This window comes from Teleopsis dalmanni, chromosome 1 (genome assembly GCF_002237135.1).
Source record: "Teleopsis dalmanni isolate 2A chromosome 1, ASM223713v2, whole genome shotgun sequence".
NCBI classification, from domain to species: Eukaryota; Metazoa; Arthropoda; class Insecta; order Diptera; family Diopsidae; genus Teleopsis; species Teleopsis dalmanni.
In genome coordinates, this window is record NC_051846.1 from 195960230 (window position 1) to 196020373 (window position 60144).

At 27.4% G+C, this 60144-nt stretch overlaps 2 protein-coding genes across 2 annotated transcripts; one reads left to right on the forward strand and one right to left on the reverse strand.

The window, feature by feature from the left end:
* Positions 1 to 28146: 28146 nt before the first annotated feature.
* Positions 28147 to 37852, forward strand: LOC119671089. The gene is made up of 5 exons (XM_038081598.1): positions 28147 to 28802; positions 28984 to 29277; positions 32302 to 32430; positions 32509 to 32814; positions 32878 to 37852. The coding sequence occupies exons 1-5, from the start codon at positions 28212 to 28214 to the stop codon at positions 37309 to 37311; spliced, it is 5754 nt and encodes a 1917-aa protein (XP_037937526.1). The 5' UTR covers positions 28147 to 28211; the 3' UTR covers positions 37312 to 37852.
* Positions 37853 to 39503: 1651 nt separating this feature from the next.
* LOC119671091 (peptide transporter family 1) lies at positions 39504 to 54662 on the reverse strand. Its single transcript, XM_038081599.1, has 6 exons — positions 53896 to 54662; positions 41945 to 42023; positions 41639 to 41867; positions 40232 to 41552; positions 39933 to 40169; positions 39504 to 39873 (listed from the first exon to the last, which is right to left on the reverse strand). Exons 1-6 carry the CDS (start codon positions 53929 to 53931, stop codon positions 39664 to 39666), a joined length of 2112 nt encoding a protein of 703 aa, XP_037937527.1. The 5' UTR covers positions 53932 to 54662; the 3' UTR covers positions 39504 to 39663.
* Between the last annotated feature and the right edge of the window lie 5482 nt (positions 54663 to 60144).

The following is a 60144-nucleotide window of genomic DNA, read 5'->3' on the forward strand; positions in this document are numbered from 1 at the left end:
ATGTGGTATAATTATTTTAATACAAAATTAAATCTTCGAAGTTAATAAAACGGTTAACTTATGTAAAAATGAACACTGTATGAGTATAAAATACAAGAGTTAACGCATAAGTCGGTTCTGGATTCCTTTAATAAGAGCATTAGATTTTTATAAGTTTGTTAAAAATAATTATTTTTTAATTTTGATTTTCAAGGGACCAGGTTTTGGTTAAAATTAGCGGTAGTTTCGTGAATATTGTTTTTAATAATTATAATTCTCATGTATATGAATTTAAAATTGCCATAAAATGATACAAATATTCCATTAAAGGTTAATTTAATTTTAATAGAAGTTTTTCTAATGGCAGAGGTTCAAAAATGATTGGCAATTTTCCTAATACAGTTCTTAGATATTATTTGATTATTATAAGATATGAAATACAGACTAGTTTATTGATATAGACTTATATGTCGTACGACTTATGATCCAAAGCGCTAAATAAAGTATAGTTGTTCACATGCATTTCAGATGATCTATGCATGATTCAAATATAGTAGTGGACTACTATATTCAATATAGTTGGACAAAGTAGGAGTGATCGACTGTTCTATCATAGTCAGTTGTTGTAGTTGTTACGTTTACAGTTTTTTATTTTTATATTAAATGTAACATTTTATATAAAATTAATTTAACGTTTTTCACAAGTTTTAAGTGAAAAATTTAATTTATACATTAAATTCAATAGTTTGTAATAAAATATTTGTAGTGAAAAATGAATGTGATATTTTGGAGCAAAATATTTTCATTTATTTATTTATATTATAGTATTATATTTACTTCAGCATTTTCATTCTGAAATAAATATAATTTATAATTGCTTATGAAATTTTAAAATATGTATATTAATATATGTATATATTATCATTCATATAGAAACAATCTTCCTAGTAATTCATATTTATGCCATCGTTAGACTATTATACTTAACTCGAATGCACATCATTATTTAATTAAAACTGTGATATGCTAAAGAGTTTCGATATAAATAAATTAAGTATTATATCTATATATTTTATAACTAAATGTTATTTTTCACATTTGCATAAAAACTCTGGGACTTAATTATTCTTAAAGTAAATTTCAACTATTTAATAATATCTCACTGATGCTATATGAAAATTAGTTAAAAATAGTTATTTTAATAATCAGTTAGATGTTGCTTCCTTCATATATATATAAATTTAAGTACAGCATAATAAGTAGAATATAATTCATAGCTATATGACATTATGCTAATATGTAGCGTGCCATTTCTGTCGTGAATGTCTGTCACTTTGTTGATATACTTCTATCAGTGCATGCATAATAGATTACTACAAATTTGTACAGTCTTATTGTTTTACCATTGGCAATCGGCAATCTACTACAATCACTTGTCTGTCCGTTTTTATGCTAACAATTTTTGACTTAAGTCATTTAGTTTTTTGTTTTGTTTATTTATAGTATTTTTTTCACTATTTAAAAAAGTTGTAATCATGCAATCAAGTCTGTGCAAACAATTAACAACACAAAAAATTAACCAGCAAATGCAGTTTGTTATTTACTTTTTGATAGGAGCATAAAGATAAAGTATTTGATTTATTTTTTGGAGTATCTATTGTTGAAGGTGCACCCTTTTATTATTCAAAACATAAGTGAAAAAATTCAAAAAAAAAAACCATTAACCAAAGTATATTATAGTGCATTTAAGATATTAAGACAACTTTGTTTAATTTTGAATTTTGATATAGAAATAAATTAATTAAACAAAAAAATAAATGCAGCTTAAATTGACTAATTTAGAAATGAACTGGCTTTAAATATTTGACTAATTTAATTGAAAATAAGTTTATGCCAAACATTACCTATTTATTTGATTTAATTTTTCTATTTTAAGTATTAACCTGATTTTCCAAAACAAGTTAGTTCTCTTAAATAAATTGTATCTACGTAGCATGCAATTCACGTAATATAGTTCGACCATAATTTTGGACAGATCTATGCCATAGGAACACCGTGTAATAAATGTTTTTCTTCGATTGTATCTTTAGTTTTGTATGTTTTTTATTTTATTTATACTTATGTAGGTTTTAGATACAAAAAAAACCTCGAAATATTTGTACTTCAATTCATTGCTCCGAAAAAAACGTTGTATCTTTTCATGTTACACTTGCGCACGTGTGCTGCATACAAGTTACGCAATTAAATGTCTAAAAAATCAACTTGTTTAGGTTTAGTTTTTATTGTTTCTTAACACTTTTTCTTATTTGCTTTTATATAGTTTTAAATAATCAACAAAAAAAAAATTAGACTCAAGAACATCAGCCCAAATAGCATCGTTAAAAGATTTGTATCTCAGCAGCGACCAAACGAAAGAAAGTGAAAAACTGTAATCTCAGCTTTTGATCTCAACATAATCTTTGAACTGTAGTTTAGCTTCAAAAAAAAAAAAAAATTCCGTAGAACAAATGTAAAATGTTCTCAGAACTATAATCATTAAATAATGAATTTATATAACGTTTTTTGTTTTACACTCAGGTACATTCTTAGTTTTCGTAAAAGCCAAATACGATGGATTGGATTGGAATAATGCCATCATCACTTCGATAAAAATTTCGCAAAAACTGTACTATCAATATATCAGTGCGACTTTGAGATTTTTTTAAAAAAATTTTTTTTAAAAATAAATAAATAAATGCAATAAATTTTATTTAATTTTTTTACGAAAACAAACCTCAAGATATAAAATAATTGCTTACTGAAGGAAAAGGCTGTTATAGATGCTAATTAAATTTTTGAGAAATTATTATAAACGCATAATTAACTCAATTTTCTTAATGAAAACAGTAGCTTTTTACAAATTTAATATTTAAAATAATAACAAATAATTACAGCTTTAATAAATGAATGAGAGATTAAGAGTTTAGACATTAACCAGCAGGTTCCACCTATAAGAAGTTGAGGAGTTTAAACACCACATGAGTAGCAAATTTCTTATGTTATTGCAGTTATTCATCCTGCTGTTTTAACTATAATTAAGATTAAAGAATTAATTATGTATCTATAATTATGCTTGAAAAGCATACCAAATTTTAATGAAGCAAACATTATATAAAAACAATTTATTAATGAACTTCGTTTACGATAGTATACCGCATAAAAGTAAGTATCTGGATGTGATGCACCCTGAACTGTAATATATCTTCAAGTTTTCGTGCTATTACAGCCTCTTGTACTTAAGTATTAAGTATTTAAATTGGTTGATAATAAAATTGATCAAAGTTAGTATATTTTAGATAATATATTAAACTGTTTACCTTGCTTCAAGTCACCGGACAACTACCTATAATAAATATTATGTTGAAATAACGACCATTCATAAAGTGGTTAGGATAGCAATGTCCATATTTCAATTATTAGTCAAGCAGCCAAAAAAAAACTAACAAGTGTAAACGTATGTTATTGTATTATTACACATTAGCATCTGAATAAGCAAACTGAAACATATAACAATTCATTTAATTAGGAAACCCTGTCATAAGTTATAAGATAAGACATTATGGAACCATACGTTATCTATCAACATATGTCACAAGTTTTGTTTATGTGCAATTGTATCTAAGAAAATTACTTGCGTTGAACTTATTGAATAGTTACCGTAGAAAACCAGAAAATGAAAGAGTAGCATATTCAAGTCAGAAGGACTTAAAAGACTGAACTCTCTCGGAAATATAATGATGGACTGTTTGTATTTATATATATATTATATATATAAAATATTATATATATATATAAATACAAACAGTCCTTCATTATATTTCCGAGGGAGTTCAGTCTTTTAAGTCCTTCTAACTTGAATATGCTACTCTTTCATTATTGTGTATATCCAATATTAATACATCATGATTCCGGGCTTATAACAAGGGGGCTGAGTTCTCTCCGAGATAATTTAAAGAACTATATTCACTCATAGGAATTTTTATTATTAATATATAATGATTGTTTATTAAGATGCAATTATTGCTTAAGTTGACGGAATAATTTAAATTTCTGGTTACAGGCTTCATGAAAGATATAAACGTTATGTATAGGTACGTCAAATATAAAATCGTGCTGCTGATAATATATATGGGTATTCATTATTAATGTATAATGACTATCTAATAAGACATAATTTTTTTTTAATTGTTGAAGTGGTTTAAATTTCCAGCTACGGGTCTTGTGGCAGAACTAGTTTCTTAAGGAATCGTATAGCCAATATAGCAGAATTTTTGCTATTATTTCTGATCACTTGTATAAATGAGAAAATAGTTAGGTTCAAAAACTTATAGTAAATAACACCATATGACAAATGATATACTTCTACCTATATCAAGCTAAATTTCTGTAATTCTAGTAAATTTTTTCAACTTTTTTTGTGTATATAAGTGGTTCAAGCACTGTGATATATTATAAAATAGGTCATTATACTTAAATCATTCAGAAATCATTGACATCCGGAGATGGTCTAAAAGTGGAAGGATTGTAGATCCATTTTATTGCCTTATGATACTTATAAGATGTCTCCTTCTGGTAATTTAGGTATTTCTATTAGAAGAAATTGTATGTGATTTGTTTACATCCCTGTTTTAAGAACTAACCGCATCATATTAACAAATAATTTTCATTAACGATTATGTGAGCCTTCCGACAGCATTTCTAATTGTTCTTTGGTGTCCTCAAAAAGTTCTTTTCTAACATTGTAGATCTGTCTAACAAAAAAGTAATGCAATATATTTTTTATCTTAATACAAATATATATAGACATACTTTTATTATAATTATGTATATTAATAATCAAATATTTGAAATTCCATGGCATGAAATTGTCTATAAATTATGCTAAAATTGTGTACATAAAAAACATTAATAATCCATATTAACCATAAAAAAAGTATTATGTCTTACATATCAGTTCCATGAAATTTTACTCATAAAAGCCACTTTAACATCTTTTAAGGTTTAACATCTTTGATGTAAAGCATTGAATTAAAAATTCAGTGACTCACACTTATGTATACCATGTAAAAGATTAAAGAAATTCAAACTTAATATTACACAAAACAAAAAAAAAAAATAAATAAACGAAAATATAACATAAAATATCGAAATCATGTAAACAGCATCCATTCGAACCAGATTTTGAGTCACGCTCGAAGCATAGCACCAAAAACCGTCAGGAACCTTTAGATTTCATTTGTCATTTGAGCATTCAGTTAAGATGAAATTTTTTTTTTTAATTTCAAAAACAACAAAAAATCAAATAAATAAGAAAAAATAAGACAAAATAAAATAAAAGGAAAATTTTAAAAAATAATAATAGTAACAGAAAAAAAACCATAAAAAAAAAATCAATTTAAAATGCGTTAGAGAAGTGCTTGACCTTTGTGGCTTGCGTTAGGGTTAAGTTGACTTCACCTGAATATTGGTAATTTCAAACCTCAACTCCACATAGATAGATAGCTTTTCTTTTTGTATTTTTGATTTTTTATTGTTAAGTGGAAACATATTTTCTTCATAATAAATTCAATAAAGTGACGCATTTGGCATAATAAAATAGTAGTAACGCTTTAAGTATAGTTAACGCATGGTTTAAACGTGGCTTTAATCAATTATTCATCATTGCGAGCAGAAGCTCCGGTTAAGGCTGATTGCTTACAATTCGAACTTCAACTGAAACGATTGAGTATTGCTACAAGAAATTCGTGGTATTTTACGTTAACGCTTTTAAGCCAATTTTACGCATGATTCATTCAATTGGCTACTTAGGAGGCTAAGATTTACTACTGACCGAAGCACAGAAAGTTGAATGAAATTTTCATTCATTGCCAAAACGTGTATTTAAAGGATATTGCCTTAGTCTTAAGAGTTTCATCGTTTGTTGCTAAGTGGTTGCTGTTGTGTATACAGTGCCTCTGGCATTGAAGTTATATTTTAATAGGCCTACATTTTAACCAAGTTAATTTAAATTTTCCCATCATTTAGCAATTTGCTTACGGCTGTGAGTAAGAATTTGGCATTTCCGTTTTTGAGGCTAAAGGTTGTTGTCTATTAAATTTCTAATCATTTGTACTTAGACGGAAACGAGAATAAGAGAATTTAGAATAGAATATTATTTATTACCTCTACTTAATTAGGAAATACTTAATTTTTTGTAATATATAAAAATTTGATTACTTCATTATAGTATCCTTAACATCATTAACTCAAGCGGGATGTTACTAAAAATAGTTAAAAACAAATTAATGTTTTTGCTTGTAGTGTTTTGTAAATTCTTTTATTTATTCGTAAAAATCAACTGTATATGCTATAATATTTTTAGAAATAAAGCATAAACCACTGCTAAATAAGTGAAATTTACTATAATAAATTGTTGTTTTCTTGAATTTAAACTATGCACTATCTCTTCTTTTTTAAATCCTAAATTTAAACTATCATTTACTAATATTTAGAAAGCTAGTAGCGTGATTATAGCATCCCTAACATGACTTAGTTATAAAACATTGAAATTGTTTTAATTTAACTAGCAAAATCTATCATATTCCCACAAAATTCTCAAATGACATTAATTGGTTAATACAGTTTTATATTAGTTACTAAAAAATAATTTATTAATTACTTAAATAATAATTAATTAATTACTTAGATAATAATTAATTAATTACTTAAATAATAATAAATAATTACTTAAATAACAATTAATTAATTACTTAAATACTTAAATAATTACTTAATTTTAAAAGAATTGAAATTAATAAATAATATAAAAACTATTAATGGTAATACTTAAAACGACTTTTTAATTTTTTAATCCTCATTTTAATTAAATATAATTTTTGCAATATTAGCTTAACTTTTTCATTATAGTTTTAATATCATAAAAGTTCAATAAAAATCTTTTAATAATTTGTTATTAATAATTAACAATATTGGTCTGAGACACAATAAATATGTTGTTGTCAATTTAGATTTTAAATAAAATTTTATAATTTTTTGCAAGTACTTTACGATGTTCTTTGCATCAGTAATAAATAATAAATAGTTAACATTAATTTATTTAAATACTTTCATATACAATAGCTTATTTAAACCTTCTAAAAATTTTTTCTTAATAAAATCTAATATTTAAAATCTTGAATATTAAGATCACTAAAAATAATCCTCTTCAGTTTATAGAAATTGTAAAATCTTTACTACTCACTACTTGTCCTTCTAACTACTTATATATTTCTAATATTATTTCTAATCCAATCATTAATCCAATCAATATAGTACACTCAACTCAACAATTATTCAAGTGTAAATTAATCTCTAATTAATCTCTTGTGTACAAAAAAAACTGACTTTAATGTCACTGCCTTAATAATTAAAGTTTAAATTATAACATGACTTCAGCCTTACAAATTTACATATAAAAAATGGTTTTTATTAAGTTTTATTTACTTAAAAACTGGTTCCAAATCTTACTCTGAGTTTGTCACAATTTGTACAGTTCTTGAGATTTGTGATTTGTGATTTGAGTGTGCCGAACCGACATAAATCGTAACTGACAGTTGAACAGATATTCAAATATCTGTTCAACACAGAGCTACAGATACGTGTCAAATTGCAACCCAAGATTTGGATAAACAGTTCAACGCAAAGGGAGGGTTTAAAGAATTGAAGATTAAAACAAAAATTAAGATTACATATAAGATGAAACCAAAAAAAAAAAGACAATAGAACGGCAGAAAGTATTAAGACACAACTAACAATAGTGACAACCAAGCTGAGCAAAGAGAGCTATGAGGGTGAATAGTTAACGACTATATACGAGTAGTTACTAGAAAGGCAGGAGCGCATAGTAATTTATTTAGAGTTTTAAACTCTTTAAAAAAATAAAAAGAAATTAATATTAATAAAAATTATTATTTTATATTAGTGGTAATAGTTTTAACAGTAGCACTATAAATGCGGTTCAGACTTTCAAAATCATATCTAAAAATATTTATGGAGAAAGAAGGTTTGGACATCTTTGGGCAGATTGAAAAATGTTATTAGTATTCATTGTGCAACGGAAATTAAGAGTAGTTGGTTCTATACTTTGTTATAGTAGAAATTAATAAATTATGAATCTTATGATAATCGTATCTAAAAATAGTTATGTATAGCAAACAGTGAAAGTTCAAAAAGTAACTTCCAAATTGATGAAGAAGGTTTGGACATTATTGGACAGATCGAAAAATATTATAAGCAATTAAATTGCAACGGAAATTCAGAGTAGTTGGTTTTATATTTTATTATATTAGAAACTTAATTATGAATATTATGATAATTATATCTAAAAGTAGTTATATATAGCAAAGACTGTCAGTCCAACAATTCAACTTCCAAATGGAGGAAGAAGGTTTGGACATCTTTGGACAGATCGGAAAATATTATTAGCAATTAAATTGCAACGGAAACTAAGATTAGTTGGTTCTATATTTTGTTTTATTAGAAATTAATAAATTATGAATATTATGATAATCATATCCTAAATGGAGGAAAAAGGTTTGGAAGTTTTTGTATAGATAGGAAAATGTTATTAGCCATTAAAATGCAAGGAATATTTAGAATATTTCGTTCTATTTTTTATTATAGTAAAATCTTATAAATTATATATGTTATATCATGATTTCGCGAAAAACAATAATTATTTCTGACTGTAGTTATTTAAATTTTTCTAAAATAGAGCTATTGGTTTTGAAAATGCTTATTGCAGACCTCTATAAATTTGCTTTCTTCCCATTTTAAAAGCTGTTGGCTTAACATCTCTTAAGCCCACATAATATCTTAATGAAAAAATTATGTTTTTTTTAATGTGTTTTATATACATATAAATTCCATTATAGTCAATAAATATTTTAATAAATTTAAATAATCAAAATTATCTATAACAAATAGCTTCATCATGCATTTTACTTTTCTAGCGAAACAAACCTAATGTATTTTATTACTTAAAGCCGCTCCTGGCTATATCAATTCCTTTACTTCGTACAGGCCATATTCGAATGTATTTCGACTGCGCAAAGAAAAACTAAAAATCATGACGCAAGCATTTCCTTAAGCCACAGGGTGCTTTAAAATTTTGCTTTGTTTGCACAAATGAAAATGGTTTCTTCTTATACTCGCTTTTGTTTCCATACTCAATTTACTCACAACGACAAGAAGTACAATAAGAACACAATAAACTACCTGAGTTACTTTCTGCATGTGTGTTTTTATTTTTTTGTTTGTGTTTGTATTTGTATTTTTGTTTGTTTTTTCTGTTTTTAACGTTTATGCTTATAACACCGACGCTGCCAGCACGTTTTGTGCTCGTATGCATAATAACGTCGACGTACCGTGTATAGTGCGCATATTACACCGCATAACGAATGTTGCTGTTGGCTCAGGTGAGCATACAAGTTGGCTTTATACTTGTTCCTTTGCTTAGCTGTTCGTGTTTTTCGTTTTTCGTTTTTAGTTATTGTCGGTGCCAGTTGTTAGTAACTGTGTGTGTTGGTTGTTGGTGTGTTGGTGTGTATTAGTAATTTTTACTGTTGGCTCAGTCAAAAGCGGTTGTTGTACGTTTGATAACTTGTTTTGCTTACCGTGTACTTTGTTACTGAGTTTATTCTTGTTTTTGTTGATTTTCTCGTATTTCCCTCGCTTTGCATAAAACAAGTTTCAGTTTGAAGTTGTTTTTACGGGTGTATGGACGTGTTCTCTTAACGCGAAAAATAACGTGACATTTAGTTTCTGTCTTTGCTTTTTTGCATTTATCGTTGCAAACGAAGAAGAAGAAAAAAGATTTTTTATTAGAAAATAAATGGCGCGTTTTTTTTTTCTTGAAATAAAATTGTAAATTCTGCAAAATTACATTAACATTTGAAATGAAATGAATTTATTTATGAAATATTATACACAAATTCTAATTTATAAATAAAGTACATGAAGTGTTGAAATTTTGTGCTAAGTGTGTAATTAAAATTTATTTAAAAAATAACATGAGCTGCTCATCTCAAGTGGGATTATAATTTTGGATTAACTATTGGCACCTTGAATTAGAGTATCAGAATTACTTAAACAACAAGAAAAATAAAATAAAATAAATTTAAATAAATTGTAAGTTGATTTCAATGACATATATGTATATCTATTTATAAAGTGTTGATTTTGTTGTTCACTTAAATTTTAAAAAAAGATTAAAAGTAATTAATGACAATAAGAAACTTAATAGATGATATGGAGAGGTCAACTGTAGGTTATATATATATATATTTTTTTTTTGTTTTTATTAATATTATTTGAAAATAAATGTTACTGCTAGCTAATATTACTAGCTAAAATATTTAGATATATGTTATATATATATATACAATATTTAGATTTTTTCATAACTTTATTCATTTATTTTTTCACAATTTCTAGTTTATAGGAGATAATTTTTATCTCCTATATATAAACAGAGAATACAATAAAATTTTTCTAAAGTAAAACTTTTAATACGAATTCGGAAAGCTAAGTTATTAGAGACTATAAATATATGCTTAATAGAACTGCAGTTAAATAGCATGAGCTTGTGAGGGAGGTCATTTTCGGACATTATGTAGAAAGTCAATATTTTATTTTGTATTGGATATAGTTAGTGTAGATAGATCTAATTTGTACGTTATTAGACACTCCAAATATATGCTTAATAGAACTGCAGTTAAATATATTACATCTTAACCCTTTATCTACTATTATTTACTTCTTAGTGATGAGTCTCACAAGCATGAACTTGTGAGAGGGAGGTAATTTTTGGGCATTATTTAGAAATTCAATATTTAACTGTGTATTGGAGATAATTAGTGGAGATATAACTGATTTGTTTTGTTAATATTTAATATTGAAAATAAATATAAAATTTAGATAAAACATCCCATATCTTTGAATATCAGTTTATTTTCGTATTTTTTACTGACGTTTTTCTTATTTCGTAGTATTGTTTTTCTTATTTGCAATTACTGATTTTCTTTTTTCTAATGTACTTTTCTTATTCAATATGTTAATTTCATATTTTCTTCATATCTTTCTAATAAATGATGCTATTAGCTGGCGTATGAGCTTAGTTTTCGTTTAGATCATATATTTATAAGTTCAATTGCGTATTAACTGTTTGTAAGAATGAAGTGATTGGTTTGATAATTGAATCAATAATGAGGGCAATACAGATGCAGTTCGATATTTTTAATGCATGACTTAATTGGGTTAATAAATAGTTGTAATAGAAATGTACTACCTTTAGTTGTTCCGATTGGGTCAATATATACTTTTTACTTTAAATTTCAATTTACTATAAGCTTTGGAAAGAATCATAATAAAACATATGGTTTGAACTTAAACTGATTTATTTTCTCAATTGTTGCTGATTGTGAAAGTTTAGTTAACTTAGAAAATATTTTTTTTAATGATTGTATCATCGTCTACTTGAGCGGCAGATTTTATCGCTACTGATAAAAACTACTGATTGTTGTTTTAATTTAATTTTTATAAGGGTCCAATGAGAGACATATCACAGACTGACCCACTAGTAATACTTTTTGATTATATCATTATTAACAATTCCAATAACATTAATTTAGAATATAGGAACGCAGCCACGATTATGTATCTTATAAATATGACTGATATGTAAAGAAGTTTATTTTTTATTTAACCAAATGTGGGTCATAGTTTCAAATCCAGGAATATGACTAGGTTTAGCAATGGTTTAACTTGGGAGATTTTTTTATAGAAATGGTACAATAGGTTCAAAGTGTACAATTATTTTCTTATTAAAATTATATTTATATTAAAATGAGCGTATTAATATTTATATAATATATTACTACTAATTTTATGAATATTCGGTGTGTTATGTCACTATGATTTTCATATATATTGGATGACTAACAAATAATTTATAATCAATAAGATTTTATAAAATAGTCAGATTGGTTTTTTTTTTGTAATTATTAGTCTAAACACATACGCTCATGTGGTGTTTATAATAAGTATGTTTACTATAAATGATATGTATGTATATTATATATATACAAGTATATATATATATAATTTCAAAGTAAGCATAATTTTAAATTTAATTACTTTTTCTTCGAATATATAAGATTATATCAATTTTACAACTTAATGTATTTCCCAGTTCGATTGTCCGAGAAGGGGAATATTAATATTAGAATTAAGAAACAGTATAAAGTAAAATGAAATGAATTAATAAGATTTAATTTACGTTGAAGTATTAACTTTTTTCTAAAAATATTATATACTGAGCTGTTATACATTTTTCATCCACTGAAAAATAATTAAATCATAAACCGTGAACTTTAGGTGTAAACAGTTGGGTAACGTTAAGAACTAAATAGCATAGGAAAATTTGTTGGAAGAGTTAAACCAATTAACCATGTGAGTTATCATCAAAATGAGTTCTTCATTTTTAAATCAGAACCGTGACCTTTCTGAATTAGCAATGGTAATGTTAATATTTTCATATATAGAAATTAGTAACACACTAACTAAAATTAAAAAATCGTTAACTGTGTTTTTCATTCAAATTTAAATTTTATATTTTTAATGATAAATAAAACCTATTTCGATTATACTTTGCCTGGCGTTTTTAACTAAATAAAAAGCTGTTTTGAATAGTAAGAAATAAATAGAAAAATTAAAATAAAATTTAATTTAAACTTTTATTTGTTGAAAAAAAACCCAAATTTTCAATAACTCATATCAATTTATAATAGTCGTTAACATAAAAGACTATGAATTAACCATGAATTTTATAAAATAGCTTCAGGCAATACGAATTTCAAGCACCGGTAATAAAAATTGACTGAGTAAATCGAAACCGTTGAGATTTTCTTTTAGAAAAAACTTCAACAATTGCTCGAAAGCTGTTGATATTGACATTTGTTCAAGTTAAAAAAAATTTTAATTGATTTTAAAAACATTTTATATGCAATAATTATAAGTTTTTATTAATTAATTTTATTAATAAAAAAATTATGTTATATAAAATATTAATAACATAGCAATGTAATTAATAAATAGTGATTAAAATATTTAAATACTGAGATGTCTCTTATGTAGTATTATTTTTCCAATCAACCGCAGTAATTTTAAATGCATTTTTAATGTTTTTATATAAGCAGAATTTAATAGTTGAAAGGAATGTCCATAGTTGATAAAGTTCAACAAGATACAGTATTTCACTTAGTTTAATATGGAATGTGATTAAACATTTAATGACCTTTTTACGCTGAAATATGTCTTTATTCTGTTGTCGGAAATAAAAGACTGACATAGCAAGATAATAGTTTTTTAAAATTAATCCACAATTATTTAATTAAAGTTTTTTCATTTATGTTTATTAAATAAAAATATAGATAAAATTTTATTGTTATTTGTTAAGCGCTGCTAAGATATTTCAAAGTTAATTGCTAACACGTGTTTTTCTATAAAACTACATTATATCTGATTGTAATTAATATTAAAAATTAATTTGCAAATTTACAATTTCTTTTTCAATTAAAAATATAAGTTTTATTAGAACATTAAGTTACTAGACAGCAAATAATTTCATCAAAAATATTTGTTTTATACTTCACAAAATTAAAAAAAAAACGAACACGAATTAATTAAAAAACATGATAGCAAACTATTTTTATATATAAAAACAAAATAAATTAATAAATCTAAATTGATTAGTTTTACTAATTTATTTTATTTCATTTCATTTTATTTTTTTTTTAAATAAATAATATAAATAAATTATTATTAAAAAAATTTATAATATAAATAAAATATTATATTTAAAAATTAATGAAGTAAAAAAAATAAAAAAAACAAAATGAAATAAAAGTAAAATAAAATACAGGTCACTTTTTTTTAAATTAAACGTTTGTTTAATATTTTTTTAATAATTTACTATATTTCGATACTCTTTGAGAGTTATTATTAGAATTAAAACTTTAAAATTAATAAAAATTAATAAATATTAATTAAATCTATATCCATACGTCAGGTTTTTGGCTGCGTTGTCTATATTTCACAAATACTTTCATTATTTCAAACATATCGAAATTGTCAACAACCGTAAAGTCAGCTAAACGCACTAAATAAATGCATAGAAGTTAAAAATATAAATAATATAATATAAAGAAATACATAACAAAATTAAATATTACAGAATGTTATGTTAGAGAAATGTTTTGTTAGTTAAGATACCAGCTAATAGCACTAAAAATAGAAGAAAATAAAGCAAAGAACTAGCAACAAAGAAAAGGAAAACAAACCAACAATTTCTCGAAAAATTTATATTTTTCTAATATTTCTTAAATTTAACTGACCGATATATATAATACCCAGTTTTGAAAAGTTTTTTTTATTTTGGAGTGTAAAGTAATCATATGTGAATATACTTAAACATATAGAAATATTTATAAGTAATTTTTATACATGTTTATATTTCTATATATAATATATAAATAGTTTCTTCTAAAATTTTTAACGATAATATAATTAAGATTTTAAAAAGACAATTATTAGTTGAACTTTTTAGGTGTTGTTTATGCAATTTTTTAACTATAATATTCTGTTTTAATGTGAAAATAAATATATATATATATATATATAATTGCAATACTCACTAAATGTGTTTTATAATTAACACACATATTGTGCACAAATTTCAATAAACAATCTGTTCCGATCGAGTAACATATAATTTCATTAATTTGTTAAGAATTGTTGGTTTCTGAGAATTATGAGCTACACACCTTAAGATCCCAGCATAAAATTAATTTGTAACAATTTGCCTTGTATTTTTTTTAAATACTTTTAAAGTGTGTTTATATATGCAAAAGTTGTTTTAAATTAAAGAATTCCAATACATAACTGCTTCATAAAATATGCTAAGTAAATTACATTGTTTGCATTAAAAATATATAAAAAAGCTTAAAGTATTAACAATAATAAATATGCAAACAAATAAAGTCATTTCTTTACGACTTCTACACATAACAAGAAATTAGTATGCTTCGCTGCAACAAGCATAGCGAGACAAAAGACTTAAGCAACAAACTTGGCACTGGTAAAGACGAATCACTGGTAACGGCCGATACATAAGTCCATTTACTATACAAAAATAATAAAACAAAAACCAAAAAGTTAAACTATTGACAAACTTGTCAATATGTTATTCTTTCATATACATCAGCAACTTGTCAACAACTTATTTAATTTGGTTTCATGCTTCTTCAGCAGTTCTACTCGCTGCAAGTCAAAAGTATCTTTTACTAACAGTGTCTTAAGTAGCTGAAACCAAACTCAAAATTGTTTATTATGCAAATATTGAATATTAGTAAAGAAATTTACATATTATAGCTACATATATATATATATATATATATGTATATGTATGTATGCTATTGATTGTTCTCTCGGCTACAAGTGCTTTCGTAACTTAACTTTACACTTATCAAGATACTGTGCTGAGTTTCTGTTTAGAATTTAAAAAAATTTTTTTATCATTACCATAAACGACTGCTCTTCGTAGGTTCTTGCTTATTTGCATAGAAAGTCCGCTTATGTTCATTATTTTTTTATTTCGTATTTTTAAATTTTCAAATTAAATGTGCGTGTTTCCCATTTTAAGTTTTTCTTTTTTAAATTTAGAAAAACTGAAAAACATTCCTTTGATTTGTACTATAATTTTATTAAGCAGACAAGTGCTTCTCTACTATCATTAAAGGTTATTTCAACTTTTGTCACGTTTTATTATTTATTTTCAATTATTGTAGTTCTTATGAGTTTCTATAGGTACCTAAAGATATGATTGCTTTGTCTGATGCATAATTTTTGTCTTCAAACAACTGACACCTGCTATGATTGAGGCTTTAATATGCAATAATCAATCTCTCATGTATTTAATTACATATCTCACTATACAATTATATGTATGAGTGTTCCTTTTTTTAAATGCTATTGGCTATAAATCTTAAATATATGAGTATTTTTTAACTCATACCTGCGCTCTTGCAATCTGTGTATTTTAGAAATGATGCCTTTGTAAATCTTTAAATCACTTGTGCAATCATCTTGCCAGCAGCCCAAGGGGTAGTTTTTTCTCTCAATTCTTTTGTTTCGATTTTAAGGGATTATATGTGAAAAAAGATTAATATTTATTGTTTTATTTTCTGGTAGCTATAATCACTGATTGAGAATCAAAGTATTTTAGATTGGAAATGTCTTTTGTCTTCTACTGCAGTGTGAGAAATTTATTTTAAAGTATTATAGCTATGGCGAGATTCAAAATTTTTAAATTATATTAAACTTTTCAGAATCTTTTTAGATTTCATTTCGTTAAAAACATGGACTGTCCATTTGGTTAAGAAATATTAAAAAACAGTTGCATAATTTTTCTTTTCTGTTGAAATTCAAAACTTCTTTCAATGATAAGTAACTGAGTATCCCTTGTCTCAGAAATTACTATCTCAATGCTATTCCTTCGGCTCACAAGTACTAACAATTCTTAGTAAGAAAGTCAAATTACTATCACTAAAGTCAAGTAATAATACAAAATGTGGTTAAATATTCATTTTAAATCTCTATTTATGCTTACTCTACATAGAAGCGGTATAAATGCTATAGTGATTAATACCTGATTACCATAGATACCCACTTCTATTCTACATAGAAGTGGTGTAAATGCCATAATAATTAGTATCTGTTTACCATAGGTACCCAGAATTTTCGTCTCAGCATTATTCACTTAACCAAGAAAATGCGAATAGAAAAGTGTCTAAACATTCCTTATTCATCTATAAAGAAACGGCTTGAATATCATGGTTCATAGAATTCATTTCTAATGGAATGTAAAATATCTTCTGTGGAGTAATATCTGAATCCTGACACGGTCAAATCTTATAGCTCTGGTGATCACAAATATACAGATTGTATTTAAATATCGCTCTTTTTGGAGCATGGAACGGTAGGTTAATTGGTGTAATTGCAAAGAATGTGATTAAATATATCTTTCTTTTTTATACCATAAAGACTATAGTTGTTTGATTGATGGATTTCATTCCAATATATCTCTCCTTTCTATATCGTTAGGACTATAATTGGTTGATTGGTGGATTTCATTCCAATATATTTTTCCTCTCTGTACCATAAACACTATAGTTGTTTGGTTGGTGGATTTCATTCCAATATATCTCTCCTTTCTATACCATAAACACTATAATTGTTTGGTTGATGGATTTTATTCCAATATATCTCTCTTTTCTATACCGTTAAGACTAAAGTTGGTTGATTGGTGGATTTCATTCCAATATATCTTTCCATTCTATACCATAAAGACTACAGTTGGTTGGTTGGTGGATTTCATTCCAATATATCTCTTCTTTCTGTACCATAAACACTATTTCTTTCCTTTCTATACCATGAAGACTATAGTTGGTTAATTGGTGGTTTTCATTTCATATTTTTTTTTATCTTTAAACTTCTTGCAAAAAAATATGAACATTTAATAATTATAAACATATATATAGTTTACTATCTATGTTCATAAATAATATGTATCAAACAGCAAATTTGCAATTAAATTTTTATTTATTAGTACAACTATTGATTGATTTTATTAGTCATAAATATAAAATTCTGCGTGGTTAAAATAAAAAATCTAGTAAATATTAATTAAATTTTATTTAACAATATTGTTCAATAATTAGTATTAAAAAACATAATAAATAAGATTCATATTATTAAAAATTTTTATATTTTAAATTCATTTATTATTAATTATCCGCAAAATCCCTTATAACAACGCCCTCTTGTTGCTATCGCAGAATCATTAAATCATTAATCGAACGGCAGTAGATTTAAACGAATAAATTAATATTAAAAATTTTATACATATTTTTGCATATGATTTTAATAATTTTTTTTAAAGTTTAACATTCCGTGGATACGTGTATTTCACTTTAAAATTGAAACAAAAAAATAAAAGTAATTATTTTTTTATTATTTGTGTTGGTTTGACAGCTGCAAAAAGTGGCGATATGACACAATGAATCCAAAGAAACTATTCGCAAATAGAATCAGTTTCAAGGACTACCACTTTATATAAATGCATATGTATAACTAAATGTTGTAGGTATGTATTTATAAAATGCAGATAAAAATGTTTGATAAAATGAAATAAAAAGATACAAGTTAACTTAAAACAACTAGAAACCACAAATCTATTTTTTGCTGCTGCCGTTGCCGTTGCCAATACCACAAACTGCAATCAATCAATGCGCTTTGGCACTTCAAAATTTAATGAAATTGTTTTATTGTTGATTATAACTTTTTAATATACATATATTTTAATATTAAAATATGATTGTTTTATTTTTGTTTATTTTATAATAATATACCAAAAAATATTACTGATGTCATTGCCGCCAACAAACGTACGTGCTTTTTGCTTGCATACTTAAAAGATTGTTAACATTCGTTTTAGTTAAAAATTTTTTGGCAATATTTGTTTATTAAATTTTTTCAAATATTTCTTTAGTAAATTTTAAATTAAACAAAAAAAAAAATTTCCAAAAAATAATAGCGCACTTATTGCCGGAAATGGTTAGCGCTTAAAATGTATCTAATTTTTGTTTAGTTTTTTCTTAATGCAATAAAAATAAAATTCTTTAAGAAATATGTAGGCTATCTTGCAACAGCTGTGTTGAGTTTATCTTAAGGAATTTTTTCTACCTAATTTTGTATTATGAGAAAAAAGATACACAATGTTTTTTTAATGTACATTTTAAGTTATATTAAAAAAATAATAATAAGAATGCACTAAGATACAAAATTTTTTTAATATTTATTTTTAGTTAAGTGCAAAACTGAGATATACAATACTTTTAAAGTTTATGAAAGAAGAGAGAAATACAAATACACTGAGTTTAATGCACCTTTACTTGTGACAAGTCATAAAAAACTATATATAAAAAATGAACAAGCGGAAGTTCAAGTTGTGTACTATTATAGTGTGTAATTAATATTTAAAAAATTATAATAAAAAAACTCTAATATTTCTTATAATTTATTTAATTTTAATTGTTTTGCTAATTGAATAATTATATATCAAAATTGGTAATGAAATTAAATAATATGCAGATACCTGCATAAATAGATTAATCATATATAATATTGTATAATGTGTTATATTTAACTTGTTAGCACTAAAAAGCTATTTTATTCACATAATAATTTAAATATTTAATTATTATTTAATCTGTGTGCAACATTTTTATGGTTTGTTGCTCCTAATTTGCTCGGTATTTAATAAACACTACATAAACAATATTTAGTAATTAAAAAATAATTAAAAAAATAAACAATAGCATTATATGTTGTTTAAAAATTTTAATTAAAGCACCTCACACATTAGGAAGCATTTTTTGTATTTTACAGATCTTTTAAAAAATTAATCAAAAAAAAAAGTGCAAATATGAAGCAGCAATTGTATGTCAAGTACGTTGCTTAAGTCTTTTAAATATCGCGCCAAAGCTTAAGTAGCGAAATAAAGTGAATTCCTTGTACGGTCTTTGTATATACCATCACTGTATCTAACATTATTGCAAAATATGGCCTGTCACAATTGCTTAATAAGTGACTGTGCAAATGAAATAAACATTCACAATTAAACAATTAACCAACGAAACCGTTTTAAGCAGATTTTAGTTAGGTTCAACACAAATGGATGATCTTGAAATTGTAAATTAGTTGATGTTATAAGTATTGTGCTATATATATAAATCTATATAGCACAATACATCTAATTAGTATTTGTAGTTTATCATTGTCACTTTCAATGAGTGCTCAGCATTTTTAAATAATTATTAAATTAGCACTAAATTTAGTGCTTTTTATAAAATTGTGGTCTAATGTACTCTAAATAAAATATATACTTTTTTAAGTTAAAAAAAAGTATCTACAAAGGTTCTTTAGCTCAACAATTAGTTTAACATTCTTCCTTAAACACTAGCACTTAAATCGCACTTCATTGTCTTCCATGGGCTTAACGAATCTGAAGAACACAATTAATTGACCATTAAATCTTCAACATAAACGACAATAAATTTTAAATTAGTTCTCAGAAATCATGTTAAATACTTTTTAAAACAAAACATGATTAAGTTGTAATTTATTTATTTATCTCCAAAACACTTTCGTATATATAACAAAAAAAAAGAAATTTTTTATATTTAACATGTACGTTTTTTGGAAATCTTAAAACGTCGGCTGATATTCTTTGAATTTGTTTATTGTTTTTGTTTTGTTTATAATTTTGAGAGTTTAGTAACATTTTTCCTATGGGCTTGGTTTATTATGTGGTTTATATGCTAATTCAAAATCAAACCAAAATTAGTTAATTAAATAATTCTCTGTTTTAATTTTAGTTAATAAAATTTGTTGTGTTGAACTTTTGTTTTGTTTTCTTTTTTTTATTGCATTTCTATAATAAAATAGAAAAATTAGAGAAAGTGATTTCTCGGTCATATACGATAATACGAAGAAGTGTATATTATGTTTTTAAAGATACACATAAAATATATACTATTTGTTTTTAAGTTATACACAGATATTTGGGAACTACTAACTTTTATAACCAAATAAATGAGAATTATACATTGTAAAATGTTTACTTAAGTAAGATCATTAATTAGCTGTTGCCTGACCTTAACAAAATTTAAGCAAACGTCTTACACAGACTCTTCTCTTCTTCTCTAACTATAAAAAACTGTGTGTCTTTATCTTTTTCGGACATTGGTTTTATTGGTAAAGTTTGTATGCAAGTATATTATCATTTGCCTGCCACTTCATCATGTCCTGTTTGAACCGTTGCCGAACTTTGAAATAAGTTTCCACAGTAACATGGTGTGATGCAACTAGTGCATCATAACACACCCTTAGGATTGCTTTGCAATCTGGCTCTTTAATCATTTTTCTCCAGCTGTTGATTCCTGAAATGACCTATGGTCATACTTTAACACCACACTTTTCAATCAGGAATCATAAAAAACGAAACTTAAAATCATGAAAAATGATCATGAATCAAGGCGAATTATTAAAAACTAACCTCAAAATTTTGTTCACAATTTCTCTTTCAGTATCTTAAAACCAGTGAGGTATAAAAAGGTATATGCCTTTTCTTTATATCCCATCTCATCTTTAACAACTTTTCAGTGATTATGATACAACCGAGGAATCATTCAACAGCTGAAAAATTTTTTAACAACTCTAATTTCAATCAGTATTCTTTAGTCCACGAATCCTGAAACATTCTTAAGATTTCCTTTATATCTCATCTTATACCTGACAAATTTTCAATGATTATTATCTAGACGGTGAATCATAAAACTACATAAAAATCCCACTTTTCCTTCCTCCATCAGGTGTATTATTACATTATCTTAAAATTTTCTTCACACCGCATTTCATCCTGATATGAACACTCTTCAATGACTGCCGGTGAAATTTATAAGAAATTATTTGGCATCTCTTTTTGTAATGAGAAAAATCTTTTTGAGATGTTCTGAATTACTTCATTAAACCTTCTCCCAGATTCTAATCCTTCTTTTAATTTTCTGCTTGTGATTTATTTATTACGGGAAACCCCACAGTATTCGGCATTTAATTCAATCTTCAATCTGTATATTTCGCTTTAAATAAATACAACTAAATAAAGAAATACATGAAATTGATTTGTAATAATTCTTAAATATAATTTTGAAGGTATTCTAAAATAAATAATTAAGTAATTATTATTTGATATATAATATAGCTTCCAGCAAACCATGCTTGTGCCAGATTCTAAAAATAGTGCTCACCCATCACATATAAAAAACTAATAAATGAATGTTTATTAAATTATTAAAATTAAAAAAAAAATACCAACTAAACTTTTAAATAAATATAAACAAATAATATATAAATGTAAACGAATCGAATATTATATATTTTTTATAAAGATATAAATTAAAGTCAATATCTGTCAAATGAAGTTTTTTGAACTTAAAGCATAAATATAATTATACAAATTAATTAGAATTAAAATTTTAAAAATATATTATTAAATTTAATAACAAACAATATTTTAAAAAAAATTTTTTTTTTAATATCCAATAATTATGTCTGAGGGCTAAATATTTTATCGTTTGCTGTCAAAAACGATTTATCAATTTAATGCCACATTTGAGCGAAACGCAAAAAGCCTATCAATCTATGAAGTTATTAAGTATATACTTTTAAGTGTTTAAAATAAAAAAAAAAATACTAAATTTCTTTTAATAACATGTTTTAGTTGACTACACCCATTAATTAAGTAGTTAAAAACTAGTTATTTAATACTCAAAAAGTATTTAATGTAAAATTTGGTTTTTTCGTTGTAATTTTTATTAATATATAAGTTAAAAAATTTTTTAAATAATAATTATATTTAAAAATAATTTAAAAAATATTGTACAAATTTTACTAAATATAATGGGTGCCTATTTTTACTATATGTATGTACAAATAATAATTATTGATATCATTTATTTAAAACTAGTGAGTTCAAATAATTTTTTAAGTCATTCAAAATAGAAAAAGTGCTTTTCACTAAGTTTTTTAATCTTTTTTAAATAATAAGTATTTAATGTTTGCTATAAACAATGCTGGTTCGTTAGAAATAATAAGGAATTTTTAAAATAATTCACAATTTATATTAACTCAATTTTATGCTAACCACCATTTACTATACTTTCTTTGTTTATTCTCAAGTCCATTTTTATATTTCGCTCAAAAAGTTCTTCAGTGACGCATCTTATTGCTTACTATAGCACTTTTATTTGAACCATTAATTTTTTTTTGTTTACGCAACTGTTTGAAAGCATTTATTCATATATTTATTATTAATTTTTATTTAATTTTTGTTTTTCTAAGATTTTGCAATTGTAAAAACAGTTGTCAACTTTTAAACCTAATTTCACAATCCACTTAGCTTGCGTTTCAACGAGTTCAGTCATTATTCATTAAAAAATAATTAAAAGATAATATTTAAAATTAATTTGAAATAAATGATATGCTAATTTTTTCTTAGAATCTGATAATATAATGATTCATTTTTTCTAAATAATAATAATAAATACTTATAAATATATGTTAGAGATAATCTTTAAGAGAATATCATTGCCTTGAACTTTGCCGTGCACAACAGTTCTTACAGGTATGGAGAATGCAGTACTAGATATACATTTTGGTTAATCTGAGTATCTGGTTGTCATCGTTTAAGTTTCAAAACTATTTTTTGTATTTTGTTCCGGTCCCATTTTTAACACCAGAACTGCTAATTGAAGTCGAAGTGTTTAAATAAAATCGGGATAATTGCAATGCCTGAGTTAATTATTTTAGTAAACTCTATCTATATTCTTTCTGATTTGCCTTGGTATCTTATTGTCAGTTTAGTTTTAAAAATACTTTTTTAGTCTCATATTTAAAGTCAAAGTGCTTTAATCGAATTAAGGATTAATTACAATGTCCATTTAATGATTCACTGATTTAATGATTCCTATAAATGCCAGAAAAAAATACATTATTAGTGTCGTATTCAAGAAATCCATTTATTCCGATATCAACTAATGTGGTTCCCGCAATATTTCTTATTCTTATTCTTACTTTCTCTAAATTATTAATTTGTAGAAGTATTTATATAGAGTTGTTATATCCAAAAAGCTTCAAAGTTCAATATATTAATACATTAGAGTTTGGTTTAATAATTAGTAACACTGTTTATGTCCTCATCATCATATTCTTTTTCTCTAATTGTGTGCAAAAATATATTTCTCTTTAGTGATATCTTTAGCAAATTTATTTCCATTCTAAATTGTTTTCACTTTCCATATGATTTTTTAACCTATTTAATTTTTTTATAAGACCCAAAACTTAACTATCTTTCTTTTTTACTTTGAAGAACTTGCTTAAGTGGGTGACCAATGATCAGTCATCATTTCCAATACAAATGTATCTGATGCTGTGAAGTGTGCTACTTTTTGTCTTTAAAATTATTTTTATTATATTTTTTGGTAAATTTGGTAATACCGGTTTTTGTTTAAGTTTTTTCTTTTGTTTTCTGATACATTGTTTTTTTTTAAACTTCGACTTATTGCAGTTTATTCAGTTGAAAAAATACAAAAAGAAAGGTTCGCGAAAAAAAACGAAAGTTATAAGCGAGCATAGCTCACTATTGAAAAGATACTAAACTAAACATTATGTTGTGGACTTTCAGCAAAAAAATTTCAGCTCAAATATTTAAGTTAATCAAAATATAAATATATAATTAGGTTGAAAATGAAATTTTTTTTAACGGTTTTACGTATTTATCAGTTTATTAGTGAGTTAATGTGTTAAAAATATGTAAGCATAGGAATTCATTGATTTATGATGAATTCAAAATTAACCTAATATATTTTTTTTCATTTTTATATCTTTATAATTATTGCAACTTAATTATAAAATAAATGTTAGAAAAAAACAATAGTCATTATTTTATTTGACAGGGTTTAGTACTCTGTCATTGTAATCTTTTAGGTCTGGATAATTTATTTTGAATTATTTTCATCAAGATTACTGATAACAAATAGTTAACACCATCAGTCTAACTCAACATTTGAATTATATATAAAATATGCAAACTTTATTACTAAACTTATTTCGTAAATGTAATATAGTAAGTGTATATAGAACACTTATACTAAAACACTAACAAGACCTGCGGTACTGCACCAATGTTTCAAAGTTAGAGTATTGCAACAAGCAGACTATGCATGAACTGTCATGATAAAGATAAATCTATTAATCACCTTTCATGTGTCTGCCTTGGATTTTAGACGAACCGGCTCTTGTATCTAGAAGACCGTTCCTTTACTAGCCTCACAGATTAAACTAAATTAAACTTATCGGATCTTATTAATTGAATCTGGGAAACCAAATTGCTTAACAAGGCTACACTAGCAGCCATTCTAAAAAAACAGTTAATGTAGTTTGTCCGTTTTTGGTAACTTTAAAGTCACTATAATGGGCGATAGTTATTTTCGAGTGTAGGTATTTTTGTTCGCAACAAAATGATTTTTTTAAACTTAACTTGAACAAAAGTTACCTAAATCTTCTTATAAGTGAAGGTGCATATATAATTTATTTCTGTGTTTTTTTTATAATGTTTCACTAAAACAAATCCTTAACATTTACCAGCTATTAAGTCATACATGAAAAATTATATACTACATTTTAATTGCTTCACTCACTCACTCATAAGAGCCAGCTAATAGCACTAAAAAAAACGAAAAAATAAAAATGAAATACAATAAAATATAAAATAATTAAAAAAAAAATATCTATATGAAACGTGTATAGAAACATTTTTAATGCTTAAAAATATTATACACTTTCATCACCTATATAGCTAACATATTTCACCTGTTGCCCCTATAAAATGAATAAACTGAAAATTCAAAACAAATAGATGTATATACAGCATGTGTATGTTACTTTTTGTAATTATAAGTTGTGTACTCTGCAAAATAAATAAATATAGTTCATGTTCAGTAGCACATATGTTGCAGTTTAACATTTTTTATTGCTGCATTAAAGCATCCTGCATGCGAGCCCTTGGTAAACATCTTGCAAATGTGCTCATTAAGCACAATTACTTTAACAGCTTTGAGCATAATATTTTTATATGTTAAGCAATATTGTTTTTTGTATTTTTTGTTAAAATATTTTTGCAACAAAAATTAATGTCATTTGGTTGTCATTTACTTGTGTGCTGCCCAACACGTGCGACATATTATCTTAACCACTCAAACTAATTTAAGTTTTTTTACCCTACACCACAATAAACCATTTTCCATAAAACTGGTACTACTGTGGAAACTTCATACTCCTAAGTTCAAATAGGTTCAACTATTGTAAGTGTTGAGTTTCTTCTGCTCTTCTTAAGCGAAGTGAAGACTTGCCATTTTAACACTCTACCATCCTCTACTATTCTTTTTAGAAACTTCCTTTAGGGCTTTTCACTTCCGTTCCGCCACAATTGCTAGTCTTCACTTATATCAATGGAGTGACTGGCTTCATGTCGGTTCTTCTTACCTTTAGCATACAATTTATTTATTCAATTGTTTATTTCTGTTACCATTTCTTTAAGGCACTCCATACTAACAATTCACGAATACAATTGTGTTTTTTAGGGAAACTCTGAGTCATGTTACACTTTATTTAGTTGCGCCAACGTCTTTTATGCAAATGTTAAAAAGTATAAAAGTATCTACCAAATTGAGTTTAGTGTGTTTGTTTTACGCAGGTATAAGATACATGAGTATGTTCCTCATTTTATATTGATATCATAAATCAGCCTGAAGTTGAAGTTTTGCAGTACACTAATGTGTTTCAAAATAAAATGTGCGATTAAATTTTTAGGTTAAATAGGGTCAAACTGAAGCGTATATATATTTCAGATACATTTAAGTGTGCTATAGTATTTTGTGTGTAAAGTTAACTACGTATTAGTAATGATATGACTCATGTCAGTGTAATAAAATAAAATAACATGTAATAAAATTTTTCAACAACTCTTATTTTAATGCCGTGATATTTAGTTCAACTTATATCATTTGCTATAAGAGCATATTCATTCCTTTAGTTTATATATAACATTATGCTATAAAAAATATTTTATAGAAAGGTTTCAAATAGTAAAGAACTGCAAGAACAAAAGTTTTTATTCATTTTTAGTTATTTAAATTTTTGGTTGACCATATATATTAATTGTTTCAAGTATTGCCAAATACGCATCATCAGTAGTTCTGGAATTATTTCTTATATATACTTTATCGTAAATAATTTTTTTAAACTGCAAGTACCAAGGGTTGAATTAATACTCTGCCAAATTTGAAGTTCAGACTTATACAAACTCATAAGCCAACTGGCCCAAAACTACAACTACCAAGGCTTGAATCAATACTCTTCCAAATTTATCACAAAATCGTACTTGACTGTATGTATGTTCGAACTTGGAGTTTTGTTAATTTGCTGTAAAAGTTCATTAACAAAAATATAGTTTATTGTTTATATAGACTGCAGTGACTATATTAAAATAGTCATAATATAGTCAATAGTGACTATATTAAAATAGTCATAATACAATTAATAGTGTCCATATTATAATAGTCATAATCAAGTCAATAGTGACTATACTAAAATAATCATAATAAAGTCAATAGTGACTATACCGAAATAATCATAATAAAGTCAATAGTGACTGTATTAAAATTGTCATTACCATCACAACTGATGTTAAAATCAAATTTAATAAAAAAATTTTAATTAATATTTCTTAAATGCTTGAAAGTTAAATTCATTGAAATTGCTGGATTTTGAATATATAATAAAGTTCGTTTATGATCAGTTCTGAAGCATACAAAATCCACCAAAGACTTTCTCTCTCTAACTTTGTTTCTACTTATATTTCAAAAGAAAATCAATAAAATATTTATATTTGTACCTAATTTAAGTTTGTTAAACTTAAATTGTTAATGTTTAGAAAATTGATTTTCACACTAAGTTTTCTCAGTAAAGTTTTTTAATAGTATTTTTTTATAGACTTCCCAGTTTTATAGTTCTTTCACCGTAACTTCAAAAAAAAAAGAATATGATCATTGTTTTAAGAAACAAATGTAATTAATTTTTTAAAGTTTTATGTAAAAACATAGTTTCTTTTTATTTTCAACAATATTTCTACATTACATGAGTTAATATCTTATAATAAAATAGTGCAAGTTCCATTAAAAAATAACAACCAAAATGATATAGTATGACATTTAGCAAACACTAATAAATAGTATTGACTTATCAATCAAAAATTATTACAAAATCAACACTTCATAAATCTCTTGACAGGCAATAAAAATTTATTTTAACACTAAATAATTTTAATTTTTAGCACAAGTTGGTACAATAAACTTCGCCAATTATGTCATTACCTTAATTAAATTGAAAATAATTAAGCGACAAATAATTTCACCAAAATGATTAAATTTCGTTATAAGCGTAAAGATCCCACAAATGTGGTTCCTGCCACAACTACAGAAACAACAAATACAACAGCTAATACCGCTGCAGCCACAACGAAACTAAAAACCAAATCAAATACCTTGCCGACAACGACGATAGCAACAACAACAACATCTCCGAGTAACAACAGGGATTTCAGTAGTGCAACCAAAGAAAACTTTAAACCCCTAAACGCAAACATCAATGGTGTTAGCAATTTCTATGCAACATCACCGCCACGTTCTCAAACCTCCACACCCATAAATATTATTAGCTCGGCGCCACAGAAACTCCAACATCCGCAACTTTGTCAATTGATAAGCAATAATGGCACTTTGCCACGCAGCAGCCCAAAGAAAACCATTGAAGCATACGATGGTCACAACAAATCGGCCACATTGACACGCCAATCAAACAGTAGCCGCAAAGTGAGTGCACTGGCCAAAGTAGCCTCCACGGCTGAGTTGGTTGGCATAGGCTATACCAATATCAACACATCGGCAGTTGGTAATGGTTTGCCTGCGGAAGTGTTAGCGGAACGTGATAGATGTATCAGTGCTGTGATTGTGAGTTTGTAGTTTATAAGTTAAAAAACATAATCATTTGCAATGCATTTACCATAAGAAGTTAATCAGTACAATTAGATCTATATTGAATAGAGTAAATAGTATTTAATAGCAGTTAAATATAATTTTCATTGTATTTCCGCTAAAACTAATTTATTTCCTTTCCTTTTATTCTATTTAGGAACTTTTTCAACAATTGCAAACTAGTTCAGAGCCTGCGTTGTGCCCTGAACCTTTGCGACGCGCCTTGGCAAGTGGTCCATTAGCTGGTCGACGTTTTCCCTTAGGATGCTTGGGTGATGCAGCTGAATGCTTTGAGCTATTACTACATCGCGTCCATTCACACATTTCCGATAGCGATGGCGATGCTTGTGAGTCCCAAGCCTGCATTGCTCACAGACGCTTTGCTATGCGCGTTATTGAGCAAAGCGTTTGCAAATGTGGTGCCAATTCTGAGCAACTGCCATTTACACAGGTCAGTAAAACGGAACTGCAATGCATGTACACTACATGTTCTGTTTTTAATTATAGTTAACATTAATGAGTTCTACATATATGTCTTTAACATTTATTAAATAATTGCATTGACATCATTATCAATAGTTATTAAAACTTTTAGTGATTGGTAATATATTGCCGATAGCATAAAATACATAAAAGTTAGCGTTACTAGTTGAAACAGAAATAGTTAGCTACTTTGATGCTGCGTTATCGCCATATTGTAATTCCTTAATAAAACAGAAAGATTTTTAAACAGGAGGGAATAACAGCAACTAAATTATTATTTTTAATTAATAAAATTTTTCGCTGAGCATAAACCTTTTCAAGTATAACAGAATTAAACATTATCTGTAGTCTTTGAAAATATTTTTAGTACTTAATTTCAACTCATACTTCGACAGATTCGATGTGCTACGCCACGTTTTAGCTAATCATAACCATAAATCATTATATCCATGTAGAATAATAATAACATAATTACACATCATCCAGAAATATGTTTTCTGGACCTTAACTATTTGTAAATAATTTTTCAAGTACTCAGATTTCAACTAATACTTAGATAAAACCAAAGTGTCGAGCCAAGTCTTAATAAATCATAACCATAAACCATAATACGCAAATAGAATTGTACTATTATTTTTGTAGAGACATTATTTAGTACATACTTTTTAGTACATAATTTTTAGTACATAATTTTTAGTATATAATTTTTAGTACATAATTTTTAGTACATAGTACATTTGAAGACTTGTGAACTTGTGAATAAAACACTCCTGTCTCTGATATATCAATCCAATTTTAAATTCAATATACATGTTGATCCAAACCTTGCCTTGTATTTTACAGCTAAATATAATATTATTATTTAAATGTTCTACATGTGACATTTTTTAGTACAGCATTATTTTGAGATATTTTTTGATGCGTTTAGATGAGAACATAAGTGGAAATAGTGCGACTATAATGTTTTTAAACTGCCGGATTATTGAAAATTGCTTGCGATCCTTTGTGCAATTGCATAAAAAATTAATGTGATGATAAATCTTATGATTTAGTGTTCAATTCACATCACCGAAATATAAAACTATAAGTCTAGAAAAAATGTTTGGCGCTACAAAAGCAAAATAGAACGTACCGGGTTATTGACTGGAACATACTCTGTCTTTCTACATAAAATTATAGTTATTTTTTATACAAATACACATTTATTATAAACCGTAAGGACTTACGACAATAACTGGTATAATCGTTGCTTCAACTACGACTAGGTTTGCAAGAATACTTAATAATTTATTTAAAAGTTTCTCAATTAATTTTAATTTTCAAAATAATACAATTAAAAATAAATTAAAAATGTTATGTTACAAAAAACAATAATTAAATTTATAAATACAATTTATAAATACAAGTGCATATAGCATTCAACATATACAATAATAATTTCTAACACAATCTCTTAAAAACGAATCTAGTATCAGTTTATAAATGTTATTTTTATTGCATTTAGTATTACTAGATATATCCAGTAAGCAAGTGTATATAACTATCACTTAATCTTAACAAAAGATTCACTTATAACATCTGCAACATAAAAAAAATTTATCTCAGATTTATCGCTCCTCAGCAAAAGCAAATCAATTAACCTTTTAGTGCCCACACAAGTACATTTAGTGTTTTTCTGATCTCGTCTTCATGGTATTTTGCATTAAATCCAGTTCAGAGTATCTGTACACTATAATGCCATTTAAAAGTTGTATCTAATGCGCAATTTTTGGCATTCAATTAACATTAACAGAAGTTAATAAATCACAAGAGATATTTTTTGTTCTGTGAAAATATGCAACGTTTATTTAAAAAACTCTAAAAACATTTAATTGGATTTATTATTTAATTTTTAATTATTTTTTATATTTAATATAAGGTTATTCTATCCGTAAATAATTAAATTGCATTAATGCGTATGTTTGAGACATAGAAATAATGTGGAGTTATAGTAGTCAAAGTTTGGAAGTAGATATGGATATAGCCAAAATTTTGTATAAGTTATATTAATATTTTTTATTTATATTTATATTTTTTTAATATATATTTATACTTATTCAGTCTAATATAGTTATAACACATTTAAGGTTTTTGGTCTTATCAATTTCCATTTTTCAACACAGCACTTCCAAATAACCATATATGTATATACATATCGTATCGTTCATATCATAAACAAATCTGTTTTTTTTCATAATATTTGTTGATTTCATTTAATCAATTTGAACTCATTTTCAAAATTCTTATAAAATCGTCTAAAAAGTGAAATGAAATGTATCGCAATGTAGGTGTAGGCCTTTTTGTATTTTAGAACCGCTAACGTCATTATATCTAAATAGCAGTGCTTAATCAAACCGCGTTAAACGGCTACCAACTGTCAACTCCGCAGAAATTTGATTAATGAAGCATTGGAGAATTATAACGCTAAAGTGAACGCCTTCCATCTGATAATTATAATTCAGTTGGATTAAACTTTTATAGCGATTAAATTATTTTAAATGTATGGCTACCAACTTGAAATGAACGCCAACACCATTTTTGGTTAATTAAACTAAATCAAAACGACATTAATCGCATAGCTAAACACGTGTTTTAATTTTAAATCCAAATTAAAAAAAAAATACTGATTTATTTTTGCAACAGTAAAAAAATATTAGAAATCACTAATACAGTAATAACTTAGGTGGGAGGTTTCCGGTGTTCACACCATATCTTAGACCAATTTTTTTTTTCGGCAATGGTTAGGTTAACTGCTCTAAAACAGACAATCTGTATTGCCTTGTTTTGTCCATAATTGATAGCTTTTAATTGTTTCATTTTTTTTATATTGTATATAAGATTTATTTTTTACTATAGATTTTTTAATATATTAACGGGTTTGGAAGTTTGTGAATGAACCCACACGGCTGTCAATATTAATTAATTTTCAAATATTTTTTATGATTTTTTTTAGATGGTGCATTATGTCTCCGCATCGGCACTGACCTCACAAAATAGTTTAGCTATGCAAAATCATCAGCAATTAACTTTTGGTCAATTATTACGCGCGGCAGGCAATATGGGTGACATCAGAGATTGTCCGGTAAGATAAAAACTATACAGTTTTGGTCTTATGCTCTATATTGATTTTGTTATTTCATTTCCTATTCACCTTTAATAGAGTGCTTGTGGCGCTAAAATTGGTATATGTCGCGCCTTACTTAATCGGCCAGACGTTGTTTCCATTGGCATCGTTTGGGACTCAGAAAGACCAGCAGCAGAGCAAGTACATGCCGTACTTAAAGCAATAGGCACAAATTTACGCCTTTCTGACGTTTTTCATCAAGTGTCAGAACAGCGCTGGGCTCATGGAGTGCAACATGAGCTCGTTGGTATTGTTTCCTACTATGGGAAACATTACACGACTTTCTTCTTTCATACTAAGCTCAAAGTTTGGGTTTATTTCGATGATGCCAACGTAAAAGAGGTATGTTTTATGAGTTTCCTTTATACAACCTTAATGGTTTTACAAAATCTTTATTCATATTAGGTTGGTCCAAACTGGGAAGGAGTAGTTGACAAATGCAGTCGTGGTCGTTATCAACCGTTGTTGCTTTTGTATGCTGTTCCTCAACCAGCAACGGCGCCACAAATAGCTCAACAATACTTACAGGAGTTGAGTGCACAATCCACAGTTGTACGTCGTGCAATTACACCAAGTCCGGAAAAGCCCAATATGGGTAACACACGTCGTGCTATTACGCCTACACCATTACGTTCGCCCAATGACTATCAGAACCTAAGTGTTATACAAAAGAATATATTTTCTACCGCACAGAATAAAGGCAATGATGAGACTGACGCTTACATAAGTCGTAAAACTGTTGAACATGTATTGCATGCACAATACCAGAATCTCAACGTCATACAGGACAAAATTTTTGCTAATGGTACAGCCATTGATGAGAAAGATGGCGCTTATCTTAATCGCAAGCCCATTGAAAATGTACTTAACGCACAGCTCGCACGTAAGCAGCATTTGCAATTACAGCGCAGCCACAGTGCTGAATCGGGACATATAAGCGGTTCCTCAAATGGTTCATCACCACCAAGTGATGGTCTTACCATGCCAGATCATCTTAATCAGCCACGTCGTCGTGATTCTGGTAATTGGTCCGGTGATCGCAACAGTGCCAGCTCTGCTTCATCGACTACTTTGGATAATCCCTATTTATATATGGTAGGCAAACGTGGTCCACCTGCTGTACCACCAAGTCCAACACGTAATGGTCTACCATATGATCCGGGTTATGATTCATTTTCATTGAGCTCCACTGATTCATATCCACCTAAACATCCACTCAATCCACAATTGGCAAAAATACCAGAAACCACCTCAGTTGTGCTTTCCGGCGATTGTGAAAAGTTGTGTCATGAAGCCGATCAACTGCTCGAGAAATCACGTATAGTTGAAGAATCACATGATCTTGAAACTGCTTTAGTTCTCTGCAATGCCGCAGCTGGACGTGCACGTGCAGCAATGGATGCACCATATAGCAATCCCCACACTATGACTTTTGCGCGCATGAAACACAACACTTGCGTTATGCGAGCACGTAGTTTGCACCGTCGCATTTTGGTCGAAAAAGGCGCTGATATGGATGTGATGTTGCCTGAAACGAAGCACACACGCGAAGGTAGCAACAGCAGCGTTAAACACGTTCGTCAAAATAGTAAAGATAAAACTTTGGATAAACCTACTCCAATGGCGGTACCAGTCACAAATAACAATAAAAGCATTGAGATCTATGCCACATTGCCGAAGAAGAAAAGTCCTCTTAAAACGCTAGCTACATCAATTGGAAATGATGAGAACGCCATTGAGTACGAAAGTTCGCAGCCTATCAAACAAGAACGTGAAGGACGATCTCTATTTGGACGCAGTAATAAGCAAGAAAAGGATAAGCGCAGTCGCAGCGAGGACCGTAATAAACTGACGCGTGAGTTCTCATTAACTGAAACATTGTTGGTCAATGCAAAAGATACACTCAAAAAGCACAAAGAAGATAAAGATGAAAAGAAAGAGAAAGATAAAAATGGCAAGAAACAACATAAAATCAGACGTAAGTTATTAATGGGTGGTCTTATACGACGCAAGAATCGTTCCATGCCAGATTTGACAGAAGCTGGTGATGAACCCGCAACCCAACCCGCTGTAAATGTGCCAATTAACACATCTGTAGATGACAGCACCGTTGGTTTGAATGGCAAGAATGCTATGAGTGGTTATATATCCGAAGGCCATTTTGACTATCGCGAAGCAAATAATGCAAATCCGAATTTAGAACGCAGTAAACTTATGCGTAAAAGTTTCCATGGCAGTGGAAGACAATTAACAGTTGTTGCTAAAGTAGCTCCACCACCACCAATGCGTGTAGGCTCCACCTTAACTCAACAACAACTGCAGCAACAAATGTTACAAGAAGCTGCTATGATACAATATCATCATGAAGCCAATCTCTCAAATATATCAACAATGAGTTCAAATACATCCATCAGCGATGATTCTTGTCAAACTATTATCACTACATGCGCACAAGTACACTCTGAACAGAGTCCTCTTAAGGATAGTTCATATAATAGCACACAATATCAGCAACGAAATGGTTATGTTGATCGTGGTGTAGATGAAGTTGATGGTGGACGCATTAACATAAGCGCTGGTCATCCTGTAACCCAAGATGTACCATTAGAATTGCCTCCTTATCCGAGTCCACCACAATCCACTTGCCATTCACGTCAAGCTAGTGAAGACTTCCCGCCTCCACCACCTGAAATTGATCTTGAACCGCTCAATCAGCAAATCAATCAAATACATGCACTTGAAGCCAACAAGCAGCAACGCCATTTCGAAGCAATGGAGGGCACAACAAGTATTCTGGCTCAACTGCAACAACGCCAGCACTTGCTGAAGATGCGTAAGGAACAAGCCACACCTACACATGAGAGTGCTTGGCTGAAAGAATTACAAACAAAGCAAACTGATCTCAGAAATATGTCACAACGCAAGCCAGAATCGCCTGTCCCAGCTACTCAAACATCTAACAGTGTACGCGATTTGGCTCATCGTTTTGAGCAGACTAAACTAATAACGGAGCCACAAGCAATGCGTTCTTATGCCTCACAGGAATTGCTTAACAGCAAACTACCACAAATACGCACTCAAATGAATGGTTTGCCCAGTGCTAATGGTATAATAGCAGCACAACCGAAAATAGAAGTTGATGAAGTGGATTGTGCACCACAACGTATCCAACGCCTGCCACCTCATCAAGTGTTACCAAAACCTAAATACGATGTGACGCAAACACAAATAGCTGAGGAAATACGAGAAGTGGAAATGCTGAATACAATGGTTCAGCAAACTCTAAACAACTCCGCATCACAAAATAATGGCCCTGCGCCAAATCCAACTCAACCGAAGCGTGTCAAAAAGAAAAGCGTTTCATTCTGCGATCAAGTAATTTTGGTGGCGACCGCAGATAATGAAGAAGATGATGACTTCATACCAAATCCAATTTTGGAGCGCGTTCTGCGCACAGCACAAAATCCAAACGATAAAATAACAGCGCAGCTCATACAACAACAACAACAAAGTATGCTGCGTTTACAAAGTGAAGCACAGCCACGAGTAGTACAGCAACAGCAACAGCAATCGCAACAACAAAGTCAACAGCAACAAATACAGCTGGCCCAGCAATCACCAATGTTAGGCGGTGACAGAAGACCGATTGTTAACTTGCAAGCACAAGACATGCAGCGTTATGTGCAACTCCAACGACCACAGATGGAAGCAATAAGACAACAACAGCTACAACAGCAACAGCAACAGCTACAACAGCAACAACAGCTACAACAGCAACAACAGCAACAACCACCAAGTGCTGTACAACACATGCCAACTGGACAGGTTTACACTCCAATGCAAGACATTTACCGCATGCAACAACAACAACAACAGCTTGTTGCAAGTGGCCAAATGTCAAATAATTTAACACATATTGCACATACTAACACAACAACATCACCAGCAACTTTACAACAGCAGCAGCAGCAACAACAACAGCTAATGCAGTTTGAACAACATAACATACCGCTGACGTCAACAGCACGTACAAGTATGAGCGGCATCGCTAATGTTGCGCCTACGCAACATCTGCAGATGTTGGCAAATCAAGTTGGTCAACAGCAGCAGCAGCAACAGCAACAACAACAACAACCGCAAGTACCACACTTAGATGGACAGAACAGCTATGTAAGCATGGCTGCACAACGTGCACAACAACTTCAACAACAACAACAACAGCAATTACCACAAAGCTATTCTGTTCAGTTACAAAAGCATCAACAACAATTACAGCAACAACAGCAGCAACAACAACAACAAAATAATGTCGCACCATTTTATCATAGCATGGATACAACACCACTTCCTTCACCTTATCAGCGTGTGCCATTACCTCATGGTTATCCAGTTAATGAGCAATTTAGTACTAATTCCAAACCGCCTTTAGCCTATCCACCTCCAATCCATCAAAATCCTAATCAACCTTCACCTTACTTCCCGCTACCACAGAACTCTGCTGCCGTACCACATCCACTACCACAGCTTAACAAAGCTCCACATCAGAAAAAAGTCAGCTTTGAGCCAGGAACCAAAGGAGAGACTGATATACCCATCTCAGCAGCTACCTTGCCACCCAAACCTGCCAATTTCACGGTAGCACAACAGAATGGACTACCCGCTACGGACAGTAGTGTCAATGTTACTGCCATACCCACGCGTGTTTACAACAATGCCATCGTTAAGGCCTCCGCAAAAGCAGTGGAATGCAATCTATGCCGAAAACGCCATGTCATCGCACCCGCCGTTTATTGCACTAACTGTGAATATTATTTACAGATGTTAAGCAATCGCAGATAGAAGCAGTAGAGACGAAGGTCCTAGACAGACGGAAAACTACATTGTGACAATAAATATTGATTTCATTAGTGCTAAGATTGTTTATAAGTTTAAGTTTATTTAATTTTTAAAATAATTTTAGTACTTAAATTCATATGATGATGCCCCACGACTATGTACATAAGACTTGTACATATGTAGGTACATATTTTATATACTTATTTACGTTTCGAGCAGGTAAGTATATGCTTATTTTTAACGATATATTGTGATATTATTTTACAATATGACATGAGACTAATTCTCCAACTATACGAATCTGAAACATATCATTAATATTCACATCAGAGCGAAATAGTTGATTTATGGTTCTACATAGAATGCAACTATTAACATAGAGAGCAGTAATGATTAGAGTAGCTTGACGATATTGCTATCCTTTTCATATAAGCACATTTGCATTATTTTATGCTTAATAATAATATTTACCAGCGCATGTGAACTCTAATAAAAGCTTCCATTTGAAAACTTTAACTAATTTTAAATTCATATACTAATTTTATAAAATATATATATTATACATATTATATACGAGAATTACATAAAAAACATAATGCATTTCTTTCTACATTTATTTTATACGTAAATTAATAATAGTTTTATTAAAGTTATTAAGTTATTTCTTTAGTCCATGGCGGGCACTGTCGAACGGTGTTTCTTGCCGGGTCTTTAATTATATATATAATATTTTTTTATATAGTTTATTTAAATTTATATTTTATTCTTAAAATTTTATATTATATATTTAATTAGAATAAGTTCAATATTTTTAATAAGTTTTATAAAGTTTTTACAAAAAAAGGACAAATAATTTTCACTTTTTACAGAGAAAACAACTTCCAGAAAAAATATATAATAATAAATAAAATTTTCTTTTACAGATAAAATAAACAAATGTTTTTAATCTTAAAGAGTGGGAGGTTTTGAGAATACAAAAAAAATAGGATTATAACAATTTAAAAATATTTAAAAAATTTTTGTTCTGAACTAGGATTAGATACTCTATTATTGAATTAACATTTTAATGTAGTAATAGTTTTGTTTTTGATACTTAAAAAATTTGGCAGTATTTTAGTATATTCAGAGAACTTGTCCTACAATTGATAATCCACATTGGACCTTACTTACTGTAAACAGATTATATACCGACGTTATTAACCAACTGCTACAGTCGTGTTGAAATTGTTGTTAAAAATGTTTGAGAATGAGACCAAGAGAGAAATTCTGACTAAGGTTTGATCACGGTAACGAGGTTATCCTGTGTCTTAAACCTAGTATTAACATCAATGTTATATCAAAAATTAAAATAAAATTCCATATGAGAAAACTATTTTTCTATATCCAAAATTTCATGATCTTTGGTTCATTTTAGTTAATCCTTTTTTGAAGTAGTAAAGAGTAAAAGAGTATCTGAAAGAGTTCTGAACTTAATTAAAATAGTTGCATTTTGACCATAGTATATATATTCTGTTATTGATGTAAATTAAGACCTACTTCATTTAATAAAAATGAAAGATATGCAATATATAAACAAGTGTTATAAATAACTAAAACTAACGGTGATAACTACTACTGATGAATGTGTACTATTGGTTTAGGAAATAGTCAGGTTTACGTTCTAAAACTATTTGGATATGACGCCAAAGTTATACTCTCCACTTCTGTTAGACTTGCTTCGGTACGGATCAAAATAATAACTGCTATTATACTCAACACTCCTGCTAGATTTAGGATGCAATATGGATAGCAAAAGAAACAACAATTATACTCACCACAAAGTGTGATAACTATACGATAAAGTGTGAAATCCCACTTTCATTTGAGTTGTTTCGGTACGGGTAACAATAATACTTGTGATTAAACTTACTACTCTCTTTGGAGTTGTTGCTTAATAGATAATACAACAACAATGATTAAATTTGTAACAGAAAAAAGAATTCTTAAAACAACTTATCTTTTAATTTATTATCAACAAATTTACTACAAAATATACATGAGATTGAAATTCTTATATATAAATAACATTTATAAATATACATATTAGCTACTGTTACTAAAATAAAAATAATTATATAAACATATACAGTATATAAAAACAAATTAATCAACCTGATTATTAAAAATCACATATGATATTTACAGATAAAAAATTCGAATTTTTTGATATATAAAATAAAATACAACAAAATATACAAAATAAACGAGTTGTGCAGATTTAAGTACATCACAGCGCCAAATTATGATTTATGATTTTCAAATCCAGAAATAATGCCAGAAAGAAATCATTGAACTCAAACTTATCATTTTCAAGTACTACTTTTCGTTATCATCAAAAGCAGCATTGGAATGTCCAGCATTTCTTACACGGTTTGCATTACCATTAGTGTTACTCTTGGATGTTTCCTCTACATGACCATGTTCTGGATCATCCGGATGTTGAACGTATGTATAGCCCATAGCGAGTAACATAAAAATGAACATATCAACTATCATAAGTCCGGCAAACAGTGCAAATTCAGCGGCCTAAAAAGTTGTTATTATCAAATTAAATTTTTATCACAATTCAAAATTGATGAGCATACCTGAGATTCAAAGAACTTAAGTTCAGCTATAACAACGACCAGCATATTTCCAATAGCTACAGAAAGTAACCAACAAGCCTGTAACACAGACTTCATGCTCTGCGGCGCTTGAGTGAAGGAGAACTCCAGACCAGTAACGGAGAACATAATTTCTGCGGCCGTAATAACAATAATCTGTGGTAATTGCCACATCATGTGGACCTGATTTGGTGCCACCACAACATGTGCTTTTGATATCTGTAAATAAAGAAGAGAGTTTTAGGATTTTCATTTATTTAGTTTTTTTGAGAGAAACATACAAACGATGACATTGAATCGCTATTAATCACAAGAGCGTATACGCCACCTCCTTTAGTTGTTATATTAGCTGCAGTTTTGCCATTAATTACAATTGTGCTTTCCCCCGCCGCTACATTCACCAACTTTGAGGCATCATAAGCTGTGAGTTTAGTGTTTTCACCTGTTGGATCCCTTATTTGCATAAGACCTTCATAGCTAGGTATATTAAGCAACACACGTACAGCAGGGTTACCAAGTTTTGGCTTTGTGGGATAATCCTCAAATTCATGCAAACGATCATCAGCTATAAAATATCCTATAGCTTTGCCTGGTTTTAGTTTCAGTTCTCCAAAAATATTATGGCATTTGGCATTATCTGTTGTTGCATTATACCTGTACTTCATTTCCTTCATGACAGGAATTTGTAGTTCTTGCCACACATCTAAAGGTTTTATTTTACCCGACAGTCCCATAGGTAAATCAGTCTTAAAATGATAATCGCAAGGCATGCCATTATAAATACGCAGTTGTGCATCCATTGGTCCAGGTACGATTGGTTTCTCAGCTTCTAATTTCAGCTCAACAAATGCCGAAAGTCCAAAAGCTACAGCTGCTAATAAACCACCCAAAGTCAATTTCTGTAATGGACGACGAATGCCAATTTTGGAAAGTATTGGATAAAATACGTAATCAAAGAGCGGTATGAATCCCAAAATCAATAATGGATTGATAACTTGCATTTGATCTGGTTTTATGGTATAACCATAAAGTTCACCATCCATGCGTGTGGCTTGAAAAGTCCAACGTGAACCTTGTTGATCGAATAATGCCCAAAATACTGGAAATGGTAAATATAAAACTAAAATCTTTAGTAGGGTTTTTGTGTCGGAGACCATTTTCAGACCAGACGCAGCTTCGGCATAATCAAGCCAGTGTTTTCTAGGATTAGTTTTACGTTCACGTCGCCAACCTCCAATGGCATCGGAAATACACTTCGAAACACCGAATATCATATTACCTGCCGGTGGTTTCATGGTGTATAACTTCTTGCCGGCAACAAATATTACAACTGATAACAACATCAGTACGGCCGGCACACCAAATGCTAAAGAGAAACAATCTTTGTCACCAAAGCAGTGAACATCTTGACGCAGTATCGGTGTAAGAGAGGTTGATATCATTGAACCTGCATTGATGGCAAAATAGAATAACGAAAAGAATGTGGCCAATTGTTTAGCTTGCTCAGGCAATCGAAACTGATCTCCACCGAAAGCCGAAACACAAGGTTTTATACCACCGGTACCAACAGCTATCAATACGAGACCAATTATGGTAGCCTCCCTGTGACAAAGAGAATTGTTTCATTTAGTTTTTATTAGTAAAAAATACATTAAAATTATTGGATTTGCATTATAATTTGTACTTACTTTACTGGCAATTGCAGTGGTGGAACTGCTCCTAGGGCAATAATTACACCGCCAATGGCATAAACAATGGACAGGTAAAGAATTGTTTTAAATTTTCCCAACCAACTGTCGGCAATAATGGCTCCGACAAGTGGACATAAGTAGACCAGCATTGTGAACACATGAAAGAGCACCGTTGAAGTGTCGTCATCGTAGTGCAATTTACTGGTGAGATAAAGTACCAAGATCGCTATAAAAAAGTTGAAAGTAATAAGAAGAAATTAATTTCACTTAAGGAATTTTTAATGTTTTTTCTTAAAAACTTACTTCGCATGCCATAATAATTGAAACGTTCACAAAACTCATTGCTAATGATGAATCCCACAGATTTGGGATATTTTAGCGGCTGCAATTAAACAAGGAGTAAACCAAATTATTTCATGTGTAGCAGAAGAAATGTAAGTGAAATGGAATGAATTCTCTCACGTATTTCGTGAAATTGATGTTTTCAATAAATTACTTGTTTTTTCTTTAAAAAAACGTCAGATACTGGTAATTTCAAATGACTATAAGAAAAAACGGCCTAAAAAGTCAGGTGTGGGCAATACGACTTCATATTAAAATTGAGTTGTTTGCAGTTCGAAGTTATTTTATTTATTTTGAGCACCATTATTGTTTTAATTAAATACTTAAATAAAATAATCCAATAGATATAATCATTATCATTAAATTGTTTTGACATCAGCCGTGTTTCTGTAGACGGCATTACCATTTGCGCTTAGTTTTTTATGAAATTAAGCGCTTAAGGTATACAAGCGCAGATAGAAAAAAATGTTGCCAACTATATTTTTGATTTTTCACTTCGTCAGCTGATCTACATTTGGTGTTTCTGTATCAAAAATATTATGCTGTTAAGTGTTGCCTATAATTATTGTATAAAATTAAGCGCTTAATGTAGATAAGCACAGATAGAACAAATATTGCCAACTATATTTTTGATTTTTCACTCCGTCAGTTGTTCTATATTTGGTGTTTCTATTGAAATAAATGTTCTGCTGTAAGTGTTGCCTATAATTTTTGTATGAAATTAAGCGCTTAATGTACACAAGCGCTATAGAAAAAAACTATATTTTTGATTTTTCACTCCGTCAGCTGTTCTATATTTGGTGTTTCTATTCAAATAAATGTTCTGCTGTAAGTGTTGCCAATACATTTTTCAAACTTAAAGAAAATGTTTGCGTTTAAAACGCATATGCGTTTTATATTAACAAGACTATTATGAACTGGAATAGTATTTAGCAATAGCAACAGCATTTACGAATATTATTAATTAATTATGTTACACAAAAACGTTTACTTTATTGAAATTACAAGTTCTGAACAATATTAGGTTGCCTATCTCTGGACTTGTCTTACAAAAAATGATTGACAAAACAAGTTTGATTGATGGTTGCATATTTCATTTATACTTGCAGATACGTAATTTTTTAAAGTTAACAGTTTCGTATTAGAAAATTAATAAATTCAGTTGATTTATTAAACGTAATAAACTATTTAGTAAAAATCACACTTTTCAATTTATAAAGTTATATAAAATTAATAACACACCTTGGGTCTTATACAGTTTTATTTAATGGGAATTTATTAAAATTATTTCAAAGTTCATATAAAAAATCTAATTAAAAAAATCAATTAAAGCCAGTGTAAAAAAGTTCAAAATATTTTAGAATGGGTTTGAAACCGTAAACGCGACCTTGTACATGCCACTGGAAACACCGCTTAGTAGTAGAACAAAGCATTTAATGGTAACTTCTAATGACTGACTAACTGATTTTTGTTACGATTAGATTATTTAGCGTTTATTCTCCCAAAACTCTCTACTAAATTTTCTCAAAAAAATATACCTACTTCATGTAGAAGATTAGTTTAGTCGTATTGGGATACCACTTTTGTAGTTTCTAATAAATTTTCTTCAACAAATAAACGATTTATGTTAAAGATTCTTGAAGGGAATATAATCTAGTTAAGTCGTATTGAAATTACCATACCATATTTGTAATTTCTAATGAATTTTTTCTAGAATCTATTTAAGTCACATTGAGATACCACATATGCTATTTTAAATATAAATTTTCTCTAAACAATATTCAGCATTAGGTGCCATATGTCTCAGAGGGAATATAATCTACTTCAGTCGTATTGAGACATCACATTTAATGTTTCTAATCAATTTTATTTATAAAATGATCAATTCACGGATTCAGAGGGAATACGAATATAATCTATCTTTGTTTCTTTCTATACAATAAGATACCATAATTGTTGTGTCTAATACATTTCCTCTAAAAAATATTCTTCATGTGCTAGGATAGGTTACAAGTATCTTAGCGCGAATAGTAAGTCGTATTGAGATACCATATTTTTTCTCTTCTTTAAGATATGGTAATTTATAAAGGTAATTATGGTAATTATAATTTATAGATACCATATATTCTAGGTTATGCTAGGTTAGGTTACAAGTGTTTCAGAAAGAATAGTAAGTCGTGTTGAGATACCATATTTTTTCTCTTCTTTATAGTTATTTACGGCTATGGGATTTTATAGAGGTAATTATAATTTGGAGATACCATATATGCCTTTATGTATATAGTATAAAATATTCTTCATGTGCTAGTTTGGGTTACAAGTGTTTCAGAGGGAAGTTGTGTTGAGATACCATATTTTGCTCTCCTTTATGTTAATTTACGGATATGTTCTTTTAAAGAGGTAATAATGGTAGTTACCATATATCTATTTATATATATGGAATATAAAAGGATTTATTTGTTTTATATACTTCAGAAAAGAAGTGAAAGTGTAATGGTGAAGCAAAGAAGTTCTGGAAACTATCTCTATATTATATCAATATCTTTAGGTAGATCTAGAAAATATGCAGGTATATTAATTCTTTAATTATTAGTATATTTATTACTTCTTCGAAAATTGTTTTAAATTAATTTCAAATATTTTAAACTTGTACTTATCCATTCTCACAAATACAATTCAATCTAATACAGAAATTGTTCGTACCGCAAAAAGCAATCCAAGTCAAGGATGTTTATTGGTTCGGTTTAAATAATTGTAGTTTATTTAGTGTTATTATCGTTTCATTACATTACAACAAATTATTTAATACATAACAACACTTAATAAGAGTATTTAATCGAATATGTAACGCGGTTTACTATATAAGTTGCTGGTAGTATATTTTTGTGTTTGCGGTTTACTGGTAAATTATTAACAATTTGTAAATAAACAATATGAAGAGAATTGCATAACGCTTGACTTAATAATATTTACAAAAATGTGAAATATTGTTAAAAACTTAACAATCAAAATTAACATGCAAAATTCGCTAAATGATGTTTAAGTCGAGAGTGCTTTCCGTTTTAACTTGGCTTGGCTTATCAACGAAGAAAGTATTAATGACCCACTTTTTTCGAAAACTTTTAAAAATTTTAAAAATTTAAAAAAATTTTTACCTGCCTTAAGTGCAATTAACTGTTAATTATATTTACAGATATGCACTTTGCTCAAATCTCAATTAAAAAAAAAAAAATAATAAAAAATTTAAAAACTATTTGATTCGCTTTGAAGCACGTGACTTAAATAGTTCGAATAGATTTTATTACTTGACTTAAAAAAAAATTGTCTGAGCCATAAATAAATCTAATAAATACTTTTTAGTCTCTTGGCCAAGGTTGACAAGTTTTATTTATTTTGAGCAAAAATATTGTTTTTATTTAGTAGTAAAAAAATGTAATGTCAACAAAAATGTTTTTAGTATTTGTTTTTTTTTTGACAAATTATTTTTTATTATTTTTATGAAATCCATGATTTAATTGAAATTTTTTATTTTGGTTATATCGGAAGTTTTAGAGATGCTCAATGCTATTGACACACCCAAATTATATGCTTTTCAATGTTATAAAAAGGTGGGTGGGATTAAAAGATAAATTAAATCTTTGTGTTAAAACTTTAAAGTACCCTTACTTACAAAAACATATTTTAAGATACTACGAAACTTTTGGATTAATGATAAAGATCAGATAAGTATTCAGATCATCTGTGTGGTTAGAGTGTTTTAGAAAATTTTAATTCACTTATTAAGTTAACTAAAAACTTCTTGATTTTGAGAAACTAAAATTTATATTAAGTATCCATTAAAGCCGTGTATCTTTTCTGAATAATAAGTTTTAAACACCCAAACTGAATCCCCCTTAAGAGATTAAAGTACTTCAATGGGGTTAAGTAAAATGTAGATACAAATAAAATAGATTCATCTCATCATCTGAAAAACCTCAACTAATTGTCGAATGGTTTTTTGCAACTACAAAAAGTCGTTATATGGTAAGACATTTGGTATGGACGATTGAGGAGGTCATACTTTTTTAAAGGCGTTACATAAGCCGTCCATTGTTATTTGTAACTTGATTTTGGCTTGAAATTGGCAATTTCATTGCGAACATTAAGTGTTCTGTTTTGGTTGTGTCGCTTGATAAACCCTGTAATTTGCGTATTTATGAAGTAAGTTGGCAAGAAAAGTAAAGGAATTTGTCGTCATTTAACAAATACGACAAATGGACAAATATATTAAATACGATATTTTTTATAGAAATACTTAATTGTTCATATGTATATGGACTATCTTCATATTCTCAACTACTTGAAAACGCATATCCTCTGTTTCATTGAAAAATTACCATAAAATGATTCACAACTGTTAGATATCCCGTGAAGGATATTGAAATGAATGCGATAGTAAGCAACTAATCAAGCTAGCTGGCGGAGGCCTCTTGAAGCGGCCAAGGACGACTCACGTCTGTAATGGCCAACTAAGTAACTAAGTAAGTAGCTAGTGAGGACGCTAACTTTTGGTTTGTTTTAAATTTGGTTAACTTTTTCTGAAGTTTTTTAATTGATGACCAAAGCTGGTGGTGATAGAGTTTATTTACATAATTATTATTATGTTAAGGCTAGTTGAGTCAGTGCACCTGAGCACTTTTACTCTCTATTAACTGCGAAGTTTCTTCAAAACTCCTTTTTGAGCCTTGACTAGATTATTGTTTATCACTTCATCAGACTAAGCAATAATTGATCTCAGATCTGCATACCTCCCCCAGGAGCCTGTAACTATTCTGCGATTTGATAACGCAGTGTTGGTAAATCTGTCAGATTTCGTAAATAATTTCAGGGCAACATAACATATATTATTATGATTAGCTCCCATAAACATGGCTAGCAGAGTTTAAGGTTAACAACAAACTGAAATCAGTTGTCATCTATCATTTTTATTAATATGTATTCACCTAATGTATTTATCAAATTTTAATATTGTTTTAATAAAAATAACTCACCAACAAATTCATTACTTAAGTATGAGTGAAATCTATTTTTTTATATATAAAATATTTTTATTTTTTTTTTAATTTTAAATATAGTTTTTGTATTATTTTAAACGCATAATTTTAACTGAAAGTTCATACGCGAAACATTTTTAAACGCACTTTCTATCAAATACTAAAAAAAAACTATTTGAAATAGTATAATAAAATTTAACTTTTTATGAATAATATTTTTATTATTATTTTATTTATTTTATATTATTTTTAGTTTTTAAATCGCACGCAACCACTCGACTAACGTTCAAATTCAGACTGAGCCAAGCTACGAAAGTTCAAATGGAAAAACTTTGCGAAGAAGCCGGAAGAAATTAATTTGAATGCGATTTTTGATTATTCGTATTTCTATTATAATTCGGCTTTTAATTATTTGAATAAATGAAGCTTTTATTGCATATTTTTCGCACAGTTTTCGTAACTGTTATACACTCAAACTAACACAATTTATGCAAATATGTTATAAAGTTATTATTGTCTTTTAGAGAATTGAGTATAAAAATGGAAGATGAAGTATTTTTGCATAGAAAACAACAATCAAAACAGAATAAAAAAATATTATTTTTTTACATATTTTAAAATATTAAAAAAATTTTATAAAAATTACCAACTCATATAAATATAATGTAATTTTAGCTGTGTATACTTTATTACGTCTGTTTTATAGCATTTGGTTTGTAATTACAGAGAATTAAAGTAGAAAAAAACAAATAAAAGTAAAACTCTGTCAATAGAATAAAAAAAATAACAAGTTTAATTGTTGTAAGCAGTGGCGGACCAAATAAATAGGGCTCCCAAATAATGGGGACTTTAAGAGATATCAGGTTTAAAAGTTTCGAATTTATATATGAAAAAAAATACAATAACTAGCTCAGCATCTGGCGAGTCTAGTGGTTAGTCATTTCTTGGCATGTTAAAAAAATTTTAAAAAATTCGCTATTCGTAATATTAACATAATGTAAAAATTTAAAACCTTGAAGCCCATTAATTGGAGATCCTATTTTGTATAACAAACAAAATAATATGTCGTGCCAAAAATTATATTTATTTTGCATATATGTCAACATAATTGTTAAGTTAGATTGCGGTTATCATTCTCATCTGGGGTTCTGGACAAAGGAATATAAAAAGGAATAAATAGACAAACCGTCTATCTGGCCAACCTTGTTGGAGATCTTTACAAGAAGTACTAGTAATATTTTTTACTACTAATTAATGATAGATAAAATAAATTTTCTTAATATGGTATGTGCTCCAGCTCATTGAAAGAAGTCGCGTGTATACTAAAAGAAGTATTGACTTTCTCTCTGGTCACTGTTATAACAAGACTTGATCTTGAGAGCTTCTTTAGAGAAACTCTGTTCACATAGCAAGTCATACCGCAGTTGTCTTTAATAGAATGGTGTATAGTAATGTATGTGTTGTAACTATACATATCTTTTAACAGTCATTCTAGAAAGAAGCCCTGAACTATTTTTTTGTGCGATTGTCCAACATTGTCTTGCAGTGGAAACAGGTTTTTAGGTTCTTGCTTTTATGACAGTTTGTTGGACTGTGTACCTTCAAGGACAAAAGAGCTGTTAAATTATTTGAACTCAACGTGTTGAACTTAATTTTTATGTTTTAAAATTTTATAAGAGGAATAATAAAATGATATTCATGTGTAGTAGAATATCTGCTGCTCTGCCACTGCAAACAACTATTCGAAATGTGTTTCAAGATATACAAATACCATTTCACTATTTTTATATATACCTATAAAAAACAGAATGTAACTAAACTGACTGAAAGAATGTTCTCAGTTCCATATATTAATGAAAATTGCTATTACTTTTCAGATTTTATTTATGATATAATAAATGCAACTTCACTTCGTTTTGAACGTTATGGAGCTTTCAAGAATAGAAAATGAATTTTAAAACTTATACCGGTAGTACTAAAATTATATAAGCTTAAACAATTTTTTAATTAAAATATTTAAATACGAAAATAATTCTTGCTAATTGTGAAGTTTCTATTTACAGCTGAAGGTCAATAGAATATATGTTTTTGAAATAAATATTAAAAAGCAATTCCATATTTAATTGTAAAAATACACAGCAGTGATTTTTAAATAAATTTAAATTGTGAATAGCTTACATATTTGGAATTTCTTAAAATAAGTTATAAATTTTAAAAAAATATTTCTTGACAATAAATTATTTAAGATAAATTTTTAATTTTTAAATACTTGTGCCACACGTGAGGTACATATTAAAATATTTGAACCTTTAATAATTTATTTCAAACCTGTTAATTTTAAATAAAATATAATGAATATTTAAGAAAAAAATTATTCTTAAATATAACACAACAGATATAACGGAAGCAATTTGCTGCTAAAGCCCTGTCAAATCTCTAAACCAGATCGTGATATAATTAATGTTCAATTGATTCTTCAATGCGTACCCCTTTCAGATAAGAGTAAAAATAAGTCCGAGGTAAGGCATTTCTGTCGTAAGTTGATACTATTTGGAGTGTAAATGGTTGTGAATGAATTTCACATGTGGCAGATTTAATAGCAGATTTAAATCTGCTATTATGGGGTCTTGAACTACAACTTCGTCTGTTCTGATCAATAGACGTTGGCTTTTTTAATGGGAATATTGTGGTGGCTGTAGTTAAAACCCAAAGTTATGCTAGTAGAATTACTACATTCATTCATGATGTGGAGTTGCATTTCTTAATCTGGTGTTGTGATCCAAAGAACGGTAAAGCTGTTTGATAGACATCGAAAATTATAGAAAGTTATACTCAAAGGTATAGCATTAGTTCGTACCGGTGGAGTTCCTTGGAATTCCAATTGTGACGTTTATCGGCAAATTATATTGATATGTTATATCAAGAGCATCGTGGTGTTAAGCCTAAATGATAGATAATTATATCATACGGAGAAATTCTACTGCAGTCTCTACTAGGGACATTCAATTTAGTCGCATACATACTACTAGAACAATTAACTACAATGGTGTAGATAACTGGATAAGCATTATTATAAAGAACTATGAAGAATTATAAAGACGAATTATAATTATATTTACGGTTAAACAGTTGTTTGCACTAAAAATAATTATAATAACTTACTTACACAATCAATAGTAGCTACTGTTTATACTACATAAATTTTTGTACATAAAAAATTTTTTATTAAAAAATAAAAAGTAAAACTAAATACATTTCAGTTTATGTACAATATTTTTTTTTAAATTTTCCAATAAAAACATTTATAAAATGTAAGTGGCATTTTTTGACACATTCAATTAATTAGTGTATTGGCCTTAACTACATAAGTTCACATTTATATATGTATATATATATATATATATATATTCAATATCATTTCAAATAATTTCCATGTAATTATTATTCAAATGACAAACTCACTTTCATTAAAAAGATATACAGAATTTGTATCTGAGTGCGTTGTACGGATTGGCAAGTGTCATTGTATCAAGAACGTTTAAACATTGAATAATAAAATTTCAAATAAATATTTGTGATTACTTTTTGGAACACGCAAAAATTGTATCTTTCGTATATTCGCTGCTTTAAAGGGTAAAAACAACAATAAAATACACAAAACACACAAAAAATAATAAAAGGAAGAAGACTCTATAGGAATAGAAATTGGGTCAATTAAAGTAAGTGATGGTCAAAAATCGATTTAAAACATCAAAATAATCATAATTCAATTTATTCTCAATTGGAATGCGCCAACTCACGGACACGGAACAGTTCAAATCGATTAAGAAACAATAAAAGGATCTGCTAACTTCGTGAGGTGAATGATTTCTATGTGCAAAAATATGGAGAGACATGGACCTTGACCGATATTACGAGAAAAAAAATTGTTTATTGATTTATTAATATTTCGGTAAAGATTTGAAAATTAAATATAAACAAATTGACGTCATAAAGTTATGACAAGCAACTGTGCGTATTAAGTTCAAAAGTATTTATTTAGTAAAAATTCTATACAAGTATTAATGATTATTGAATTTAACTATATTATATTATTTTTTACATTAATATGAGTATAATCATAAATAAATATTAGTTTATTTAATTGTTTATTATATTAAGTTCAAGCGATAAAAGCAATCATTGAAGATATATACTCAATTATTAGTTATATATTGTATTTTTAATAAATATCTCATAAGAGAAACATGTTAGTGAATATATATTAGTAGAAAGTTTTGAAATAACCTCAAGTCTTACAGTAGATTTGAAATGATAATAGAAAATTTTAAATTCAATTTGATCTGCCGCTTTCTTGGTAGGCATAATTACAAAGATAACTACGCTCATTACAAGTCAAACACTGAAGTAGCTGACATCTGTTAGAGGCTGTAATGAATCTACTTACGAGTGCCACTTTAAGTTACTGACTGCACTGTTTGTCTATTGTTTGTCACAGCATCAATTGAGAAAGTTGTTATCAATTGTGAATGTGTTGAATGTTTGCTGCAATCTGTCTAAATTTCTTCGCAAATAATTCAAATAACAGCTTGACAGCAGTAATCAAGCGATATATCACTAGTATTTTCCGCATTATTTATATATGGGAAATGTAATTTTAAATAACCCTTTCCAATTTTATACAAAACATATCTGAAGCAACTCAACTATCATAAGATACATATAAGCAGTACAAATATATTCATATAGATCTTATAAATATTTTGCTAATTTTTGTATTTGTATAAATCAAAAATATAAACTATGTTTATAATAAAACATAAAAAATAATTTTGTCTCCAAAGTTTTAATAAAAAATCTATGAGTTTATAAGCTGTAATTTAATGATGGAAGTGCCTCTTATATTTCATTGAATCTAACATATTTGGTAGTAAAGTTTTCAAAATTAAAAAATAAATTAATTATCTGAAAAAATATCGAAAATACTATATTCTATAAGTTTAACTACTCTACAATATACACATTTATTGAAAATTTATCGCATAAGACACTTGTATCTCACATAACTTTACACAGAATAATTCCATGAAGCTCACATAAACCAAATCAACTGGCTAGGAAAGAGGTTCTTTAGAAGACTCACAGCCCAAAAATTTCTCATAAGTTGTCATAACTTTGCATACCACAATATAAATATATCATCGACCCATGTTTAAATAAGTAAATAGAGTGTGTATGCAAACAAATATTTTCAAGGAAGCTAGGATTATGTGCTGGTCATACTACATTCAATTTACAAATTTCGTACTTTTATTCTTTCACAGAACAGATTGTAGAGTGCTAACAGGGAAGCATACAGGGCATTGTCTGCTATCATCATATGCCCTAAAAATAATATTGATCAATAGTGACATATGTAGAACATGTGGAACACCGAACTTAAGAGAGCCCGTATATTATCTGCCAGCACTCAATACTTATAAGACTAAATCAAAAATACTTAGGTGATCCATGACTTACAGTTTTAATATTATTATTAAAATTATTATTTAATATATATTATTAACAAAAAAAATATTTCACATAATTTTTGGTATTTTATTTTAAATAAATTTTAATATTTTTTTAATTATTATTACTATTATTATTTTTAATACTGAATACTGAACACATTGCTATATTATGTATATATATATATATATATATATATATTTATAATAAAATAATAATAAAAATTTTTAGAAAAAATATTCTATAATAAAAAAATTATAAACTATCATCTTTATAAAATATATATCTTTAATTAAAAATTATTTTATATAGAACGTAAAATTTTGAATTTGATTATAAGATTTTCGTGTTGTAAATAATATTAATATATTTATTAAGCACTAATATAATAAAATAATAAACATTTTTAGAAAAAATAGTCTATATAAAAAAATTAAAAAATATAGTACTTAAACTAAAAATTATTTTATAAAGTATGGGAAATTTTAAATTTGATTATAAGAAGTTTTTGTGTTCAAAATAATGTAAATTTATTTAAAGGCATAAATATATAAATATATTCCATACTAATATAATACATAATAATAATAATTTGAATTTATCTTGAAATTTATAATTAGTTTCAAAATATTTTAATATAATAAAAGAAAAATAATTTTTTCTAAAAATTTTTATTGGTTTCATATTTTTAAAATTAGAAATTATTTTATAAGATAATAAAATTTTTAAATTTAATTATAAGTCATTTTCGTGTTGTAAATAATATCGTATATATTATGTATATATTAAAATCTTATATATTAAAATAGTAATAAAAATTTTAAGCAAATATATTTTATTTTAAACACAAATATAATAAAATAATAATAGAAATTTTGAAAAAAAATGTTCTATATAAAAATATTAAAATAAAATATCATATTTCTTCATTTAAAAATTATTTTATAAAGTATGGCAAATTTTAAATTTGATTATAGGTATTTTTAGTGCTATGAATAATATCAATATATTTAATTAATATTAACTAATACTATAGTATTATTAATACTCTATATAAAATAATTAAAAAATATATTACTTAACATAAAAATTAATTTATAAAGTATGGCAAAATTTAAATTTGATTATAAGTATTTTATAAATATTTCTAGTATTTTATTTGATTATAAGTATATTCATAATATTAAACACTAATATAATAAAATAATAATAGAAATTTAAAAAAAAATGTTCTATATAAAAAAATTAAAATAAAATATCATATTTCTTAAATTAAAAATTATTTTATAAAGTATGACAAATTTTTAATTTGATTATAATTATTTTTAGTGTTGTGAATAATATACATATCAAGACGTTTATTCTTACCGCTTTTTCCGATATTCTGAGTGTGTTGCTGACCATTTTGTCTCAGTTGACTTAATCCACTCGTCTGCCAATTTTTTTCTAACAATTTTCAATTCTTCGATAAACTCATATAACGTTTGAGACAAACATAAAACTCAACTGGTATAAATCACAGCTTAGGAGAACAACTGTTTTGCAAAACAGTTGCTGGCTTTATAGGCAGCAGTAGTTTGTAAAAAAATTGTTTTTTATATATATTTTGCAACAAAATGGCGTTTGAGTTCTTAGTTAAAGACAAATTTTTATGAAAAAAGCACGATTTTAATAAGCAAGAACAGAAAAATTATTTAAATATGAAATCTCAACAAAATTAACAAAGGTTATGCATTTATGAATATCAGCCTACACGTGCGTATTCCAAATATATTTTATATTTTATTAAAAAACTTAAAAATGTTATAAGAAAAAATTGTAAAAGCAGGTGTGAAAAACCGCTTAAACGTTTCTTAAATATGCGAAAACAATGACGCGAAAGTTTTTGACGGTCACACACACCAGTGGCAAAAATTCAAAAAATTTAATATTGTTTACACAGATCAAAATTATTTTTCACAATTTTAGATAAAAACAGAACGACAAAATCGCGACAGAATATTTTTCAACATTTAAAGTTCACAACAGCAACAACAACAACAGCAACGAGAAGCTCAAACAATGAAGTTAACGATGCGAACTGAAGCTGTCATCACGGCTCGACACTTGGTACTCGAATGAAACCGCTGCACTGCATTCGAGCGCTTTAAAATGGAGAAAATGCACTGGAATTGAATTGACATTTTGCTCTTGCGGTGCTGAGATCGTAAATTTTGTAATTTTATAATTTACATTAAAAAAAAACATTAACTACAAGAATAACAAAAACAACAACAATATATATAATCTATATATCTATATATGATAACAATATCTAAAATAAGAATCATAGTTATATATATTAAAAACTTAATCATATTTATTATTATTATTATTTTTTTTCCACTCTATATTATTTATTATTTTCAAAAATAATAATTTTATTATAATTATTATTATTTTGTTAGCAAATTTGGTAAATCTCTGTAAAATAAAACTTCTCTTTTGGGTTATTCTTCTCTTCGCTTTTATTTTTTAATTTTTTGCTTGATATAAAACGGGTATTTTTATTCTTAAAAGTTTTTACCCAATAACAAATTTTTTAAACAAATAATAGAAAAAAATAAGACAATAATAAAATAACTATTCAATGAAGCTTTATTTAAACTTTTTGTTAGTTTGATATGTAAATAATAATCGTTGTGCGGGCGCTTTGTAATAATTTCGGCAATTCCAACAAAAATATAAATAAATACCTATATAAATAAACATTAAATAATTTATTGTTTTAATAAACAAATGTTTTTTTAAACATAATGTTTTTTTAAGTGCCTATCGGTCAATGGTTAAATAATAAGCTTTTTAAAAATTTGTATTTGTTTTTATAAGATTTTATTTTAACCGATATTTTGACTACAATCTATAGTCATCATCCGGGTAGCACCCCGATTGACCAATTAGCCCATAAAAAACAAAATTATTATTATAAACATTAAATAAAATAAAAAAATATAAAATGAAAAAAATAAAATAAATATATAATAAAGCTTAACTTAAACTTATTACGAATTAGAAATGCAAATAAATAATCGTCAGGCACTTAATAATAATTATGTACAGTACTAAAAGTATTTTCACACAAAATATAAAAACAAATAAAATAAAAAAATAGTAAAATTAATTAAGTGTGTAATAAAGTTTTGTTTAAATTTATTATGTACAAAAAATATGAATAAATAATCTCTAAACGCATTAAAATAACATTTTCCAATACATGAAGTATTTATAAATTCATTCTTTATATAAGTAGTTTCAACGTTAATTTAAATTATCTTTAATTTAAGTTTTAGTTTAGTTAAATTAAAATACTATTTCAAATATGCAGAAGTCCAGAACTATCATTGTACTTTCTTATGTCTCCAACAAACATGAAATGAAACAGATATAAATATATGTTTACCAAGTTCTACTCACCTTATATATAGATATATATCAAAATATATTGATAAATATATATATATAAATATATAGTTATATATATATAAATATATAGTTATATATATTAAATATATAAATATATTTACATAAATTAATAGATATATTTATAAAAAGATTTATAAATAAATAGATACACATATTAATCTACCATTTTGAAGATGCTAATTCATAGTAGATGTATTAGATCAAAGTAGTCAGAGCTAGTAAACGTCTGTGCATCTGTTTTAATGTTAACTAGTCTCTGTATAAACTAGACAGATAAATTTTGAACACGAAGGTCTTGAGAACAAATTTTGAACAATTGAACAATTCAGAATAATCAAAATCTCATGGAAAATAATGCAATTATATCACGTAGAGTTACTAACATAAAGATGGTATTAAAAATCTTAACGATATTTTATTTAAGTTCAGGATTAAATTTAAATATAGTTCAGATACTGATGGTTTATATTATGTCTTTATAGAAAACCTATTCGTAGTTATGTATTTGTTTCTCAATTTTGGATGTTAAGGATTATATTTTTATTTATAAGCAATAAAATATTATGTCGAAAAGCATACAATTTAGGTATAGCTGTATTATAAGATAAGTTATCTAACAGAGTTTTAGATAAATGATTGTACTCTTCTAAATTTTGTTTTCATATCTAGACGGTGGAGAGTTGTATTTAAAAATTTCATTGCTCCATTAGTTTGAATTAAACTAAATTAAATTATATATTAACATATTTATTTCATTTAATAGCTTATAGTATATATCTGCTATCAAATTTATCACTTGGTAGTAACTCAGGTATAGGATCTGTTATTTCCTATCGATATTAGTTAGAGTAAATTCTATATAATATTAGCAGAGGCCATTTTTGTGAATTTATAAAGCGATTTATTGCTAAGACAGTGCCACTAAGTACATTTCAAAGGCCCTTTAAAGCGTTTTTTATACTAGATTTTATTAGATTTTCAACACAGACCCTGTGAACGTAGATCTAGTACATACACTTCTTTGCAATAGCACAATCTAACAGTTATAATACAAATTTTACTAATATTCATTATCTATATTCATTTATTTATTATTTTAAAATAACATTTTATAATACATTTGTCATTCTAGTATGATAATCATATTCTGCAATTACACAATTACATTTTATGATATAGAATTCATTCTATAATGACAATTAGATCAAAGTCAGTCTAAAATACTTCAAATAAATTCGCATCTGTTTTATATTGATAAATGTTTTAACCAGAGATCATTACTTATATAAATTTATTTACATTAATAGATTTTATCTTAAAGTTAATTAATGTTTATATCTCTTAAAAAAATTGTCTATAAGTAGTCAACTTATAGTGTAGTGTTTATTTTAATTTTTCATTATTTTTGACTATTCATTTTATAAAAAAAGAAACGTATTTCTCCAAACATAATATATATTTCCGATATATATGTATATATCCAACTAGAATTGATAGATAAAGCAATGTTTTTTTAGAGAATTTTGACGAAATTGCTACTTAATAAGAATAAAATTTTTGAAAACTATTAAAAGAAATACATTTTAATAAATATAATATACCACAGCAATTTTTACTATAAGATACAAAATACCAGAACAATATGCGAAGGCAATGCTCATTTGGTCATCATCACTCTGGCCTTTTCACACATACCTATATCCTTGAAATAATGGTATTATACCTTTGAAAAAATTAATATTGTTTAAAAGTATGTTGATACTTTACTTACTATGTTATATAATAAAACTATTATTTTACTATTTATTTTATAATATTTTTGTTTATTGTAATATTCATTGAATTCTTTATCGTTTAAAATATTACCAAACACTTATTGATATATAATGGATTATTTTAATTTTGCATGTTTTCATATAAAGTTTAAATTAGCATTCAAAAGTCTGCTTCTATATGAGTCTGTGTCAGATATATCTAACGTATATATTAAGAGATAAAATGTTTGTTTGAAGAAATACCACGATATCATGCCATTTTTCGGTTTATCAGTTGTTATCAAAAACAGCTGAATAGATGTTTTTTTTACATATAAACTTTGTAATATCATTGCATAGCTATTCAGAGTTGTTTACTACATTCAACCATATGTTTCACTTAGAATAATAATATGTAGTGATGTCTTTATCAATTCATACAATATTTAATATTAAGGGTAATTAAATAATGATGACTGTCTACTATAATATTGATAAATTAATTGTATAAAACTATATATAAATTGTATATCATATGAACAAAATGCTACTGTGCATCATTTTGTAAATTTCCAACTGGGCTTATTAAAGTAAACATTTTCTAAAGGCAATGCACTCAATCAATTCGCTCAACCCCAGGAAGAAAATTTCGTTGTTATTTCTATACATTTTAATTAATATAGAGTATGTATGTATGCACATAATCACCTCGGCTTTTTATATAAATACATACGTAGTAATTTTTTTTATGATTTAATATTTTATTTATATTTATATATCTTTTATTTGTATTTTTATACAAATTTATATATATTATTATTATATTGGAAATATTGTTTATATTGTTTATATTGCTTATGTACTTGATTGTAATACAGTACACACACATATCATATACATTTATATCAAAATTATTATGTGATTTTTTTTTTTATTAAAGAACAAATATTAAAAAATTCAATAAACAAACAATTAAGCGGCGCTCACGAAATCTGTCACTCAAACTCGGAAATATTGTGCATTGATGGGGGAAATAAAAAATTTGTTATCGCTGGTCATGTTTGTTTTTGTTGTTATTTTTTTTGTATTTTTTTCGTATAATGCAAAAATATTTTATTTTTATAGTAGTAATTTTTTATTATTGTTGTTGTAATTGTATATTATTATAAATTGTTGTTGGTATTGTTGAACGTTATTGACTTTGAACTTTTTAAATGGAAATGCACTGTGAAGCTGTTGTGTGAATGATGTTTTGGTGACGATGCCATAAATGAATAAAGAAGCAGTTGTTGTGATGGATGATTTGCATTAAAGTAGCTGGAATATATCACAGAAATGATGATCATTTAATCGAGATTAATTTGATATGGAAATTGATATACATATGTATATATGTATGAATAATTTTCGTATTACTGATTTAAATAATATAATAAACATAATTTTTTTTGATATTAAAAATTTGTATGATATGTGAATTAAATTTTATGGAATAAGTTTATATATGGATATATATAAGTTTTCAAAACTGATAAGTATATCAATACTATATACATACATATTTGGTATGTGAGTAATAATTGTACAGGTATTTATATCTAACGTACTAACGAACCAAACGACTCAAAAAGTAGCATAAAATTAAATAAAAAAGTGGAAGTGGATAGGCTATACCCTTAGACAACCGATATATTATATAGTGAGAGAGTCGTTGGCATGGAATTCACAAAGTAGTAGAAGACCTGGTGCGCCAGCGAAACGTGGAGAAGAATGGCCGAAGGTGAGTAAGCTGAAGCACGATATACTTCAAACGACATCTACAGAGAAGCTCCAAATAGAGTCAGATATAAAAGAATTATTGCGGTCTTATGCCCCACTGGGGGCAGTGGATAATAGTAGTAGTAGTAGTATATTAAACATTCGTTAAGTGACCAGAAAGTACTTTCCCTACTTATCTTATGGTATCTAATAATATTCTAATTACTTAATATTTGAAACTGTTAAGATTTCTTTTGTTTATTAAAATAATTTTATATAATGTTATTACTTATATACGTAACAAACACTAAATAAACAATAAATTGTTGTAAAACTCATAAAATCGCTAAAAATACTTTCGTATCCATGTCATTCGAACAAACGGTGGAAGAACTGCTAAAGGAACTAATTGAAATCATGTCATAAGGAGCTAAAAAAAAGAGGAGTGTCCGCACTATGAAAATAATATATAACCATATTCAACTTCTCGATAAATTTTTTTCAATGATAATTTGATTTTTTCAAAATAGTTTCATCTTCATTTGAGCCAAAATTTCTTTCCTAATTCATCTTTTTGTTGTCTGGTATCCACTGCGGACCCGATTTGGAGAGTACGGTGTGTAGAACACTTATCCATTCCAGT

Coding starts and splice junctions, on each gene's coding strand:
- LOC119671089 (XM_038081598.1), top strand. CDS start 28,212: ATGATTAAATTTCGTTATAAGCGTAAAGATCCCACAAATGTGGTTCCT. Junction 28,803..28,983: donor GATGTATCAGTGCTGTGATT/GTGAGTTTGTAG, acceptor TATTCTATTTAG/GAACTTTTTCAACAATTGCA. Junction 32,815..32,877: donor ATGATGCCAACGTAAAAGAG/GTATGTTTTATG, acceptor TATTCATATTAG/GTTGGTCCAAACTGGGAAGG.
- LOC119671091 (XM_038081599.1), bottom strand. CDS start 53,931: ATGGTCAGCAACACACTCAGAATATCGGAAAAAGCG. Junction 41,868..41,944: donor CAATTATTATGGCATGCGAA/GTAAGTTTTTAA, acceptor ACTTTTTTATAG/CGATCTTGGTACTTTATCTC. Junction 41,553..41,638: donor CCACTGCAATTGCCAGTAAA/GTAAGTACAAAT, acceptor TCTTTGTCACAG/GGAGGCTACCATAATTGGTC.